General features: G+C 53.3%; 2 protein-coding genes and 1 long non-coding RNA gene across 7 annotated transcripts; 1 reads left to right on the top strand and 2 right to left on the bottom strand.

Moving 5' to 3' along the window:
• The first annotated feature begins 11417 nt into the window (after positions 1–11417).
• Positions 11418–14534, top strand: LOC129488450 (uncharacterized). 2 transcript variants are annotated; one of them, XR_008659664.2, is made up of 4 exons: positions 11418–11775; positions 12070–12122; positions 13602–13817; positions 13953–14534. It is a non-coding gene; the product is annotated as an uncharacterized lncRNA (long non-coding RNA). The 2 variants fall into 2 exon arrangements; XR_008659663.2 differs by having other exon boundaries at positions 11419–11775; positions 12070–13817.
• A 59-nt stretch (positions 14535–14593) lies between these two features.
• WNT10A (Wnt family member 10A) lies at positions 14594–28518 on the bottom strand. Its single transcript, XM_055290677.2, has 5 exons — positions 28508–28518; positions 27671–28407; positions 26360–26622; positions 18111–18490; positions 14594–15748 (listed from the first exon to the last, which is right to left on the bottom strand). The coding sequence occupies exons 2-5, from the start codon at positions 27781–27783 to the stop codon at positions 15251–15253; spliced, it is 1254 nt and encodes a 417-aa protein (XP_055146652.1). The 5' UTR covers positions 27784–28407; positions 28508–28518; the 3' UTR covers positions 14594–15250.
• Positions 28519–34767: 6249 nt separating this feature from the next.
• On the bottom strand, positions 34768–49204 carry WNT6 (Wnt family member 6). Of its 4 annotated transcripts, none has more exons than XM_055290675.1 (5): positions 48892–49001; positions 41206–41400; positions 37738–37958; positions 37166–37500; positions 34768–35602 (listed from the first exon to the last, which is right to left on the bottom strand). In XM_055290675.1, exons 3-5 carry the CDS (start codon positions 37934–37936, stop codon positions 35141–35143), a joined length of 996 nt encoding a protein of 331 aa, XP_055146650.1. In that variant the 5' UTR covers positions 37937–37958; positions 41206–41400; positions 48892–49001; the 3' UTR covers positions 34768–35140. The 4 variants fall into 4 exon arrangements, with proteins under 4 accessions (XP_055146650.1, XP_055146651.1, XP_063501780.1 ...); XM_055290676.1 differs by lacking the exon at positions 48892–49001 and adding an exon at positions 47726–47834; XM_063645710.1 differs by lacking the exon at positions 48892–49001 and adding an exon at positions 45020–45086.
• Between the last annotated feature and the right edge of the window lie 12910 nt (positions 49205–62114).

The following is a 62114-nucleotide window of genomic DNA, read 5'->3' as shown; positions in this document are numbered from 1 at the left end:
AGGTCCTTCGGTTCCTAGATTTCTAGAGGACGCTGGAGTTCATTGTGAAGTCCCAGGGCTTTGGGTCCACACAGATACAGGTGCATTGGAAAATCCAGGGACCTTCTTTGTTCTGTGACTTTAAACGACTTGCTTAACCTTTCTGGGGCTCATTTTTCTTCAACCGATAGATGGGGTTAATAATAATACTTCATAGAATTATCGTGAGTGTTCAGTGCCTACTCCATAGTAAGCTCTCAATAAATGGAAACTGCTGCTATTAATAATCTTTTATCCTCTCACGTGTTGTACAGTGTTCAAAGTGCAAGAGGTGCTTAATAAACCAGAGTGAATGGTGAATGAATGGAGGAAGAAATGTAAAGTCTGGCCAGACACCATGTGGTCCTTGCCTCCAGCCCCCTAATCTTATTTATTTTTGAGACAAAGTTTTCGCCCTTATTGCCCAGGCTGGAGTGCAGTGGCGTGATCTCGGCTTACTGCAACCTCTGCCTGCCGAGTTCAGGCGATTCTCCTGCCCAGCCTCCCGGGTAGGTGGGATTACAGGCACACACCACCATACCCAGCTACATTTTTTGTACTTTTTTACTAGAGATGGGGTTTCACCATGTTGGCCAGGCTGGTCTCGAACTCCTGACCTCAGGTGATCCGCCTGCCTTGGCCTCCTAAAAAGTGCTGGGATTACAGGCATTAGCCACCGCACCTAACCAGCCCCCTAATCTCTTACCCACTTCACTATGTGGTGCCGCTTCAAAGGCCTTGAGCTGGGAAATGACTGTTTCTCTTCTTCCCAAAACGGTTGTGTGTGTGTGCATGTGCGCGTGTTTTAACTTGGGTTTTTTTTTTTTTTTTTTTTTTAGACAGAGTCTCGCTCTGTCACGCAGGCTGGGATGCAGTGGCACAATCTCGGCTCACTGCAAGCTCGGCCTTCTGAGTTCACGCCATTCTCCTGTCTCAGCCTCCCGAGTAGCTGGAACTACAGATGCCCACCACCACACCCAGCTAATTTTTTGTATTTTTAGTAGAGTTGGGGTTGCACCATGTTAGCCAGGATGGTCTCGATCTCCTGACCTCGTGATCTGCCCTCCTTGGCCTCCCAAAGTGCTGGGATTACAGCCACCACACCCGGACTTAACTTGTTATTGAAGTAATGTACAGAAAAATACAGAAATCCTACGTGCACTTAACTTTTAACACAATGAACAAAGTAGTGTAATCAGGTCCCTGAGGAAGAAACAAATCATTACCAGCTCCCCAAACCCTTCTCCTGTTTCCCTCTATCCACTGCGTCTCCTGCAGGGATAACCACTATCATGCCTTTTTATTTTATTTTATTTTATTTTATTTATTTTAATTTTATTTTATTTTATTTTTTGGAGATGGGGTCTTGCTTTGTCACCCAAGCTTAAGTGCAGTGGCATGATCATAGCTCACTGTAGCTTCGACCTCCTGGGTTGGGATTACAGGCCACTATCCTGCCTTCCAACTGCATAGGTTAACTTTGCCTGTTTTTGCAGATGCCACTGGGATCATACAGTGTGCTCTCATCTGGAACTTCCCACATCTCCACGTGCCCTCACCTTCAGTGAGAGTCTGAGAAGAAGCCAGGTGGGGTTGCTCCCCACATGGTTGGGGCTGCTGCCGATGCCACTCATCTCACCGTCACTTGCTGCCTCTCTGCCTGCCCCTGGTCCATAGTTCTCTGACATCTCTCTCTCCCTGAGGTGGGGAAGCATGTTCTGTTTCTCATTCTCAGCTCTTTCATAAGGAGTTCCCACAGCAGAGATGTCTGTGCCTTAGTGAGCCCATTCTTGCCCTATACCCCAAATGTTTCCCTTTCCACCAGGAAGGCCCTAAGGCCTGAGGGAGTGAGGGTAGAGGTGCACCGAGCCCCAGTGGTCATGCCCAGCCTCACAACATTCCAAATAGCACTCCTCCCTCTGCCCTGTTTGGCGGACCCCTTCCCCGTCCAGTGAAAGTTTTTTCTCACTCAGGATGATGAGCTCTCCAGCCTCTGCTGTTCCTCCCCTGCTGTCTGCCATCCACTACAGTCCCCCAGCCCACCAGACACTGGGGAACCCCAACTGTGGCCATGGTTTACTTCTTCTTCCAAGGATTTCTGATGCCATGCTGGTTAAGGGACATGGCTTAAGGGTCTAGGTATGTTACATATGAGGAGAGTAAGGCTCAGAGAAATTTAAGGAATTTTCCAAAACCATATATTTATAAGTGATGAGAATTAGACCTCAGAAGTGCCATTTGATGCAAGGCTAGAAGGCTAAGTGTCTGCTAAAGGCCACCACTCAGTGAGACTAAAACGGGTGAGATGCCTAGGTACTTTACATATATTACATCTAGTCCTCAAAACAACTTCAGCAGGTAAGTGTTTTTATTTCAATATAGCAGATACAGAAACTGAGGTCCAGAGAACTTAATGACTTTGCTTTAGGTCACAGGGATAGTGAGAGACTAAACTAGGATTCAACCCCTCCCGCCGCACAGGCTGACCCCAACGCCTGGCTCTTTCCTCTGCACTGTGCCACGCTCACTGGAAGGATTTTGACAAGAGCAGATATGAGTGGACGTGGAGCTAAGACAGGACAGTTGGGGTACATTCCAGATAGAGGGAAACATGGACCACAGAGGGGCTGTTTCCATTTTCTATTACTGAGTAACAAACCGCTCCAAAATTCAGTGGCTTAAAAATAACCGTTTACATCCCACAGTCCTGTGGGTTGACTACATTCAGCTGGGCAGTTCTCACGTGGGGTCTCTCAAGCAGTTCAGTTAGATGGTGGCTAAGGCTGGAGTCATCTGAAGGCTCAACTCGGCTGGATATCCAAGATGACTTTTTATTTATTTATTTATTTATTTATTTATTTATTTATTTATTTTTGAAGACACAGCCTCACTTCGTCACACAGGCTGGACTGTAGTGGCGCAATCTCAGTCACTGCAACCTCCACCTCCCAGGTTCAAGTGATTCTCATGCCTCAGCCTCCCGAGAAGCTGGGACTATAGGCATGTGCCACTATGTCTGGCTAATTTTTTGTATTTTTAGTAGAGATGGAGTTTCGCCATGTTAGCCAGGATGGTCTTGAACTCCTGGCCTCAAGTTATTCACCTGCCTCGGCCTCCCAAAGTGCTGAGATTACAGGTGTGAACCACTGAGCCCAACCGCAAGATGACTTTTTAAAGTCACATGTCTGGCACCCCATCTGAATTGGCTGGAACTGAAGGGGCCTGCCCAGGCATTACTCTCTATATACAACCTTCCCATGTGACTTGTTTCGGGTTCCTCATAGCATGGTGGTCTCAGGGTAGACAGACCTCGTACACGGTGGCTGGCTTGCCCCAGAGTGAACATTCCGAGAGACTGAGGCAAAAACTGCAAAGTTTCCTATTCCCTCTCTTCAGCAGTCATGCAGCTTCGCTTTCACAGCACGCTCAGTGAAAAGGAAGCATGGACTGGACTCTTCAAGGGGAGGGGACAATACACAGGTGTGAAGCATGATTCAAGGCGGACCATCTTTGGAGCCCAGCTATTACAGGGGCTGAGGCAGGAAGGGACAGCTCAGGGAACTGCACACAGTCATGCTTCAGTGGAACATGGTGTGCAAGTGAGAAAAAACTGGAGATGATCGTTTGTGGCAGATGGTGGAGGGCTTCAATGCTCAGGAACCTGCATATGGATACACACTGGAGTCTTTAGCTGCCCAGCATCTGAGCCCCCTTCATATGTTGGTGGAGCCTCCCTAATGTGAGTCTTAGTGAGAAGTCAGATACTTGCTCCCCCGGCCCCTAGCAGGAAGATCACAGCCAAATCAATGCTCCCAGTCAGGACTCTAAATCTTCAATAAGTGACCCAAGGAGGAAGAGGACTGTTTATAATTCATCCCAGAGGTGGCAGCAGCAAGTGCTCAGGGTGGTGGTAGCCATGTGGGAAGCAGCCCCCAAGCCCCTTTATCAGGCTGCACTTGGGACAGGATTTAGCTAAAGTTCTAGCTGTCTAGCTTCTCTTGGCTCCTGCTTGCTTCCTGAGCCTGATTCTTGAGGCTTCCTGTCAATTCTTTGAGTTCCCTGATGTCATCCCAGTAAATTCCTCTTCTACTAAGTGAACCAGAGTCTGTTTCTGTTGTTTGCAATTAAGAACCCAAATTGGTACAAAGATCCATTGAGAGCCTTAGTCAGAGGAAATGACATGATCAGAGCACTTCGTGGGAGAGAAAAACAGAACAATAGGTTAGGGATGGATTGAAGAGGAAGAAAGAGGAATGAGAGAGGCTAGTTGGAAGGCCGTTGTGATGTTTGAGGTGTGTGGTGAACTAGGATATTGACCGTGTGAATGAAGTGGAAGAATAAGCAGATCTTGGCCACTGATTGAATACACAAAAGAGAAAAGAAGGTGAGAGTCCAAGTTTACAGCAGTTTTGAGGTTCAGTGACTAAGAAAATGATGATGTGACAAAGAGAAACAAGCAAGTTAAAGAGAACTGGTTTGGAGGGGAAAGTCATTCATTCACTTAGTCAACAAATATTAAATGCCTGGTCTATGCAAGCACTGTGCTGGGCATTGAGAAAAGAGCAGTAAACAAAACAAAGTCTCAGCCCTTAGCAAATACCTACATGAGATAATGAATCTGCATTAATAAAGCTTGAGCTGGGCATGGTGGCTCACGCCTGTAATCCCAGCACTTTGGGAGGCTGAGGTAGGTGGATCACTTGGGGTCAGAAGTTCAAGACCAGCCTGGCCAACATGGTGAAACACCCTCTCTACTAAAAATACAAAAAAATGAGCTGGGCGTGGTGGCAGGCACCTGTAATCTCAGCCACTCAGGAGGCTGAGGCCGGAGAATTGCTTGAACCTGGGAGGCGGAGGAGTCGGAGGTTGCAGTGAGCCGAGATGGCGCCATTGTACTCCAGCCTGGGCGACAGAGCAAGAGTCTGTCTCAAAAATAAAATAAAATAAAATAAAATAAAAAAATGTGCTTGAGTGGGTCGTATCACAGACATACAGCAAAACATGTCTAGCTGGCAGCTGGAACTTCAAGAAAGACCACAGCAGACCAGGTGTGGTGGCTCATACCTGTAATCCCAGCACTTTGGGAGGCCAAGATGGGTGGATCACCTGAGGTCAGGAATTCAAGACCAGCCTGGCCAACATGGCAAAACCCTGTCTCTACTAAAATACAAAAATTAGCCCAGCATGGTAGTGCACGCCATAATACCAGCTACTCAGGAGGCTAAGGCAGGAGAATCGCTTGAACCCAGGAGGCAGAGGTTGCAGTAAGCTGAAATCACACCACTGCATTCCAGCTTGGGTGACAGAGCGAGACTCTGTCTCAAAAGAAAAAAAAAGAAAGATCATAGGAAGGAAGTTTGGGCCTGAAGACAGAAGTTAGTAGTCATTTCTATAGACATTTATTTATTTATTCATTCATTCACTTATATTTATAGAGTTCCTACTATGTACTTAATACCATTCTTGGCATTAGAAATACAGCAAAAACAAGAGAGTCTCAGCTCTCGTAGGGTTTCCATTATAGAGTGTGGAGGCAGAGCATAAAGAAATACACAAATATGGTCAAATATGTGATCTATAGTATAAAGAAAAATAAAGCAAGGTAAAGGTAAGAGGAAGTTTGCTATGTTATACAGGATGTTCTGCCAAGGCTCCCCTTTTCTATGTTTATTTTGTGTGGTTTTTTTTTTTCTTTTTTAAGACAGGGTCTTGCCCTGTCAATCAGGCTGGAGTACAGTGGCTTGATCATAGCTCACTGTAGACTTGAACTCCTAGGATCAAGTGATCCTCCCGCCTCAGCCTTTCAAAGCACTGGGATTCCAGGCATGAGGCACCATACAAGGCCCCTCTCATAAGGAGATATTTCAGTGAGGTCCTGAATGAAGGAAGACAACATTCATGTGGTTATCTGGAGGAAACCTATTTCAGGCAGAGGGAGGAGGTGCAAAGGCCCTGAGGCAAGACAGGGTTTGGATTGCTCAAAGAATTTGCAGGAGGCCAGTGTGGCTGAAGTAAAGTGGATGAGAGAGAGTTGGAGGAGAAAATGAGGTGAAAGAGGTAGCAGGGAGCCAATCCTATCAGGCCTTGTAAGTCATGGTGACCTGTAAGTCTCAGCTCACTGCAACCTCCCCCTCCTGGGTTCAAGAGATTCTCCTGCCTCAGCCTCCCGAGTAGCTGGGACTACAGGTGCACATCACCACGCCCGGCTAATTTGTACTTAGTACTTTGGCTCTTGTCCTGTGTAAGATAAGAAGACTTTACAGACTTCTGAGCAGAGGAGGCACATCACATGACTGACACTTTAGAAGGATCACTTGGGCTGCTGGGTATAGAATAGACTGGGGTTGTGTAATGGCAGAATCAAGGGGAACAACTAGGAGATAGTTGTAGTCAATTAAGCCAAGAGATGATGATGGCTTAGACCAGGAAGGAATGATGGAGGAAGTGACATGTGATCAGACTTTAAATAGAAACTGATAGGGAACTAACACGATCTGCCAATGGGTTTGATGACTCTAGGATTTTTTTAACGGGAATAGCTGGCAGAGCATTTGCCATTTACTGAATAGAGAGGATTAAGAAGTACATCTAGAGCTCCAAGAATGGCCAGGCACAGTGGCTCATGCCTGTAATCCCAGCACATTGGAAGGCTGAGGTGGGTGGATCACTAGAGCTCAGGAGTTCAAGACCAGCCTGGGCAACATAGCGAAATACCCATCTCTATAAAAAATACAAAAATTAGCCAGGGGTGATGGTGCACACCTGTAGTCTCAGCTACTTGGGAGACTAAGGCAGGAGAATTTCTTGAACCCGGGAAGTCAAGGCTGCAGTGAGCCGTGTTTGCGACAAACGCACTCCAGGCTGAGCAAAAAGTGAGACCCTGTCTTTAAATAAATAAATAAATAAATAAAGCTCCAAGAATAGTGAAACTGTTTCCAGCCTTCCTGCCTGCCTGCTGGTCTTTCTTTTTGAATAATTTCACTCAAAAGCCATAATGTAGAGCCAAGCAAGACAAGGCACCCATGCAGGGGCAGAGGGGACATTGGGCTGGCATAGGTTATGAGAGCCCAAGATGGGAGAAGACAGTGTCTGCAAGAAGAGTGGAGGGAGCAGCAGCAGTGACGATGAACCAGTTGCTTACAAAGGATTAATCCAATAAGAAGAAAGAGAGAAGTTACAAAAATCGAAAAGGAGAAAACAAAAATAAGCCCTGTGGTGTTTGATTGGAATCAAAGGTGAACTCATTGTTTTTTACATGGAAAGATCAATAGATGATAGATAGATAGATGATAGATAGATAGATAGATAGATAGATAGATGATAGATAGATAGATACATAGATACATAGATACATAGATAGATAGAAACATAGTAGACATAAATGTGTATATAATAATACATGTATTTCCTAGGACTGTCCACTGAGAGGTCTGGAAACAATGACACTCCAGGAACAATGAGCACATCTAGCACCCAGATCTTGGCTTCTACACATCATTCTCTATTAAAAGAAAGAAGCATCCCTTGGAGCAGTGGCTGATTCCAGAGCTGTGGCAGAGAAATTACAAGATGAGCCTGGAACATCTCGCTGCGACAGAAAGTAAGCAAGTGCTCAAAGAATTATGGCAATAGAAACCAGCTTGGCAGCTGGACAAAATCTGGGAAATTGAGCATCAAAATAAACGATGAGGTAATGAGGAAAACACTCAACATCTGTAATATTGCTGTCAAAGTTGCATAACCTACATCTAATCATGAGGAAACAATAAATAAGCCAAAATTAAGGGCCATTCTACAATATTACTGTACTATGCTTCTAAATTGTCCTGTTCATGAAAGCAAAGGAAAGGCTTAGGAATCATCTCAGACAGAAGGAGACTGGAAAGACGTGGCAACTAAATGCAATGAATAATCCTAGACTGGATCCTTTGGTTATAAAGGACAGCATTGGGCCAATTGATGAAAGTCCAGTAAGGTCTGGGGGTTATATAGAACTAATGTATCAATGTTCATTTCCTGATTGTTAGCATTGTGTTAGATTATGAAGGAGGATGTCCTCATTTGCAGGAAATATATATTAAAATATTAGGGAGTGGCCAGGCTTGGTGGCTCACGCTTGTAATCCCAGCACTTTGGGAGGCTGAGGTGGGCGGATCACGAGGTCAGGAGATCGAGAGCACCCTGGCTAACACGGTGAAAACCCGTCTCTACTAAAAACATAAAAAAAAATTAGCCAGGCGTGGTGGCAGGTGCCTGTAGTCCCAGCCACCTGAGTCCCTGTACTCAGGAGGTTGAGGCAGGAGAATGGCGTGAACCAAGGAGGTGGAGCTTGCAGTGAGCCGAGATCGCACCACTGCACTCCAGTGTGGGAGACAGAGAAGACTCCGTCTCAAATAAGATAAAATAAAATAAAATAAAATATTAGGGAGTAATGAGGCATCATGCAGGCAACTTACTCATAAGTGGTTCAGGAAAGGGGGAAGTTCTTTGTATATCATTGTAACTTCTATACCGTTGAAATTATTTCAAAAGAAAAAGACAAGGAAAGAGTGAATGAAATCCCTGAGGCAGTGGAGAATGAGAGGAGGTTGAGGCAGTGCAATATCAACCACTGACACCAAAGGGTTCCACATATGTAAGGAGAGGGCAGCTAATAATGTGTAATGTTGCAAAAAGACAGAAGAGAATTTTTTAAAAGGTATTAAACTATTTACAAATTTTCTACATTATTAATCATGGCAGCATCTTCATACATGTGCAGTGCAATGGAAAATAAACCCATTATTCCATTCACAGACAATACTGAATGTGCATATGGATTTGGCTTCCACACGGAAGCAATTAACAACTTCTTGACTTCCCTGGGCCCTGGGATTAAGGGATTGGAAACCTGTTCTCACTACAAACCATTACAGTTTTAAAAAGAAAATCACAATGACATAATTATATTAGCGCTTGTCAGGAGGCCAGGTCCCCCAATTCCTAGTTTTAAACAGGATCATTTAAAAAATTTAGTGTATTCTGGCCAGGGGCAGTGGCTCAGTCTCTGTAACCCCAACACTTTGGGGGTTGGAGGCGGGAGGATAACTTGAGCCCAGGAGTGCAGAGACCACCTTAAACAACAAAGCGAGACTCTGTCTCTAAAAAAAAAAAAAAAAGATGGTCGTGGTGGCATGCGCCTGTAGTCCTGTAGTCCCAACTACTCAGGAGGCTGAGGTGGGAGAATCGCTTGAGCTCTGGAGATCGAGGCTGCAGCAAGCCTTGATTGCACCACTGCACTCCAGCCTGGGCGGCAGGGAGAGACTCTGTCCCAAACAAAATTACATAAATTGATTTAAATAAAATTTAATGTAATCTAATGATATAATTTGATGCTCACATTTTGGGAGAAAATAATCTGTATATAGAATTATTAATATGCCCAAGTAACACACGTTCATTATAGACAAATGGAAAATGCAGATAAACAGAGAACAAATTTTAAGCCACCTATACACCCACCATCTAAAAATAATTTGTTAGCATTTTGATGTCTATTTTAGACTTTTAAAGTGCAAATCGCATGTATAATTTTTTGCCGTTAAAGAGGGACCCTGCCCTGTGCTATTTTGTATCTTGCATCTTCTCCTCCACCCCCCATCCATTTAGAGCAAACACGGTCTCAGGAACTAAATATACTTCAAATTCCTCATTTTTAAGGACGCAGCGAGGAATTCCATTGAGCAAATGGGCGGTGACTTATGTAATCATGTTCCTATTTAAGGACTTTTACGTTGGGCGCGGAGACATAGTGCCGCAGAACCTGCGGGACGAAGCTGAGACAACTGGAAAAATGGGAGGTTGGTGGACAGCTAGCTAGGTCGCTGAGCTGGGTTTTAAGCACACAGGGACGGAGGAACGAGGGCCAGCAAGGCCGCGGCCGGCAGAAAGCAATGGGCCCGTGAAGTCGGATTTGGGCGCCGTGCGAGGCAGAGGGCGGGTGGTTCCCAAGTCAAAGGGCAGCGGATGAGTTGAACCCGAGACCCACCCAATTAACTGGGGCTACGCGCCCCAAGGCCCGAAAGCTGATGCGCGCCGCCTCTCACCAACAGAGGGCGCTGTGTTCTCAGCAGTTCGCGGTGGGCGGCTCCCAGCTGCTGGCCAGATGTAGGCAGCTGGACCGCGGGAGGCGCGAAGCCCTACCCGAGCCCCTGCAGACCCGCAGGCGGAGGAGGGAGGGGCGAAGAAGGGACGGCAGGGGGCAAGGGTGGTGGCTGAGCACTCCACTGTCGCTGCTCTGCAGACTCCCGGATTGCCTTCCCCTGTAGGGCAGAAGAGGGGCGCCTCCCACCCAGGCGGGACGTTTTCTGATACCCACCAAAGTGCAGTCTGGGCTGCCCGCGGCCCTAGGCTGCCTCAGCATGACCGAGAGGGGTCCATAGGGCGGGGCGCAGGGCCAGGAGAGACCCATGGGGCAGTCTGCAGCGGGAAAGACAGCTGGACTTTAAGGCCTTGAACTTGTGGAGAATCCAGCCCTTGACTCCAGATGTTCTAATATCCACACACACACACAGGCCGTCTCTGAGCTCTTTCTGCTCTGGGTGCGGTGTGCATTGGAGGAGTGAGAAACTGAGGCACAGCAGGATGGAGTACTGAGCAGACCCCTTCTCCCCATATTGTCTGGGGCGGAGAAGCTGCGCTAGAGTCAGAAGCTCCAGTGAAGGACCCCGGGGCCAGGGACAACCCCAGGGACCCCGCCCCCTTGACCTGCCCGCTGTCCCCACCCCTGGCCGCTCCCCAGGCTCCGGCTGGGGTAATCAGCTGCTGCGTGCTGCTGTAATTGGCGGCGCAGACCCGGCCTGGCGGAGGACCTGCGGGCGGCGCAGGGGCAGGCGAGGGGCTTAATTGCAGGGCTTTGGCCAGCAGTCTGGGCTGCAACTCCACTGGGGGGAAGGGAGCGGGCCCCTTAGCTCTTCAGGCCCGGCTTTGGAGGAAGCCAAAGGCCTTTGGGTAGGTAGCCGGGGATCCCTTCTCCGGAAACTGGGGTTTCGTGAGTTGAGGGGAGGTTGAACCCCAGCGAGGGTGAAAGGAGGAGGAGCGGGATGCCTCGGGAGAGCTGCGGGGGTGGTGGGGGCAGATTCCAAACTCCCCACCCAAACCCCAGAAGCCCTGGTTAGTCTAGTCCGAGACTCCTCCCTCATTCTGACCCCCCTCCCCTTTCTGCTGCCCCGGTTACCCCCCTTCTTGTATCCCCAGGGCGCTCCCACCCTGGGGAAGAATGTGCCCTCCTTGCGCACCCTTGCCATGGTAACGGCACACCCCCACCCCCGCGCACCGCAGCGGCCCGGCCTGGCCCCGCGGGCGGCGAGAAAAGGGGGGGGGGCGGGCGCCTCCCAGCCCCGAGGACACACCTCGGCTGCCCTGGTTACCACAGTAACCGGGGGTATTCCAAAGTGCGCAGCCGCGAAGTGGCGAAGGCTTCCTCACCATCCTATACCCCTCAACGCACCAGCAGGCGTTAGCCGCTCCAGGGAGAGACCTCCTACGCGCCAACCCTAACTTCAAGGACAAGGTCCAGAGAGGAATCATGGGGTGTCCCAGCTTCCATACACCGCGAGCCTAGGGAGCAAAGGCATCCGGGGCCCCTGAAAGCCTGGCACCTGAAAAGGGATACCCCAGTCGCCAGCTTGTCCTCCTCCCCAACCGGAGCCGGAGGGAGGCGCTGGCAGCAGGAAGCCAGGGAAGGGCCCGGAGGAGCTCAGGCCCCACAGCCGAGCGGTGATTACAGGGACCTGTCCCTCCCGCCCCCAGCTCTCACTCTCATTAAGTCATTTTTTCCCCTGTTGGAAAGTCCCTGTGCCTTGAGCGCAGGGGCTGGGGCGACCGCAGGCAGCTGCCGGCAACCACATGAGAAGTGGGGGGAGGAGGAGGAGGAGAGAAGGGGACTGTGACTACAGCCTGGCCACACTCCAACATGGAAGGCCCCCTGCCGGGGGCTAGCTGGGGGCACATTAATTTGGCGGAAGTAGGCGGAGCTCCGGGATGACCCTGACCTTGTTTCTCACCCACCAGGGCACTCCTACAACTCCAAGTCTACCTTTGAGTGCCTCTACCCTGGACCTTGGGTGACTGCAAAGCGGGATGCCTGCTTTCTGATCTCATCCCAGCCTGGCTGCCTCTCCCTGACCCTTAACCCCACCGCTGCCTTCTAATCTGTCCACCACCCTCATTCTGTTAGTTCCCTTCCTCCTCCTACTTTTTCCTCCTGCAAGGAGGTAACCTAGCATCCATCAGGTGACAGGTGTTGGTGGCAGGGGAGGTCCTCTCCTTCTCTGAATGATCTCTACCCACCTTCTGTTCTCATTTCCAAGTCTCACCTCTGATCCTTCCCAGGCTGTTGGCAAGTTCTTCCTCCCGTCTAAACTGCACCCTCCAACTTTATTCCAGCCCATTTCCCCTATTTCCCATCAGTTTATTGATCCCTGCCACACCCTTCATCCAGTATGCATAAGCTCAGTGCCGTTTGGGCCCCATTTTCCCACCCTCCATCACCTCCACATTTTCCTAATTTAGGTCCCTTATCAAGTCCCATACACCCCCTTTCAACCGTGGGCGTCACCTTTGGTCCCAGAACTCGTCAGCTTCTGGGCTTCACAAGTTAGGCTAACACATATCAGATCACCTTGACTTATGTCATTAAAATATGTCCCCTCCCTACAACTCTGGGTCCAGCCTCCTGCCCCACCCAACCACCCACCCCTCTCTCTGCATTCAACACATGCTCTGCAGCATGGCTGCTCCTACCTTCTTATCCCAGTCCTGATCCTCTACCTCTCATCTTCAGTCTCCCCTCCCCCAGCTCAGTCCTCCTTAAGCCTCGAAGGCAGAGGAGGGTTAGGCTAGGGCTAATGTTGCAGTGGACACTGCTGGGCATGGCAGCACCCCCTCAACCCCAGGCCTCCATTTCCCCCACCTCTTCTCTCCTCCTCCCTGGGATGGGAGGGAGGAAGGGGGTGGAAAACCCAGCCCCCACAGCTCTCTCCTAGGTGATCAAGAGGAAAGGAATGAGGCAGGTGTGTCTGGCTGCTCCTGCCTACCCCTCCTCCTGGGGGACTCTCACCCGCCCCGCCTGTGGGGCTGTCTTTTGGGGGATGGGGAAAGAAACCCTGTCCTCCAGAGAAGCAGCAGAGCTGAGCATTCGGAAGGACCCACTGCCACAGGCATGCCTGCGAGCTAATGGCATTTGGAGGGGAAGGAGATGAGGGGCAAGCTCATGGAGGCAAATCTCCCAGCTGGTGGGCCTACTGGGGTGTATCACTAAGAGGCCCCCAATTCCTTCTCACTTCTACCCAGGGGTAGGGAGACATGGATCAGGGTGAAAAATATGGAGGATTTCTGCTGGCTGATCATTGGGGAAAGGAACAAGTCTTTGTCCTTGCCTGGTTCGTCAAGAGGGGTGCTATTCTAGGGTAAATTGAGGCAGCCAGCGGGATCCTCAAGTGTGAGCAGCAAGAGGCCTGGATGCAGTAGGTAAAGTGTTCTTTCCCTGAGATCCTGACCTCACTCCCCTCTCCACTGCCCTCCTCCTTGAGGGTCTGTTCCAGAAAAAACATCAGATCCGAGAGTGAAGGAGAGTGCAACACTGGACCCAAACTGCTCAACAGTGTCCTCATAGGGACATGAGGGTGGGGAAGGATTGCTGACCTGCTAAGGAGCACCCTGATATGGGGATCTGGGAGCACAAGAGGCCCAGGAAGAATGTGCCCCCTGCACCTTACTTACATACCCTGCCTGGACTCAGAGAGACCAGAATCCAGACAGTGAGTCTCCGGGCCCTCCTCCGCCACCCTTTTCCCAGCCGCGCCTCCTGGCCCCACCTGCTCCCTGGGGCGCTGGGCTGGGCTGAGCTGGGTCTTGCCCAGGATTACTCCTCTGAGTGCCTCCTGTCTCTGCAGACAGTTGCTGCTGGGCACGGCCACTCGTCCTGGCTTGTGGCAGAGGGCTCAGGCACAAGGTGGGCGGTTGGAGCTCTGGCACCAGAGCCCTTCTCGACATCCCCACTGCTTCCAACCAGTCCAAGCCCCATCTCTGATTTAGAAGATGGTTGTTATTCCTCACTGGCTTACCAGCTGTCACCTCATCCCCCTTCAGCCAGTTCCCCATCAGCGATCCATGTGAGACTTGGACCAGGACACTCCCCTGCTTAAGGATCTCAAGGTTCCCATTCCTCTTTAATAAAACCCCAACTCCTTACTTTGGCTTAGAAAGACACATGATGTGACCTTTGCCGACCCTCTGAACACCTCTCCTGCTAGTCTGTTTCTTGATTTCTTCACTGCAATCACAATGGCCCCTTTGCTGTTCCTCCAGCAGGCAGAGATCTTTCTCAGCTCACACTTTCTGCCTTCACATGGCCTCTGCCGGGAATGCCCTTACCCATACTCTTTGCATGGCTTATGGTGCAGGTCCCAGCATGGGTATCACAACTCACAGAGGCCTTCCCTGAAAAAACAGTGACTTTGTCTGAGGAGCCCCACTCCCTATAAATCCCCCTACACCCAGCAGCCTGCACACAGCATTGTCTGAAATGACCTTGTTTGTATATTTACTTGTTTATTGCCCATGCCTCCCCCCAGCAAGAATGTAACCTCCAAGAGGACAAGTGTTGTGTCTCGCTTACTCATATCTGTGGCCCCAGTGCCTCGCATTGCCACCCCCACGCATCCCACCGCCCCCAGAGTGCCGCAAAGAGAGTGCAAAATAAATATTTGTTAAATGAAGGATGAGGGGAATGGTGGGGGAGGCTGTCTGGGCCCTTTATGGAATTACTTCAGCTCAGTTATGTCTATTTCTTTTTTTTAATCCTCCTCTCTCTGCCCATCAGCTTCCATTCATTCCCCACCTCCCATCTCCAGGGAAGGGGTGAAAGGATGGAGACAGACTGAGGGGTTGCCTGGCTGAGGCTTGTTTTAGGGTGCGGAGCAACCCCCAGCCCAACTGAACTGTCTGGGCTTGGGGGAGGGAGGAAAAACCCAGTCAGTCCTAGAGCCCACAGAAGTGAGTTGGTGGGGTTCAGACAGGCCTGGACTGTCCGGCGATCACAGACCTCAGAGCTGAGGGGTTCCTATAAGATCATGCGGTCCAATCTCCTCTCCCAAGAGCCAAGGCGATGCTGCCTTGCCAAGACCGTAAACCTCAGAGGGCCAGGCTCCAGGAGGGGACCTCGATCAGGGCCCAGGGGACCCTGGGCCGCTCACTTGCAGACGCTGACCCACTCGGTGATGCGGCACTCTTCGCAGACCACGAAGCAGCACCAGTGGAAGCGGCAGTGGCAGCGCTCGCTGCGCGTCTGGCGCAGTATGTTGTGGCCGCGGCCGCAGCACATGCTGCCGCAGCCATCCGAGCCGGCGCTGCTCTTGTTGCACAGGCGGCCCACGGTGCCCGCCGAGTCCAGGCGCGGCTCGCGCTCGCAGAAGTCGGGCGACTTTTCGAAGTAGACCAGGTCGGCGGGGCTGGCCCGTCGGCGCGGCCCGGGAGCGCCCGGAGCCGGCGAGGGTGCCCCCGCTGGGCCCGGCTCCAGCTGGCCGCCGTTGCGGTTGTGCGGCCGGATGAGCGTGGCGCGGTGGAAGCGGCTGCGCAGCAGCGCCCCCACGGTGCGGAACTCGGGCGTCACCTGCCAGCACGTCTTGAGCTGGCAGCTGCCTGACGTGCCGTGGCACTTGCACTTCCGCCGCATGTTCTCCATCACTGCCTGCGGAGGGAGGCACCGTGAGGGGTGACATTGGCGCCCAGCCCCACTCCCCTCCTCCCGGCGCTTAGCCTGGCCTGCTTCTGAAACCCACTCCCATTATACAGAGGCAAACGCTGAGGCCCGGAGCAAGGGTCCCACAACCAGGCAGTCAGAAGAACTTCTGTACCTGCTCTTCTGCCTCTGCCTCTCCCACCCACCTCCCACCAGGCCAGGCCCCGGGGGAATTCCCACCTTCCGGCTCCCCTCCTCTCCTGCCTGCCTTTCCAGCAGCTGCAGGGGGCCCTTGGGGCTGGAGGCTCTTGCTTCCTGAAGGGGGATCCCAAATAGGCAGGGAAATTCCCTCTCCTGCCACCCCTGGGGTAGGGGCCAGGAGCAGGAGGGTGCTGGCCCCACTGTATCTCGCTCCAGGCTGTCTGTGTGTGTGTGTGTGTGTGTGTGTGTGTGTGTGTGTGTGTGTGGTGGGGTGGGTGGGGGGTGTTCAGTGAGTTTCAGAAAGCCTTGGTCCCCCTCTCAGTCCTTCCCCCTCCCGCTCCCCCTACATCTCTTTGTAGAGAGCCAAAGGAGGGGGACAAGTGCTGGTGAAACTGTCCCCGATTATGCTGCCTGGGGCTCATTCTGCACTATGCTGAGACCCATGGTTCCTCCTAGGAAAAGTCAGCGCCACCAGGGGCCAAAGCTCTACCGGAATACAGAACGGAACCGGAGAGAGCCAGGCTCTCCAGCATGGGAACGCAACCTAGCCGCCCCCAACCCAGCTCACAGCCTGCTCTAGAGTATCCTCACTAAGAACCCTTTGACATTTTCACCAGAAACCCCATAAGAAGTTGGCCACATCCCCTCCTTTCCCTCAGTCCACTCCGAAAACACACCCTGAGACAGGGATGGCAATGATCCAGGGCCCTTAAACTTGGGCAGTAGGGCCATAAGAGAGAGCGCCTTCCCCTCGAGGTCTGAAAGGGCTCCACAGCGTGCATGCGCAGCCTGTGCTGTCAGCACCACGTGGGAACCAGACCAATGCCTCCCCAGGCCAACAGCTCCAGAACATCTGCTTCCCACGGGCAGCAGCCATTAATTAACCAGTTTAACGAGGAAGAGGAGGAGGAGGCACTGTTGGTATGGGCTGGGATGGCGGTGAAGCTTGGGAAAAGAGCTGTACAGGGCAGGCTGGGTGGGAGCTGGACATGACCCAAGGATAAGTGTGCCTCAGTTTACCCCACCTCTAAGTCAAGATGGGAATTGCTGAATCAGCTTGGAGTCTTTGTGCAGGAAGATGACCCATCTTGGGCTAAGAGGCCAAGAGAAAGGAGAGTGAGATGGAGAAGGTGCCAGTCAGAGTGAGAGGAAGCCAGGTAAAAGGCCTCAACAGGCTGGGCAGAGTCAAGAGAAGGGATGATGGAGATGGAATGCTCAGGAAAGGACAGTGCTGAGCTATCATGAGAGCCAACAGGGCATCAGAATGTGGACTCAACGCTGTAGAACAAAAGAGCACAGGTTCAAAGGTCAACTTCCTGGGGATGAATCCTGCCTGGACCACCTTCTCACTAGTTGCATCATTTTGGGCAAGCTTCTTGGTCAATCCGTGCCTCAGTTTCCATATCTCAGCATAAGGTTAATAACAGTGCCTGCCTCATAGGTAGTTGTAAGGATTAAATAGGTTAATGTGTAGGAAAGTGCTCAAGACAGTGCCTAACACATAGTAAGCACTCAATAAATGCAGGCTGTTACCACTTTCCTTTCTTCTGCTGCTTTTTTATGTATGTGTGTATGTATTTAATTTATTTTTAATGAATGACCTTTGAGGTAGTAGGAGCATTTGAGGACAGAGGATAAAGGAGGAAGGCACCATAACACAGTTCCCCAGTGGCCCCTAGGAACTTCACTTACACCCCTTACTTTGCAGGAATCCTTCATTCTAGACTGCACAAAAAGGCTGGGAGAGATCACTGGATCATGGAACATTAGCATTGGGGGGAACCTTAGGGATGATCTAGTTCAACCTTCTCACTCTATAGGGGAGGAGTCAGATGGGAGCTCCAGGCCTAGACTCCTGAAGTCCTGACTGCACCTCTGTCCTTTCTCCTGGGTGAGCACCCGAGGAAGTAGGAGAAGCAGGTTGCTCAGCAGGTGGTATGCTGATCCAGGGCAACAGGGCTTGTTTCAGCCCTGTATCCCCAGGCCTAGTCCAGTGCCTGGTGCACAGTGCATACTCAGTGCACGTTTGTGGAATTAGACAGGGTCAATGAGAAGATTGCCAAGGTGTGACATGCGGGAGCAATGTGGTCCTCAGAAGAGAGGTAGGCCCGGGCAAGGGGTAGGCCCTAGGCAAAGAGATTTGAAGCAGACTCGGGGGTGGGGCTCTCACCTGCCTCCCAACTCGGTTGTTGTGAAGCCTCATTCTTGCGTGGATGTCTCTGTGAGGCTCCCGGGAGTCCAGAAAGTCCTTAGAGAAGCGCTCCCCGAAGCCCATGTCGGGGCTGCAGCCGCCCCACTCCCAGGAGTCCTGCAGGTCTGAGCTGGCTGTGGGCAGGGCTGGGTGTTCCGGGACCCCATGGCTCAGGCCCTTACCACGCTGCAGTGCGTCCAGTTGTAAGCGGTGCAGCTTCCTACGGAAGGCCTCCTCGTCCCCTCGCCGGGACGCATCACAGCCACAGGCCTTCAGTTTGCCCAGGGCACACGCATTGGACACGGCGTGCACCACGCCAGCTGCCGCGATGGCGTAGGCAAAAGCGCTCTCTCGGAAACCTGTGGTTAAAGACCCAGAACACATGGACTCTGGAGGGGCCTTGACACCCCAGTCTCCAGCCCACCTTTCTCATCATTCCAAGGAGAAACTGAAGCCCAGTATGCAGGAGAGCCTGGCACAAGGACACAGAGTCAAAGAAGGGCAGAAATCACGCCAGAAGCCAGTTCTGCACACAGAACCTGGTGGGGTGGGAGGGAGGCTTCCCAATAGCCCTCTGCTTTTTGTACGCCCTTCTCCTGTTCTTTAACATCACCTTTAGCAAACTCAGAATTTGTGTGTCTACATCTCTACTGTAGAGCAGAAAGATCTGGTAAACACATTCTTTTTACAATCAGGGACTTAATCTATTACCTCTCACGGTGGTATCTGCAATTTTAAAATAAGCCCACGGAATGAGGGCAACATTTAACTTAAAGAACTCATTGCCAGTGATGTTGCTGGTGGGAATGTAAACTAGTACAACCACTGTGGAAATCAGTGCGGAGATTCCTCAAAGAACTAAAAGTAGAACTACCATTTGATCCAGCAATCCCACTACTGGGTATCTACCCAGAGGAAAAGAAATCATTATACGAAAAAGATACTTGCACACGCATGTTTATAGCAGCACAATTTGTAATTGCAAAAATATGGTACCAGCCCAAATGCCCATCAACCAACAAGTGGATAAAGAAATTGCAGTATACATATGCCATGGAATACTCCTCAGCCATAAAAAGGAACAAAATAATGGCATTCACAGCAAGCTGGATGGAATTTGAGGCTATTATTCTAAGTGAAGTAACTCAGGAATGGAAAACCAAATATCGTATGTTCTCACTTGTAAGTGGGAGCAAAGCTATAAGGATGCAAAGGCATAAGAATGACACAATGGACTTCGGGGACTTGGGGAAAGGGTGGGTGTGAGGTGACAGATCAAAGACTACACATTGGATGCAGCGTACACTGCTTGGGTGATGGGTGCACCAAAATCTTAGAAATCACCACTAAAGAACTTATTCATGTAACCAAACACCACCTGTTCCCCAAAAACCTATTGAAATAAATAAATAAATAAAACGATATTTCATAAAATAAAATGTACACAATTTTGGAAAAAAAGAATAAATTGGCCGGGCGCGGTGGCTCAAGCCTGTAATCCCAGCACTTTGGGAGGCCGAGGCGGGTGGATCACGAGGTCAGGAGATCGAGACCATCCTGGCTAACACGGTGAAACCCCGTCTCTACTAAAAATACAAAAAATTAGCCGGGCGTGTTGGCGGGCGCCTGTAGTCCCAGCTACTGGGGAAGCTGAGGCAGGAGAATGGTGTGAACCCGGGAGGCGGAGCTTGCAGTGAGACGAGATCACGCCACTGCACTCCAGCCTGGGGGACAGAGAAAGACTCCGTCCCAAAAAAAAAAAAAAAAAAAAAAAGAATAAATTGCCAATGATGAAATTCCAGGCCTTAGGAGATGTCAATGGGCAGCAGAGTGAGAGGAGACAGCTCCTAATGCTCCCTGCCCCAAGATAGCCTGCTGGGTGTGTGCCCATCTTAGGCACAGCATAGGATCCTCCCTAATGACCAGACTCCAGAGGCAAAGAAATGGGTCACCAGAGCTTCCCCTTCCTTGTCTACAGGACATCCCTGAAAGCCACTCAGAAATGGGCGCTACCCAGCCACCTTGCCTGTGACCTACCCAGGTCAGCTGCAGAGGCTGTTGGAGGTACGCTAGAGGGAAGCCCAGGGTCCTGCGCGGGGTATGGCATGTAGTAGTGTTGAACATGGAGAACGAAGGGCAAGCTGAGGCAGATACCTTCCACCAGATGTTCAGGAGGCACAGATTTTCCCTGACCAAGCCACTCCTGGGGGCTGCAGCTGGGCCAGCCTGGCCCCTGGCTTGTCCATACTGCCTTCCTTCTTGGTGCTCCAACCTGAGCCATTCTCTGGGAACACCTGGACCTGTGGCAGGGGGAGGCCTACTTGCAAAGGAGGGTCCCATTCTTAGACATGCAAGCTATCTTTTGCTTATTCTGCATCTGAGAATGGACCAGCTAGGAGCAAGTTCTGGTACAAGTCTCCGACCAGCCTCCGCACACCAGAGAGAGGGCAGGCAGCAAAAGAAGCCAGAGGTCGAGGCCAATCCCGCCTTAATCCTCACCCACTGCATCACAGAGCCCTGTCCTCCCCTTCCTGCCAAAACAAACAAAAAAGCCAAAAACAAAAACAAAAAACAAACAAACAAAAAATAACAGAAAGAAACAGAACAAGCTGTTTAATACTTAAGAACTAATTCCTGAAACCAGTTTACTTCAAATCTTGGCTCTTCCACTCACTAGCTGCTAATAGCTATGTGACCTTGGCCAAGTGACTTAACCTCCCTGTGCCTCAGTTTCCTCATCTATAAAATAGAGCTATTATATGCCTCATTGTTGTTCCAAGAATTAAATGAATTGGTAAATTTAAAGTGCTTAGAACAGTGCCTTACTAATCGAGGAAGTATTACTCAAACATTAGCTATTATTGAGAATTTCTTTCTGCTATCTGACCTCACTCACTCCTGCTGCACTTTTTGGGCCATTGTTTTTTGTTTCACCCTGATCAGGGACAAAGCCCAGCAGCTCATGACCCATTTTAGAATAGGTCGCTTGGGCCACCGGATGCCTATGAAGCAGACTGTCCCTCTCTCTTTCCAGCTCATGGCATCTCAGTACATTTTTCCATAAGGAGCTCAGCTATGAGCAGAGAAGAGGGGCTGGGGATGGGGCTGGAACCTTCTACGGGGATGCTGGGAATTAGCAGGAGCTGCAGAGGAGTAGAAACTGCCCTGGGGAAGTGGAACCTAAGGGGAAGGAGGATGGAACCAAGCTCCTGGGAAGCACACCCTACATTTATCCCTTGCCTTTTATCTGTGGAACTCCAAGCACTTCTCTTATTGCCAGGGAGTCATCAGCCTGCTCCTAGGACACATGGCAATACTCAGACCTCCAGGGGCAGCCCAGGCCTCAGAAATCACCCACACACACACACTGCCACCACTACCAAACACATACACATTATGCAAAAGGAGAAAACACAGGTCACAGAGGTTATGGAGCTGCATCCAGACCCAGCTCTCCCAGCTCCCAGGCCTGGCATCTTTCTATTGTAGGACATGTGACTCCAAGGGAGTCCTGCTGCTGAGAAAGAAACCCAGGTAGCTCAGTTTCTAGTTCCTATTGCCTTGTCTGTGCATGGCACCAGGAAAGAGGGTGAGGATGGTCCAGGGATGTGTACAGGGCTAACTACCATCTTCTAGGCCCTGTCACATTTAAGGGTGAGCCTGGGGAAATCTGAAGAAAAGTACCCCACCGCTGCAGAGAACACCCCTACCCCATACAGCTAAAGACACCTTCCCTACACCACCCTGTGGTCCCTGACAGCTGTCATAGCCACGTGCAGAGGTGACAAGGCAGGGCCTGTGTGGCCACCCTCTGCTGCAAGTATCCAGGCCTCATAGAAGCCCAGCCCACTGGGTCTGCCCCCAGCTCCTGTTCAGGGCCCCAGTTTCGGTTCTGGCCCCAACTGTCTGGGGCAGCACAGGCACTGTGCCATCTGGCCAGCTGGAGGGGGAGCGGGTGGGGCCGTGGCCAGCTGGGCTGCCCAGAGCAGGGAGGCGGCGGGGGGGGGGGGGGTGGGGGCGGCTCGTTAAGACACACAATTAGCCGCCCTGCCTTTGATCTGGGACAGGGACTGCCAGCATCTAAGTGGAGTCAGCTGCTGCTACAGGCCACAGCAGCCAACGGCTGGGAAGGGGCTGGGGGAGGAGGTTTTGAGGGTAGGAGAGGGTGGAGGAGAGAGGATTCAGGAGCCAATGGGAACTAGAAGGGGTTAGAGAAGCTTCAGCCCTACCCATTCAAGTCAAAGAGGGAGGGAAGGGGAGAGGTCTGGTCTCCATTCTCTCCATGCAAATAATCTGTGCATTGCTCATGTGCCTGGGCAGAGAGAGAGAGAGAGAGACTAGTGTGCATGTGGGAACACTTAGGCGTGACACTGAATGGAGCCACACATATGCAAAAACAGGAGTAGGTGTTTGGTGTGTGTGTGTGTGTGTGTGTGCGCGCACGTATGCATATCAGTTTCATTTCTTGGCATGCTCCCCCATTGCACCAGCTCACCTCTCTGGGTACACAGTGGGACCTAGTGTTGGCCTTCCAACTTGGGAGATAGTATAGAAGGGGATTGGGTGCAAACTTTAAATTAGTCAGCTGGCCTGCATTTGACTCCTAGATCTATGGCTCACTTTCAAGCTGTGTGACTAATGGCAAGTTACCCAGCTTCTCTTAGCTTCATTTGTAAAATGATAATAATAATAGGACCTACCACATGGGGACTGTTTGAGGGTCCTAAAGCATGGATAAAATGCTGTAGAGCAGTGCCCAACACACAGCAGGTGCTTAGTATATGTTGGCTAATTAATTGGGTATCATTAGAATAATTGAACCTTAGGTGATCCTGGGATATGAGTGCCCATGCCTTGGTTTCCCCATCTGAGCACCACCCCAACCCCTGGAGGCCTAGGCATAAAACCAAGAGGATAAATGTAAAAAGGAGGTGGGAGAAAAATGGGCCAGGGCCGTGGAGAGCAGAGCCTGGAAACCCACAGTGCTGGCTTCCCCTAGGCTGGGAGCATGGCTGCAGGGCCTCATGCCCTCTCCTTCCATCCATTCCAGATGGGTCTGGGCCTTAGGGAAGACAAGTACCTAAACTGTGTGGGAGTTCCCAGGGCTTGCTCTGTGAATCAACCACATTTCCCTCCATCAAGCCTCTCCCTGACCTCTCCTCCCCTCTCACTCCAGTGCTGAGCCCAGCTCCCAGCAGCCCCCTCCTCAAATTTCCCTCCTGTCCTCATGTCCACAGTGAGAGAAGAAGGGGTTCTCTGTTCCTCACAGTGATCCACTCCCCTCTACCAGATGTTCTGCCCAGTACCCAGCCCAGGAACCAACCATCTAGGTTCTTAGCACAAAAAGCTGGGGCTACCAGTGCCATTGGCACTAAGGTCATTACTTCTCCTGGACTAGGTGAAGCAGCTAGCATGGGCTTGGTGCCCTCCCACAGCTTTTCTGACCCTCTGTATTCCCACTGGAGGCCCCTGTTCCTGTCCCCCATGGCCTGACCCCCTCATCCCCTCTCCTTGGCTGGACAAAGCCCTATTGCATGCCTCACCTTCTCAGGCTTGTCCACTTCAGATGCTCAAGCCCTCTTCCCCCTCCTTTATCAAAACCCCATCCCTCCAGCCCAGCTCATTTCAGAGAAGGTGTCAGGACAATTAGATGATAGTAACAGCATTAAAGAAAGCCCAAGGGACCCAGGACCCCAACCCAAGCAGTGTCTGAAGTTTAAACATGGCAGAATCCACATTTAAGAGGATCCTAACCCATTGATAATATGGGTCAGAAAAGGGGTCAGCACCCAGATTGTCCACTTGGAGGAAACGGAGGTCACCTGACCCCACACAACAGACATCCATAACTTGGAAAGAAAGGAGATTCCTGGTGGAAGGAAGTAGACCAGGGGCTGGTTGACACCGTGAGTGGTTTCATGGGATTCCAATTTAGCTAGTCCTCCAGAAGATGGGCCAAGATGGACTGGGAAATGACTGCCCCCCAGGAGGATGAACCTGCAGGTGGAGTCAGGGGTGCAGTGGAGCCCAGTGGAGGAGAGGATTGGCAGATTTATTTCCAGAAGCCCAGAGTCCCTTCTGAGAAGTAGAAGGTAGAAGGTAGAAGTAGAGGTAGAAATGAGGTGTGAGGTATGGCAATGAGGGGCGTCGATAGGGAGCTGGGGAGCGGAAGCCACAGAGGTAGGCCAGTGTCCTGAGGCCAAGGGAAAGTGCCCAGCCACTGTCCCACTCCCTCCCCATGCTGAGCACCTCCCTGCCCTGGCTAGCCCCGGCAAGTCGTCCCCCTCCAGCCCTAACCTCCCCCCTGCACCCGTCCCCCCAGCTCACCTCGCGCTTATTAAACTGCAGGTGAACCCCGGAGCCCTGGCACCCAGCCAGCCCTGCGTTGTTCTGCCGCTCTGAACTCTCCCCCAGGCTTCAAAGACCCCAAGGTCCTCCAGCAGGCCGCGCGGGCCTGACCCAGCGAGCCACTCAGGGCACCTGGATTCACTCGGTCTAGAGGGAACAGGAGGACAGAGGGGACACCAAGGCCGAGGAGAGGGATGCAGAGCTTGCCTTGCCTCACCCGAAGCGGCAGAAGTGAGAACCTCCTCGCCTATCCCAGTCCCCAGCGAGCAGAAACCAAAGCGAAGGCTACGGAGTCCTCATGGGGTACCCCGAGGGCCCCGGAGGGAAACGCGGTTGCAGGGAGCGCGGGCGACCTAGAAACCCGAGGGTAGGAGCGGGCGCGCGGCGGCGGTGAGCGCCCGCCCGGCCCAGCCGGGGCATGAATGGTGCAGAGGCCTGTCACTTCGTGTTCGCGCGCAGGCGGCGGGACAGGGAGGAGCGTGCGGCCCGAGCTGGGCAGGACCCGGGGGTTCCGGGCAGCCGCTTCTGGACTGCTGGAGGGGCCCGGGCTGCGGCGGGGCGGGAGGGGCCGGGAGAGCGGGGCAGGGCGGGGGGCGCCCTCTGAGAGCGGCGCGGCTGGGGCCGGGAGCCGTCTGCCGCGGCCCGCGGGGATTAGTTCGCGGCTGCATGCCGCCACACGCGTCGGGCTGGGCTCGGCCGGGTAGAAACAGCGCCCGAGGCGCGCGGGGGAGGGAGGAGGGAGCGCGCGGGGGCGGGGCGGGGCGGGCGGCCTGGGGCTGGGCTGGTGGAGGCTGGGGTGGCCCCTGATTTGGGGGCCCAGGGGATGCAAGCAGGGGTCCTGGTGAAAAGGGAAGGGCCGCGGCTTTCTGAGTTTTCCGAATTTGAAGTACAGTCTGACTCCCCAAGAAGCCACAAGACCGAAGGCTACAAGGTGTATGTGTACCCCTCCCACTCCACCTCCACTGAAAGTTGGACAAGACCTAAGGAGCTAGGGCTACGGGGTGCCCACAATGTCCCACACAAGCCACTGAGAGGAGAGATAGATACCCAGCTAGGCCCATCCCAGAGGCAGGGCCCCTATCCTTCCCAAAAGATATGAGTCAAGGCCTGAGATACCAGGCCAGGAGGTGGGTGTGAGCAGAAGTGAGTGAAAAACCTCCTGCCATCCCCAGCCCAAGCCACTCTGGGATTGTCAGGGTGGGTCACCCAGAAGTCGGGCAGGGAGGACAGGGAATGAACTGCGGCTTCTTTGAGCTGTTAGGGGAAGAGTTGACAGGACTACCAGGCCGGCCTGCTGGCAGGAGCCACTGCACACAGGCACACACACACCCAGCACCTCTGATTCAGAGAGGGTTTCCCAGAGGCAGCAGGGATACACACAGGCTGGTGGTGTCCCCCACCGGGAAGAGCTTCTGCAGAAGGGCATACTTTTTACCTGTCCAGGCTGCCTCCACCTGCACGATTGGGCAAAGTCCTCAACCCCTCCTCATGCTGATTCTGGGTTCTTCCTCATGGGCTCCCCATCCTAAGTGTGGTTTACTAAGTAGAGGGTAAGTAGAGGCAAGCGACAGGTACAGATATTTCCTGGGCTTGAGATATGCAGTGTCAGTGATAGGGCAGGATGACCCAGGAGTCCAGTTCTCAGGCATGGAACCTGACACCCTCAGCCTACACAGCCCAGTCTGGAGACACATTTGCCCCATTTCTCTGCCCCCAAGGCCTGAGACCAGAAAGAGGAAGGAGAGCAGCACAGCCAACAGATAGGCGTGTGGGGATGGGAGGATGCCAGCTTGAGGCAGTGGGTTAGAAATGGCTGGGAATAGATTCTGAGGTGGAGATGCTGGATGGGGCAGGCAGGGGCAGGGGTGAGGAGTAGCTACCTCTGCTGAAGATGGGACTCTCATAGGGGATCTTGTTGCGAGTCTCCAGGCTTGAGCAGTTCCAGCGCTGGTTCCTGAATTGGTGTTGGCATTCGTGGATGGCGATCTGGATGCCCTGTATGGCTGAGGCAGCCACATCAGGGTGACGCACACACACCTCCATCTGCCGCCGGCTCAGGCCTGGCAATGTTAGGCACACTGTGTTGGCATTGAGCACGGGCTCTGGGGGGAGGCGGAGGTCCAGAATGTCATTGGGTGCTGACCTGCAGACATATGGGGTGGAGTGGGTACGTGTTTTGCGGGGACTAGGAGAGCCCCATCTAACAACACACACTCTGTCCCAAAGGCCGTAATCACCCCCACTTCTAACCTCTGCTTCTGAAGGTTGGGCCCATCAGTACACTCCTACACATTCCTCTCTCCTTGACCTCCTCACAATCATCCTGCCCAATGCAACTCACTCAGCTAGCTGCACACCCACACAGGTAAACGTGCAAATGCACACACATCCACCATGCTTGTGGCCACAGTATTTCCTATGCACATCCCCAGGCATAGATGCCCATACACACAGGGTTCCCCAGGAGCCCACTCCCACAGATATGTTTCAGTCACATTCACATAGACACACTTCTGCACACATTGTGGTGGACACACAAACCCAAACCCAGCACACTTACACACATGCACACTTCATCAGACATAGTTACAGACACACACACAAAGACACTCCCATTTACACATGTGTTCATCTTAACATACATTGACCCATGAGCTCTCACATGCACACGTGGGCACACATACAAACTGCTGTTTACCAACACAGTTTGCTGGGATCCTGGGCTCGATTGAACACACACACACACACACACACACACACCTCTTGCAGCTGCAGTCTCTCACTGACCCCACCTGGGCTACCCCCTTCCAGCCTCCAACCCCTGCCCCTACCTGGGGCTGAGCTGCAGGAAGGAGTGAGGCAGCTTGTGCTTACTCCTGGGGGTAGGGGTGCATTCCCCCAACAGGGCAGGAACTCCAGACTGGCACTTGCTCCCCGCACACACACACCTCCCCTCCTAGTTGCCATCATGCTCCTGGGCACTGCCTTGTCTCCCTGGACTGCCCATATCCTGTCACCAGTCCAACCCCCTCCTATGAGGGAGCTCACTGCCTTTGGTTGGGCACCAGCACTTTCCTATGACCCTGTCCCTCCTTTCTTCCAGGGTCCTCTACCCCAGCAAGAGCATCAGAGGCCCCTGCGGGCCGGGGTCCCAACTGTCTAGGAGGGCGGAGCATGAGGTGAGGGCTCACCTGGGCATGGCAGCAGCCAGCAGCAGTAGGAAGAACAGGAGCACCCAGAGCCCTGGCCGCGGCTGGGGCTGGGGTCGGAGCCGCAGCCAGGGGCGAGGGTGGGCGCTGCCCATGGCGCGCAGGCCTTGACGGGCTGGGAGTGGGGGGCTCACAGCCCGGTGGGACTGGAGAGCCAAGGGCGCCGGCGCATGATCGGCGGGGGGTCGGGGCGGCTGCGACACACAGCTCCGACTCGGGTCAGGGCTCCCGGAGCAGACGGCGCCCGCCTCCCCGCTCCATGGGGCAGCACCCCCGGGCACCGCCCTCGGGGGGGGCGGGGGGTGAAGAGCGGGCGAACCGGGCACCTCCTGGCACAGGGGTCCGGGGAATTTCCCGAGGCCCCCCCGCGACAACTCCCGGTGCCTCTCAAGGATAAGGGGGGCCCGGAGGTGCAGCGGGCTGGGGACGGGAGGCTGGGGTGCCGGGGAGCCCTCCAGCGCAGCGCCGGGAGCCTGTACTTCCGAGGGCGTGCGAGGCTGGCTGGCGGGGGCGGCGCTGTCTGTGTCGGGCCCCACTGCCTGGAGAGTAAGTGACTGTCCCGGCTCGGGGAGCTCTGCCGCCTTCCCTTTCCTCCCCCCAATCCCCCATTTAGTGTCTCAGGGCTCTACCCCACGTGACGTCACGCGGCGGGGCGTGGAGGCGTGTACGAGTCCCGAGGCCACTGCGTCCGCTGGGGACTGGGGGTGGGAGCGTCGCTGCTGAGGGCAAGAGAGGGAAAGGTGTTGGGGTCTGTGCGCGCGTGCACAGGAAGATGCCTGTGTGTGGAGCGCGCTGGGTTGTGTGGGGGATATGTGTTACCGCGAGGTGTGTGTGCCCGGCTGAAACGCAGCTGCTGGGGAGCGCCACCATCCCACCCCAACACACACACCTGCAGGGGCTGGAGGGGAGGGGCTCGCCTCTGTGTTTCGCCTCCTCCGCCAGAGGAGGGACTTCCCCCAGGCCTGCCTGGTGTGAGGCAGGTGTGGGCTCCTGCAGAGGGGTTTGGCAGCCTCTGGCTTCTTCTCCCCTTTGCTGTGTGACCTTAAACAGGTGCCTCCTGCTCCTGCTCACGGAGACCTCCTCTGCCCCTTTGTGGAATGCGCCTCATGGGGACCACCTTGTCTCCTCAGTGAGCCCAGGGAGGCAGCAGTGTCAGGCCCCTAGAAAATGCTTGCGTAGGAGCGCCCTGGGTGGCACGCCCTGGGAGGAGGCGTTAGAGAGACTTTTAACCCTAGAAGTGGCCGTTGAGATAGTTTATTTAGCTCCCCTTTATTTCACAAGAAAATATCGAGGCTCAAAGAGGTCACACAGCAAATGAGCGGAAGAGCGAGAACCGAACGCAGCTCTCCTGACTCCCAGCGCAGCAGCTGCCGCCCCAACACTGAGTGTTGCCTGCCTGTGCCCGCAGATACTCTCAGTCTTGTCCTGGCCCTCCCTGGCCCCACCTGCACATGGTCCTGTAGGAGCTCCCAAATACCAGCCTCCCGGCTCAGGTCTTCTTCTCGCTGAGATCTTCCCGTCCCTCCACCCCAACTGAACACCGGGCCACTCCTCGATATAGGGCAAGCGTGCTGGGCCCAAGCAAGGGCCCGAGAGCCAGAGGGCAGGGGCAAGGCAGCTCTGCCTTCTGTTTCTGGTGCTAGCCTGGGCCCTGATAGTGGATCCTGCTCCTGCCCTGTGCCCTCGGCATCCTCCTCTGTAAAATGGGCAGAAGCCTTTACACAAACATGCCCCTCTCTCTGAAGAGAGCCCCTGCTGGCTTAGGGACAAAACTATGGGAGCCTCTGGGCTCAGAGACAAAAAAGGGCCCATTCCTGGAATTGCCCATCCCTGGGGAATTGAAGGAGGGGGTGGGGCCCTCCTTGTCCCCAGACTGTCAGGTGGTGGGGGCGGCCTGAGCAACAGCAGGCTGACGGCATACTCCCCCCTCCTTTCCCCCTCATCTCTGCCGGCAGCCACCGCAGCTGTCAGGAATTAAGGGCTTGAGGCTGCTGGGGGTGGGGGTGGGGCAGTGGGGGGGAGCAGTCTGGCTGGACTGCAGGAAAACAGCCAGGGGCAGCAAGCAGACTGCGTCAGCTAGAGCCTTATTTGACCCCAACTGCCCCCTGCCCTCCCCACTCTCCCTACCATGCTGCAGAAACGGGGACAGCTTAGGACTAGCATTTGGGAAGGGTAACCAGTAAGGGTAAGGGTGGGACCAGACTCAAGACAGGAGACAGGCACCAGCCCAGGATGAGAGAGGACACCAGCAAGCTGGAGAGTCATGTTGTCATTGGCTGTTGGGGAAACTGAGGCCCAGAAAGAATTAGGAACGTGACACAGGGAAGGGATTCATAATCAGCTTACAGATGCCCTTATTCCCCATCACGCACTCACACTAGCATTTCCCAAGCTTGATGCAGCACAAGTATTCCCTGGAGCAGGCCATTGTGGAAATGCGGATTCCAGGCCCCATGAAGTTGAATCAGCCTTCCCAGGGAAAGGCCTGGGTGTCTGTCTTTCTAGCTAGCATCCCCAGTGATTCTGGTGGGGACTCCTTTTGGGAAATGCTGCTGACCTGGTTGAGGAGCTGATTTAGTTTCCTTTGGCATCTCTCTGATGAGGGGCGTCTTTTTGCTTCCCCACCTCCACTGTCCATGAAATACAGAGGTGCAAAGGAGACAGAGAAAACCTTTTCTTAAAAAGAAAAAAAACTCAGGAGGCAAATAGTGATACTGAGGCTTGCACTTGGGCGTGGCTTTGCCCTGGTGTCAGGAGGGTCTAGGAGTGCCCAAGTCAGAGCAGTTCTCAGTGAAGGAAGGGGAGGGTCTGTGTTGGTCCAGAGCCTTGGCATGTATGTAGGTGAGGCCCAGAGACTGTCTGCACCTGGGGTCCCAGCCCCAAATGACCCACACCATGGCCAAGCCCCTATCAGCACCCCCTAGTCCCCACCCTGGCCCTGCCCTGGGCCCTGGCCCTCAGCCCAGCCCCAGCCCCCACAGCCGCCGCCTAAGACCACAATTACAGGGGCCACTGGGGGGCGGGGGAGCACTGGGGATGAAAGGCAGCTTGGAGAATGGTTCCAGCTGTGGCAGCTCTGGAGAAGGTCACAGGGAGGAAGGGCCGGGGAAGCATAGGGGTGAGAACAGGTGGGACCCTCACAGCCCCAGCCTAGCCCAGTCCAGCCCCAGCCCAGTCCTGGTGCCCAGCTGGAGAAGTTTGTCTCGGTGAAGAAGAAAGCCAAGGAGCCACAGACCAATAAGGGGGCTCTTCATCACATTGTCCAGGCCTCAGGGGCCACCAACCCTCAGCAAGTTAAGGAGGAATGGCTTGCTGCTCCAGTCTCCCCAAACTCCCAATGTGTTTGGTCATTGAAAGGGAAGGGTACTGTTCCCCGAGCCCGTGGCCTCAGGCTGATCCTAGGCCTTCCACTCGGCCTCCTCACCCATCTGCCTGTGTTCCGCCTGTTCCTGATGTGGTCACACACACATCTGGGGTGCCTCTGTGCACTTCCCCCATCTCCCCAGTTCCACATGTCCCCTGCCATTCAGCCAGCAGGGGACTTTGATGGCTCAGACTGCCTGAGGCTGAGCAGCTGGATGAGCAGGAGTGGGGGGTGGTGGGAGCTCTACTTCCGGCCCCGTCCCAGGCAGCAGGGCAAGAGCACAGATCTATCTCTGGGCTCAAAGAAGATAAGGCTAGAAGTCCCAACGGTGCCTTCTGGTCATCACTCCCACCCTTCATAGAAGGCAGTGCCCAGATGCCTTCAGGGCTTGGTCACAGAAGATGGACCAGTAACATGTGGCCAGCAGTTTAAAGATGGAAGTGCATTCTCACAGTGTGCTAAAAAGCAATCAGGGACCCCTATTAGGTGACAGGAAGTGCTCAGATAGGTTAACTGACTTGACCAAGGTCAAGCTAGCAAACAAGGCATTTTTCATTGTACCATACTACTTCCTCTGAATTCCTTTTAACCTGCCTAGAATGGTGCCAGTTCATGCCACTTCCCCAGCTTCCCTCCCTGGCATTGTGGAGGAAGATGTCCAGCATCATCCACCCTATCTTACCCCCTGCAGCACCCAGCAGTGGTAGAGACCGGGAGGCTGGCATCCCAGCCCTAGGTCTGGGCCAGCCCAGACGTCCCAGACAGTCTGGAACCCTAGAAGCTTGACCCAAGCTGTCTGTAGGTTTCCTTGCTTCCTTTCAGTCCTATCTTCTCCTGCCCACCCCTCTCTGAGTTTCCCAGATGTCCTGCAGGTCCTGTCTGTCACTCCCTGTTAATAGAGAAGCTGGGCTCCGCATGCCCCCTGGTGGTCTCTGAGAGAAGTGCAGGAGTTTGGGTTTTGGGTTTGTTTGGTTTTTTTGTTTGTTTGAAGATAAGAGCAGAGCTTTGGGGAAGGCAGATCTGTGAATATAAACCTTGCCCTCAGGGAGCTTCATTTCTCCTCTATGTGGACCATAATGTATTTCCACTGTCTCCTTTGGTAAGTTAACAGACTTTCCTCTGGTCCAGGAGTTCTAAGTCCAAATTCTCCATGACTTCCCTGAGGCCCAGACATTTGATCCAAGGGAGCCAAGAGGAGGCAGAAAGGAAAACCCTGGTGCCTCAACCTTCCCACTGAGCCTGACACCCCTCCCCACCATAAGTCTTGAGGATTGAAGCAGGCTAGGTCACCGAGTGAATGCAGGGGCATTGCGGGGGAAGGACAGGGGTCCTGGAAGCCACGGTGAGGGTCTGTCACATCCAGAACGAGCTCCCTTTCCTTCTGTTTCATTTGAAGAACTGTGCTTTGCTCCCAGTGCCTGCCCCGCCCCCCTGCGGTTGTAGAGAGGCTGTCAATCCCAGGCATGGTAGTACATCTCCCTAGACACCATTATTGGTTCAGGAATAGGCAAATGACCAAGCTGAACTAAGCAAAGTCTTCCTTGGGACTTCTGTTGGAGACAACTGGGAAAGTCATTCTTCTGTTTTTTGATCTAAGACTGCATATAGAGCTGTCATGGAGAAAGTCTGCAGGAGGAGACAATGAGGACAGTATGCCAAGAGAGGCAGAGAGAAACAATAGATGCAGAGGTGAGGGAGAGGGAAGCAGATGAGAAAGAAGCCTGTGACACCATGTGAGCCCCTGGGTTCAGCTGTACCTGAATTTAGACTAACTTCTGGACTTCCTTGGTATAAGCGCCATTCATTATTTCTGTCTGGCCTCAGCTAAAAGTCAGGTACCTTCATTTGCAATCAGGGCCTTCCCAATATCTGCAAAGCATCATACGTCTATCCCCATTCTCACAGTAGCTATCATTTATTAAACATATGTTTGACAAATTATGTGTCACGAGCTATGCTAAAGGCTTTCGTATCTCAAAAAAAAATTCTCCCAACAATCCTGTGAGGGTGTGGGACAGATTATGATGGCTGCAAATTATTTGCCACTCCTCCCATTGAGTGGTGGAATTAATATTCCCTCCCCTTGAATTTTGCCTGGCTCTGTGACCTGTTTTGACCAATACAGAGTTACAGTGATGGTATGTAACTTCCAAAGCTGGACTTGAGAAGAGACTTACAGCTTCTGCCTTCAAGTTTGGTACACTCTCCTTTGAAAGTCAGTTTTGGCCAGGCACGGTGGCTCACGCCTGTAATCCCAGCACTTTGGGAGGCCAAGGCGGGTGCATCACGAGGTCAGGAGATCAAGACCATCTTGGCTAACACGGTGAAACCCCATCTCTACTAAAAATACAAAAAACTTATCCGGGCATGATGGCGGGTGCCTGTAGTCCCAGCTACTCGGGAGGCTGAGGCAGGAGAATGGCATGAACCCAGGGGGCGGAGCTTGCAGTGAGCCGAGATCGCGCCACTGCACTCCAGCCTGGGTGACAGAGCAAGACTCCATCTCAAAAAAAAAAGAAAGTCAGTCTTATGTAAGAAGTCTGACTATCCTAAGGCTAACATTCAGCGAGGAAGGCCAAGTTAACCACATGGAGAGAATGAGAGCACAAGAGAACCTCCGTGCCCTAGACATGTGAGTGGGAGCTTCTTGGACTGTCCAGCACAGCACAGTGGAGACTCCAGCAGAATGCAGCCATGTGAACCCAAGCCAGTGGTTCTGCTATATAGAGCAGACCTACTGAGCTGAGTTCTGACAAATCATGACCTCAAAAATCCTGAGAAGTGATTACTTTGGGGTTGTTTGTTATGTAGCGATGGATAACTGAAACAGAGTGAAATCCCTTTGTATAAAGAAAATGAGGCTAACTTGGCGTGTGTTGTAAAGTTCTAAGCAGCAGCACCAACTGCAAACCCAGAGTGTCTGACCCCAAAGCTCATTTTTTGTCCTCCATACCTTGATAGGGGAGTCATTCCCCATTGCAGTATTTGGACTGGAGGAAAGTTGGAGGCTCTGGGTCCTGGAAGTTGGGCTATGCCCTCCCTCTTTCTCTCTGGAGGAAGATGGGAGCTCAAGCTTCAGCTCTGGAGAATCCAGAACTGCCCTCTGTCTCCTCACTTTCACCAGAAGCTTCCCAAGAGGAGCCAGAAGGAAGGAAATATTGTTGGGTGCCAAGAGAAATGTTGGGACAAACTTGCTTCCTCTCCCTCTAAGCGTGATTAGAAATGCTGTTCTGGGCAGTCTTTTCAATGCAAATGGGGGTGAAGTTAGTTTTGATAGTAACAAAACCTGGTGAAGCTAATAACGTGTTCATCACATTCTACAGTTTATAAAGTGCTTTAATCCCATGGGCTTAGGCATCCCCAAAAGTCTACCCAGAAATTCCCCAGGGGTCACAGAAACAGACACAATCCCCTAAAAATGAAGACAAGGGCGAGTTTGAGAGCTGAGCCTACCATCAGAAGCTTCTGATGCCCCTGTCCCTTTAAAGAGGAATTGCTAGTTCTTCTCCAGCTTGCAGATCCAGGCCCTAGATGTGTGACAGGAGTGAACAAGAAGAATGCCAAGGGAGGATAGCGAGTTTCCAGGAGAGGCCAACCTGGTAGGGAGATAGGGACCCAGGTGATAGCCCCTGAGGTGCTAGTTCTAGCACACCCACCTTCTTCTGGAGCCTGGCAGCCTGAAGATCGGTCTCCCCCCAAACTGTGGGTCCAGCCCTAGTGGTTTAAATATCTTTATTGATACTAACCTCACCCACCATCCCGTGGCCAGCAGTTCTGGGGAGCCCAGTATCCAGAGGCCTTTAGACTGGCTTTTTGGTTTCCTCCTAGAGGCCAAGGGGAGGGAGGGCCTGTACAGTGTCCTTTAAACGCTCCCCGAGCGCCTTTTCGGGGCCGTCCGGCGCCCTGTGCCTTCGTGGGTGGGCGTTCCTCTCAAGCCCCTCGCCTCACCATTTCCAGAGGCCTGGGAGTTAGGCTTTGGCAGAGAGAGGATGGGCTTGAGCGGCGAGCGGCGCCCAGTGCCGGTGCCCTGAGGTCCCGCAGGTGCGAGCCAGCGCTGCGCGAAGTCAGTCTAGCGGCCGGGCGGCGGGTCAGAGGCAGAGGCTGAGCTCCTTGCGCACGCGGCAGCGGTGGCACTGTACTACGCAGCACCAGTGGAAGCGGCACAGGCAGTTCTCTTCGAGCTGCACGCTCTCTTGGCGGTGCCCGCGGCCGCAGCACAGCAGGTCGCAGCCGCTGAGGTCCGGGGCGCTGCTATTGCAGGCGCGACCGCGCGTGCCAGGGGAGCCGGTGCGTCGGTTGGGGGCGCAGAAGTCGGGCGAATCGGCGGCGTAGAGGAGGTCCGCTCGGCCCGGCGGTTTGAGCGTGCGGACGGCGGGCAGCAGGGCCTTGCCGTCGTTGGTGCCCATGACGCGTGAGGCGCCGTGGAAGCGCTCCAGCAGCCGCGCGCCCACCTCGCGAAACGGAGGCAGCTTCTGCCAGCAGGTGCGCAGCGCGCATGAGCCTGACAGCCCGTGGCATTTGCACTCGGTGCGCGTGTGGCTCCGCACGGCCTGCGGGAAGCAGAGGGGCGGACGCATGTGGACAGATGGGGGGTGCAGGGAAGGGCCCAGCGGATGGACAGAAAGTAAGATTGGGAATGGGAGGTGAAAGGAAGAGAGGAAAATGCAGACAAAAGGAGACCGCAAGTTCAGGAGGAGGAAATCAAGGAAAGGACAACTCGGAGGGGAGGAGCAGGAGGAATGGTGAGGATGGAGTATGATGATGACAAAGCGGGGAGACGGGGACAATATGCAGCGCAGAGATTCCAGGGTCCAAAGCCAGGGGGTGGGGGAGAAAGCAGAATGGACAGCAGGGGTGAGATTCTCTCTGGAGGAGGGGGGAGGTGGCAGCTGTCGAGGCCTAGCCCTCCTGCCAACCTGGCTCCCTCATTCCTACCCCTCACGGCCCCCAGGCGGGGCTGAGCAGAGACGCAGAGCCAGCCGCCTGGGCGTCTGACTCCGCCACCCCTCCCCAACCCTCTCGGCAGGTATGTGGGCCTGTCCGGACATTCCTCTTCGGGCCCCCTCCTCCCCCTGCCCGATGCCTCAGGCCCGAACCCTAGAGGACACGGTACGTATGGCGATGTCCCTGGAGAACCCTGGAACTGAGGCATAGGGTGCAGGAGGGCCCGCTGGGAATGCAGTACTGAGAGTGGAACCCAGGCGGCCTCTCCCCTATTCACTGTCTGAAGCAGGGTCTAAGATTCCCAAACCCACCAAGGATTGATGGTTCAGAAGACCCAAGAAAATCATTTCTGGAAGCTCAGAGTCCAGGGGCTAACCTGACCCTGAGTCCCACTCCCACCTCCTAAGTCTGCCCTGCCCCCTCCTGGAACAATCACACCCAGACAACATTCTTGCCCCTGAATGAGAGCTCCTGGGGCTCTCCTCATTACAGAGGGGAGAGGAGAGGATGCCACGGCTCTGAGCAGGTGAGACCTGGGCTGGCGTTGCTGGGCAGCCAGTTGGCAAGTGCCCAGAATTGGTCACAGCTGTCCTGGCCTCCACCTGACTCCCTCCAACCTCCACCGGGATTGGTTCCTTGTCCTTCATTCTTTTCCATTGCCCCTCAGACCTGTTCTAACTCTTTCTAGGCTCTTTCTCTCACTCCCCCTGGCTTCCCTGTACCCAGACCCCAGACCTTGCCCTAGCTTCTATCCTGTCTTTCATCCCCACCTTTGTTTTATTCCCCTGCCCCTGCCTAGGCATCCAGACCTCCTACCCATTGCAAGCTTTGCTTCACCTGTCCTGTCTTGAAGCTGTGCCCTCTCTGCCTGGGGTCACTAAAGACCCTCAGTCCTATTCCCTGAGTGTCCCTTCCCCCATTCTGCCCACTGTACCGCCCAGCATCTGGTCTTCTCAGACCCCCAAGTGACTCCTCCTTGGATGCTGGACATCTCTTCTCCCACATGTCCATCCATGCTTGCAGCCCATCTTTCCGCCCGTGCCCACTCCCCCACACATTAACGCCACCTCCACCTACACACCCTCACTCCTGCCCACACTTCCTCAAGCACACTCCTGCGCGCACACTCACATTTCCGCACACACTCACTCCTTCCTGCCCGTACGCACCAGCCGGCCCGCCTCGTTGTTGTGCAGTTGCACCAACGCGCGGATGTCTCCGCGTCCCCGCTTGTGCCGCGCGTCCATAAAGAGCCTCGACTTCTCGTCTCCGAAGTCCACGTCGTCGCCGCAGCCTCCCCACTCCCAGGCGGCGCTGCCTTCCGGGGAGCCCGCGGGGCTAGGGGGTCCGGGGGTGCCGGGCAGGCCGGAGGGCCGGGGAGGCGCCCGCCCGCGGGGCGCCTGGCAGCCGCACTGCAGCAGCTCGCCCATAGAACAGGCCTGCGTGACGGCGTGGCTGGCGCCTGCCGCGGTGATTGCGAACACGAAGGCCGTCTCCCGAATGTCTGTGAATGCAGACAGGTGCAATCAGCGCGGGCTGGGGCGGTCAGCTGGGGCCTGGGACCTGAAACCTGCGGCGGGAGGGCTGTCCCAGGGGCCTGGGAGGCAGGGTCCTTGCAGGGTGCCCAGAAACATGCGACGGGGAAGTGGGGCTCAGGCAACTTCAGCGAACCAGTTCCCCTCTCCTTGGGTCCCCCAGCGGGGAGAAAGCAGCCCCACTTCCGCCCCCTCCCCACACTGACCCTGTTGCAGGATGCGTCCGAAGGCCTTGCTGTGGCTGGAGCAGTTCCAGCGGCGGAAGCGGAACTGGAACTGGCACTCTCGCACCCCAAGTCGGGCGCCTCGGGCTAGCTCTGCCACCACTTCCGGCTCAGCCTGGCACAACTCGGCCTGCCGCCCGGCTAGCCGCCGTGCCTTCCTGCAGATGCTGGTAGGGTCCATAACCAAGGGGCTGCCCACAGCCCTGGAAAGCAGAGAATAGCAGGTCAGGGGTGTAACCCAAAAAAGGGCTTGGGGTGGAAGGGAGGGAGACCAGCCTCACTCAGCCCATAGCGGGAGCTGTGACATGCCCTCCAACCCTACCCCCAAACTGAGCTCGAGATTGTCCTGTCTGGCTCTCCTACTCTCCTACTATTCCATGTCTGTGTCCTCTCTTAACTAGAGTCTAGTCTGATAATTGCTACAGAGCAAAGATTCAATCTTATCTTCCTACGCACATCTTTGTAAATAAATCCTTATAGAAATTTTACTCAAGGTGAAGGCAGCTGGCACCAGGTAAGCCAAAGTTAAAACCCAAACTTCTAGCCCAAATGGGTGACAAGGAAAAGAAATAACAGAAGAAAGATCAAGAAAGCCATCAAGGAAAAGAAAGCATGTGTCGTCAAGAGACAACAAAGAAAAATAAGCAGTATCAAGGAATGATATGGTCTTAGTGGACCACAAGCTGGATATGTGTCAGCTGAAAAGCCCCGATGAAAGGCAAGAACAATCCCAGGAAGAGAGAATGCCACGAGATGTCGGAACGGCTAGGGAATGGAGCCTAGCTGAGAAAAGTCACACCCGCTCCGTAGCCCAAGTTTCTCCTTCTGTAAAATGGGTGTGTTGGGCTTTCATCTCTAAGGTGGGCCCTCCTACCCTGATCTCTTCTGTGTCCCTGAACTGGAGAGCAGGAGGAAGCAGCTGGGGGCCAGGTCTCTGAAGTATTGTTGGAAAGTAGGTGACACTGACCCTTCTCCTGCTCCAGGATCTGTGGCTTTTTTTTTTTTTTTTAATTAAGATGGAGTCTTGCTCTGTCACCCAGGCTGGAGTGCAGTGGCAGGATCCCAGTTCACTGCAACCTCCACTGCCCAGGTTCAAGCGATTCTCATGCCTCAGCCTCCCAAATAGCTGGGACTACAGGCATGCACCACCACGCCTGGCTAATTTTTTTGTACTTTTAATAGAGACAAGTTTCACCATGTTGGCCAGGCTGGTCTCAAACTTCTGACTTCAGGTGATCTGCCTGCCTCTGCCTCCCAAAGTGCTGGGATTACAGGCATAAGCCACAACACATGGCCAAGGATCTGTTGCCTTCTCTGAGAAGAATGGCAGTGAACCAAGCCCTGCACATTGGGGTGACATCAGTGCTGGGGGGCAGGCAATGTTTGGCTTGGTAGTGGAAGACTTCATGGGAAGTCCCACGCACTTCCAGAAATCCCTCAACTCCTGGCCTTTGCTCTGCCTGAGGAGAGAGCTGACATTTGGTTTCCGTACACCAGACCCCTGAAGGTTAATTCCTTAGGGATTCACACCTGGGGGAACCGCTTTCATCAGATTGCTCCTATTTGAACACTTAGCTGGGATTCCCATCTCAAAGGAATGAGTAGAGCATTTGGGAGAAGAGGGTAATTAGAGACCACCCAAAAGCTCTTCCGAAGAGGACAGAAAAAAAAAACTGGGTGGGGGTAGGGGTCCCAGGAGAGAGAAAACATAGAGAATGGTGGTAGGTGGTGCCAGAGGTCAAGGTGGCCTACTTTTCAGTTTTGCTTTAGTGCATATCCGCCCCACTGTCCCCATTTGCTCCACAAGTACAGGCTGCCCAGGCATGTTCTGGCTCCACAACAATGAAGTGTGATGGTCTTAAATAGAAGCAAGAGGAATTTAGGTCTTAAGGTAGAATTCTCAACACTAAGGATGGAGATGCTTGAAGAGGTGGTGCAGGAAGATGTGTAGTAAGTTCAGTCCTTTACGGTCTACAACACAAACACGTGTGTGTGTGCGCGTGCATTCTCATGCATGCGTGCATGCATGCGCACGCACACACACAAAATCAGGTTGCTGCCGTCATCTGCACCTAAGTAGCTCAGGAATCAGATGTCTCTCAATGGAGAGGCCACAGTCCACATCTTCCTTCCTGCATGCTTAAGACCAGCCCAGCACTGGCCCCCACCCTTTCCCAGCCTAGATAAGTAAAGCAATGGAGGGTGGGTCAGGGCACCCCAGTGACCCAGTGACTTTTGAGAGTTGATCGGTCTCTATTGATCCATCAATCTATCTGCCCCTCCTCTGCCCATATATCCCACCTCATTATAAGAAGGATTGGAGGCAGCTTCCAACATGGCTGTGCATGGTCAGGAGATAAGACTATGAGCTTTTTGAGCATTAGGACTGCCTTATTTTCCTTTGCATCTCCTGGAAGACTTAGGTACTTAGTTTATATCCTCCCCAACCCCAATTTTTATTACAAAAAATTGCATACTATGAATTCTGTGTTATATGTAATACCTGTAGTATATTATACAACGAACACCATTTAATATGTGGTTTTGAATGAGTAAATAAGCCATCTAAGAGAAAGTTCTCACTTGAGCCCACGCCCCTGTCCACATCTTATTTCATGACTGCTAATTCATTTCCTCAAACATGCTCTTTTCCCCCACTGGGAATCAGGCAGGGAATGAGTCCTCTCTGCAGTCGTCCAGCTCCTTATGTCTGGGGCTCCACCTGTGAGTCGGCGGCTCTGCAAGCTCATCTTCCCCACCCCCACTGCCCTTACTTCTAAGTTCCCCAGTCCCTCCGCCTCAACCCTGCCCTCTGCTAACTTCCTAGTTTCCCAGGGTTGACTGGCCTTATCTATCCAAGGTTACTCTGCCCCATCCTTCTCCTCTCCCTCCTCCTCCCTTAAGAAGGCAGGAGGGAGTGGAGATGAGCAAGACAGAAAGACAAAAACCTCTTGACCTTTTCTGTTTCGCAGGGACTAGAGACAGGGGAGAATCATGAGGAGTATGGAGGCCAGGGACTTTCAGGAGGTGGGGCTGGGGCTGGGGGGCTGCCCCAGAGCCAGTTCCTGGTCTGGTCTGGCTCCCCAGGCTGGCTGGCTGCCTGGGAACTAGACTTGTTTACAAGCTGGTCAGGGGGAGGGATGGGCAGTAGTAGCAGCTAGAATCCCAAGGGACCAGTTTGTTCCCTGCCCTCCTGTCCTTGCTCCCATCCTAAATACATAAGAAACGAAACTCCAGAAGGGGCGTGGCAGGGGGCATTGGGCAAAACACCAAGCTTCGCTTCCGATCTCTGGTTTCTGTCAACTCTGTGTGGGCTGAGCCACTCTGAGCAAGTCAGTCCCCTTTGTGGGCTTCAGAAAAACTGAGGAGTTAGCATGAGAGACTCACATACCCCCTGTAAATTTGGCTTTTGACACCACATCAAGTAATAACTCCCCCATCCCCACTCACCTTTCACCGTCCTTGCTTTATGATTCCTTAGGGAGTGAACTCTGCTTTTCAGGCCTTTGGGTCAGCATTGGCCTGGGATCAGCCCAGAGAAGATGTGCTCCTTTGGGAGAATTTGCATGTTTTGGGGCCTGAAGCACAGTGGTGGTAGGGAATACACAATACATAGGATCTGGGATCCTAATCAAACAGCCATTCCTGGGCATAGAAAAAAATGAGGCTAGCCCTAAAAGAAATCAGTCTGCGGACAAGAAGGGGCAAGGCAATGGATGGTCATTCTAACTGGCTTGGCCTGCGCCAAGGTCTCTCTACCAAGGACCATGGTTGGTAGGATCAATTGCCTAGGGAGGTGGTATCAGGGGCCAGCCAGTCCCTATTGGCAACATCTGTAGACCTAAGCCCTGGAGGTGCTAGGTTTCTGGCCTAACCTACCTTTCCATCTCTTGAGTCAGAGGGCCAAGAACAATGTCAGAGATCACCCAGTTCAGCCCCACCCACTTCACCCTCGTTATGCAGCTGAGCAAGACAGGAGGCGACTGACTCTGGCCACTGGTGGAGGGATCCCTATTGCAAGACACAGTAGATGAATATTTCAAACATAAACAGTGCTGGAGGGAAATGGGCACGTGAGATATCAGAAGACTTCCAGTGGCCTCCCATACCATCCTCCACACAGCCCCGTACTCCTAGCAGGGTTGATTAACTCTGAATCTATTCCAGATAACATCGCTAAAATTCTGGACTCAGACCTACCCTAAGTCATCAAAATCTTAGCATCTCCCCAAGCTCACCTCAGATCCCATTTGCCCTAAGGAGCCTTCCTGGGCCCCAGTCCCCACAGACCTTCCTCCGTGCATCACCCCGGGTGCCTGTCATTTGGGGGTGTCTGTTACCCTGCCAGTGGTATAATTAATTTTTCGTGTTTGCTTGTCTTATCTTTCCAACTAGGTAGAAAACTCATCAAAGACAATAAGCTCATGCATGGGCATTCGTGGAGTACGCTCAGGGTTTTTGAGATCCACCAGACTTGAGTTTGGATCTGGGCTCTGCCATTTGCTTGTTCTATGATGTTGAGTGAGTCCCTAGCATGTGAAGCTGGCACTTAGTCTTCATTAGATGGATGATGAGACTTAACCTCCTGAGCCTCAGTTTCTTCAACTGTCAAATGAAACTAGTAATACCCACCTCCCTCCCAGATTACAGATGCAGAGAACCTGAGAATGGGCTTTCTCCAACAACTGGTGTTTGTCTTCCCACCACACCCTTATTCATCTCTTGAGCCTGCCCAGTTCAGGACAAACAGTAGGGTGCAGGCAGCATTGTGGGTTCCTGAGAACACCCTTTTCTCCAACTCTCTGCTATTTCTTCTCAGCCTGGATCCCTGTGTCTCCTCCTCCTCCATCCAGCCCTGCTCCTGGACCAAATGCACCCTCTAGGACCCTCCTCTTCCCCAGCAGGCACTCCTGGGTGGATCGCTGAGGCCAAAGAGATCACAGCTCACTGGCTGCCCAACGCCCTCTGAAGGGTCTCCAAGCCAGCCTCCCTCTATTTCCCCACCCCTACTCCCAAGGTCCCCACACTGACCCCACCTCCCACAAACCAGCAGAGGGAGCCCTGAGCCCTGGGGCTGTGGGTGGGGGTTGCACAGGGGTGGGGGAGGTGGGTGGTGGAGAAGGGGCAGAAAAATGTTGCCTGACTGCTGCTGAGGCGGCTGGGCCCGGGCCTGTGCCCGCCCGCCTGTCCTGTCCTGCTCTGTCTAACTCGGTAATTACTGCTCCCCTCCCCCAGCCCCTACCCCCACCCAAACCACCACATCAAAGCCAGTGATGCCCAGCTCCATTAACCCCTGCCTCCCCACTGCCCCCCAGCCACCCCATTCCCCACCTCACCACCCCTAACCCAACTTGGTTCCCTCTGCCCTTCCTCACCATCTCTTCTCATCACTCTTGGGAGAGGTGGAGGCATTCCCTTCCCTGACAGACTTCGCTGTACAAAAGGGCTTCCTATTGGTCAGGGCTGCTGTAGGCAAAGGTGCCCCAGGAGACTGTCCTGGGCCCTCTGCTCGCCCATATTGGGGTGGGGAGCACCTATCTGAGGGCGGGACGGGGGAGCAGGAGAGGCCTGTAGAAGATCCTGTGCCCCTTTCCTGATCCCCCACCCTCTCACAAGAATGAGATACTGAGCCAGAGGTGGACTCTCAGTCCGGCTCTGAGCTGTCTGCATTCCGGGTGGCCAGGGGCAAGTCATCTTCTCACCGCCTGTCTGTGACCTTGCTGCCCTCACATGTAAGTGAAAATACTGGACCTGATTATCTCTAAGTGCTTTCTAGATCTACTTTCTAGATTAAACAGAGGGCTCAGGAGCTGGAGGAACCAGCCAAAGAGGCCAAGGTGGAGAAGCCTCCCGGAGGCCTTTCCCTCAGTTCCTCCTCTGGCAGTTCTGGAGAAGCACCCAAGGGGGTGCCTGGCCTAGGTAGGAAGGAGGGTGCAGGCTGGGGGTGCTTTTACTGACCCACAAAGGACAGGCATCCTCCGGCCACCCTCCCGCCAGCCTGACCACACTGCCCTCGCCTCATCCCCTCCACTGTGGCATTTCTCCATCATAGTGCACATTCTGGGAACCCCCCTTGCTGGGCCTGATGAGCAAACCTCCTGCTGACCTCTCCCCACCAACTCCTGGCTTCTGATGAGAACAGGGCAGGAGGGGGCTGCACCCCCCAGGAAATGTCTCAGTGCCAGAACTCTGGTGGGCTCAGGGCATGCTCTGGCCTGGATTGGGCCAGCCTCCTTCTGCCCCTGCCCTTTTCTGCTCACAGCCCCATTGTCTCCCTCCAGGGGAAGCTGCCAAGGCGGGAGGCCTGGAGGGGGGAACGGATGGCTAACCCACCCCCTTCCACACCCCACCCTGGAGCTCAGCAGGGGCCAGCAACAGGACTGCCCACGATGGGTCAGGGGCCCCAGATAAAGACAGGATGGGAAAGGGTGGTCCGGCCCAGCCTGGGTTGGGGGTGGCAGCTAGAAAACCTGAGTGCCACAAAGAAGCCAGGGTCCTTTCCCTGCCTCCCTGTGGGGCCAGATGAGGCTATCCTAGGCCTCTGGCTCTTGTTTCCTTTTCCAGGAGGGGGGTTGGTGAAAGACAAGATGGGATGGGGGAAGGGAGTGACACTGGGTGGTGTTTTCCCCAGTGGAACAAGGGGAGAGTTAGTTTCTTTCATAGAAAATATAAAACAGGGCTGGGTGGGGTGGCTCACGCCTGTTATCTCAGCACTTTGGGAGGCTGAGGCACGCAGATGACTTGAGGTCAGGAGTTCAAGATCAGCCTGGCCAACACGGTGAAACCCTGTCTCTACTAAAAATACTAAAAAAAAAAAAATTTAGCTGGCGTGGTGCCAGGCACCTGTAATCCCAGCTAATCGGGAGGCTGAGGCAGGAGAATCACTTGAACCTGGGCAGCAGAGGTTGCAGTGAGCTGAGATCGCACCACTGCACTCCAGCCTGGGTGACAGAGCGAAACTCTGTCTCAAATAGAAAAAAAAAAAGAAAAGAAAGCAAACGAAAAGAAAAGAAAAAACAGAAAGAGGAAAGAGGAAGAGAGAAGGAGATTGATTTGACCATTCTATGAGAGTGAGCTCTTTACTACATCCACTGATTGGAGGTATAAATAACGATGGGTCAGATGTTGTAAAGAACTTCCTGGGGGTTGGCAAGACTGGAGCAGGGAGCAGAGCGGAAGTGGGGAACTGGTGACTAGGAAGCTCTCCCTCTCTGCCTCACTCCCAAGATAGGGTCTGTCAGGGCCACAGCATAGGCTGGATGACCTGGATGCAATGAGGCTGGACAAGATGACTTCCAGAGAGCCTGGCCAACGTCCTGGAATCTGGGATTCTGTAATTCACAAAGATATGATTACAGATGAGAGAAAGAGAGGCTGGGGGCAGAGTTTATTTTTATTGATTGATTGATTGAGACAGTGTCCTGCTCTGTTGCCCAGGCTGGAGTGCAATGGCATGGATCTTGGCTCACTGCAACCTCAGCCTCCCAGGTTCGAGCAATTCTTCTGCCTCAGCCTCCCAAGTAGCTGGGATTACAGGCACCTGCCACCACTCCTGGCTAATTTTTGTATTTTTAGTAGAGACGGGGTTTCACCATGTTGGCCAGGCTGGTCTCGAACTCCTGACCTCAAGTGATCCGCCCACCTCAGCCTTCCAAAGTGGTGGGATTTCAGGAGTGAGCCTCTGTGCCTGGCCTGGAGGCAGAGTTTAGAAAGCATGCATCACATTGGAGTAAGGAAGAGGAGTGAAAAGGAAGGTGGGAGAGAAACTTCTCAGGAACCTGGAGCCAGGTCTCCGAGCCAATTCCAAGGGCATGAGCCATACTCCCCTTTCCTGACCAAGATAGTCGAGTCACTCAAAGGTCCTGGGGTCCTCTCTGCTTCTAGCCTGGCTGCTGCTAGAATGTCAGAGTGGGATGCAGGAGGCTGCCGCAGCTGCTTTCCTGGCCAGCACTGAAGCTCTGACCTGGCCAGGATTCTCTGACAAGTAGGGAGAAGAAGGCCAGGGAAAGCAGGCCCTGGGCATCAGGGAACAGCCTGGAAGCCCCTACTGGGAAAGCTGCCAGCTGAAGTGAGACTGGGGGGTTAGGGGAGTGGAAGAGCTCAGGCCAGTGGGAATTATTGGTCCAGCCCATCAACCCAAACTTGACCTTGGAGGGCACTGGTAGGGTGGGGAGAGCTCAGGAGTGTAAGCAGAGTCAAAGATCCAGGGGAAGGGGGTCTGGGCTCAGACCAAAGAGATGAAGTGTCAGAAATAGACAAGTGACCAGGTGCAATGGCTTATGCCTGTAAGCCCAGCACTTTGGGAGGCCAAGGTGAGCGGATTGCTTGAGGTCAGGAGTTTGAGACCAGCCTGACCAACATGGTGAAACCTCGCCTCTACTAAAAATACAAAATTTCGCTGGGCATGGTGGTGGGCAACTCTAATCCCAGCTACTCAGGAGGCTGAAGCAGGAGAATCATTTGAGCCGGGAGTCGGAGGTTGTAGTGAGCCAATATTGCACCACTGCACTCCAGCCTGGGCGACAAAATGAGACTCCATCTCAAAAAAATAAAAAATAGAAAGTAAAAGAGGCTGGGCATGGTAATGCCATGGTAATGGCTGGGCCTGTAATCCTAGCACTTTGGGAGGCCGAGGCAGGCAGATCACTTGAGGTCAGGAGTTTGAGACCAGCCTGGCCAATGTGGTGAAACTTTGTCTCTACTAAAAATACAAAAACTAGCCAGGCATGGTGGTGGGTGCCAGTAGTCCCAGCTACTTGGGAAGCTGAAGCAGGAGAATCACTTGAACCCAGGAGACAGAGGTTGCCATGAGCCAAGATTGCATCACTGCACTCCAGCCTGGGCGACAGAATGAGACTCTGCTCTAAATAAATAAATAAATAAAAAAAAATAGAAATAAAAAAAGAAAAACAAAATGAATAGACAGAGGAGAGGGAAGGGGCCAAGGCAGGGAGGAGAGGCTCATTCCCTCTGAGGCACGTCTGAGCAAGGCAGTCAGACACCTTATCACTGGGACCCCTCACTCCTCACCCGGCACGCCCTGCAGCTGTGGCCATGAAGGCCTCTGTGTTCTCCCACACCTGCCCGTGTCACCTCCTCCCCCACTCCCTTCTTCCCAGCTTCAGGGTCAGTCTCTCAGGGACCAGGCCACTCTCCTTTGGCTTGGCTGCCACCCAGCAGTCCCTCCTGAACAAAGGAACCCCCACAGATACAGAGCCCAGAAAGGTGAATCAGCCAGTCCAATGACACTCTGCAAGCCCATCTCCAGCACCAACACTCTTGTAGGCCTCAGGGCTCCTAAAGACAAGGTATCTGCCTTCCAGGAGCAGGGAAGAGAGACCTAAAGGACTGTTGTCAGCCAAATGCAGTAACTAGCATAGTTGCCTAATGTATTTGATACAGTGGGAGCGCAGAGAAGGCAATGAAAGGAGGACAAGGGGACAGCTTCAGGGAGGAAGTGGTATTTTAACTGTAAGGATGAGAATGATTTAGACAGAGGGGGAGGGAGGGGAACGAAGACAATGGCCATCAGGGAGGGACCCCATCCCCACACCTTGAAAAAGGGCAAAGTTAGGCGTTTATGGGGAAAAGAGATTTCTTTACAACATTTTCCTTGGAACTCTGGATTTTAAATGTAAATGAATCCCCTTTTTCACTCCTGGGGACCCTGGCCAGGAGAAGCTGGGTTGTGAGGGGGGCACTGTACATAATGAGTACCTCCTAAGGTCCTATTATTCTACACGTCCTCCCACCTAACCTTCCCAGCAAGCCTGCCAGGTAGGGAGGACTGTTATCCCATTTCCAGTTGAGACTGAGAGGTAGGGAAAGGAAGTGACTGGTCCAAGATCACAAACATAATGTTTAGATCTTAGATCTATCTGCTTCAAATCTGCCACTGCATTATACTAAGCCGGATCAAAGGGCATATGTTCCCTAGATAGGACCTGGGTCGTCCTCGGTTCGCCCCTACCGTGACACTCGCGTGGGACGGCTCTCCGCATCACGGAGGAGGGATTGCTGCCCGCCGCTCCCTGTGTGGGCATCCTACTCCCTATCTCTCCAGAGCACCGGGATCTGCCTCTCTTCCAAATCTGGGGGGCGAGGGAGGAGCGGAGGGTCGGCATCCAGCCAATCACGTGGCAGTATGCAAATAGACACGACCCTGCCTTCTTAGGATTGGCTAACCCGTCAGCGTTATTGTCCAAGTCTCTCCTCTCTAAACACTGAGCTATTCCGGCGAGGGTTTGCTGCTCTGGAGACCTAGGGGGAAAAAAGTCTTCTGGATCTGGATCTCTGAGCCGTCCCGGCCGGGCACCCTCCTTCCCCGCTCGGGCCCCACCCCCACCTCCACCCCCACCTCCACCCCCACCCCCAAGGCTCGATGCTCCCGCAACCTTCGCTGCCTAGGTGTCCCTTCTAGCTAGGGCCAAGCCTGGGAAGACGCCCCCTCCCTTGGCTGGCCAGGCCCCTCTCCCTTCCCGCAGGACCCTCCCGGTCCCGTATCTCCCGGGCTGCACATATTTTTTCATTCATGACCCCCACGTCTGGAAGGGCCGGGCGCCTGGGTCCCGTTCCTTCCGCTCCTCCTTTTCCTTGCTCCGGGAGGACGAGGTAGAGAAAACCAGGGTCCTGGTTCACTTTCCCCTTTATATTCCCTCTCTCGCCACTAACGCCCACTCCTCAGGAGCCCAGAGAGAAGCTGGTGGGTTGGTAGGCAAAGTAGGGCGGGAAAGGAGCAGCTGTGTGGCCCTCTCTGCCTTGTGGCTTCCCACCTTGTTCCTGTCTTCTCCAAATCCAGCACCATACCCTGAGTCCAGGGCCCTCCTCACACATTCTTTTCCTCGGATATGTGTCTTCCCGAAAGATCTTCCTACCCACCCGCCTGTTCCTTGGTGAGCTGGGTAAGCGCATAACTTGGCGGAGGGAGGGAGAGAACCCGGGAGGCGGAAACACAATAGAATGTTCCCAGGGGTTAGGAACGTCGAAGTGGAATTCAGAAATGCCCCTGGCCGAGGCCAGAAAGCTGGGCTTGGAGAGCAGATAGAGCCGGGAGGCTGCGGAACACCCCAATCGGTCCTGGGTCCCGGGGTCCCCACCCTCCAGCGTCCAGAGCCGCGCCAGGACAGCCGGACTCACCACCACAGTCCGCCGACGTGCGCCGGGCACAGGAGCAGCAGCAGCAGCAGCCCGAGGCGGGAGGGTGCGGGCGGCAGCATCGTGACCGCCCTACGGCCGCCCGTGTGGGCAGGAGGCGAGGCTGCGGAGCGAACGGCGGCGCTCGAGGGCCCAGGCTTCAGTGCGAGCGCGGCGAGCGCAACGGCGGCGGCCGGGAGGCGAGGGATCCGGCGGCGGTGGGGGGGCCCATCCCGGGCGAGGAGGGCGCGGCGGAGGCGGAGAGCGGACGGGGCAGCCAGCGCCTGTGTCTCCTGCGGAGCTCGCTCGGGAGAAGAAATCAGAGCCGGGGGCGGGGGTGGGAGGGGAGCGGGGCCGAGGCGGGGGCGGGGGGCAGGGGGCCGGAGGGAGGTGGCAGTTGCGACAGTCAGGCAGCGGGACTCTAGGGAGCGAGCCGTGCGCCCCGGGGCGGCGGGCGCGGAGCGCAGCGGAGGGCGGGAGCGGGGTGCCGGGGCGGGGCCCCAGCGCGCTTCGGGCTGTGGGACCCGCCCGCTTCGCCCCCTCGCCTCGCCTCTACCGGACTTGGAGCCCCCCGCCGCTCGCGGCCGCCTGGAGTCGGGGGCACGGAAGGGCGGGGAAGAAGAGTAGAGAGGGGTGAGGAGGGAGAAAGAGGAGCTGAGGAATGGGGGACGGGCTGGAAGGGAGACGTTTGACAGGTTTGTTGACTGTAAAGAGAGAAAACTTCCCAGGAATGAGGGAGTTTGGGGCGGGGGGCGGTGCGGAGGGAGATGCTGGCGCGGAGGCAAGAGAGGAAGTTGGCCTGGGGCGCGGGGTGCTCCGGCGAGGGTTGTCAAACTGGACCGCCCGACAGGCGGATGCTGGAGGGGTCATCTCTTTCCGTGTCCCTGTTCGGTGCTGCATGCCCCTTCCTCAGCCTCTCCTTGAAGAAGGGAGGAAGCTCTGGGCCTCCGCTCTCGCTCCCCAGCCATTCCACCTCTCAAGCCCGCGTTCCGGGGCGGGGAGATGGGGGAAATGAGACGGCAAGAGTAGCCGCTCCAGGGCGTGCGCGCAAGCGCTGGCAAGTGTAAGCGAGCGGGAGAATGGAGGTCGCAGACTTTCAAGAGATCGAGGGGTCAGAATTCGCTTCAGCCCGGCCTCGCGTGTCCACGAGTCCCTGCCTCGAGTTCCTCCCCCAACCTGGCCCGGGTAGAAGGGGTGGGAGAGCCAGCTGCAGGTGAGATGGCGTTTATCAGATTTTCTAATGCCACAAAAATGTCTTTGATGCCCCTGGCCCCCTCCCCACGAGGGGGAGATCAAAGGCTCCGTGGGGAAGAGGGACAGCTCCATTCATCATGCCATTCCGCTGGCAGCGGGCAGCAGCCCCTGCCCCTCCCAACCCCCACGTGCCCCGGGGGGGGGCCGAGGGACAAGTGGTGTGGGACATTCTCCCTGCCATACCATCAAGAGCAACCATCAACCTTTAAGACTGTCCTGGGGTGGGGAGGACAGATCGAGTCCCTATGGCAGAAACGTCAGGCACCCAGAAGAAAGCTCCTGGTTGTTGGGAGAGAGGGGGACCTGAATGTGGGGACTGAGGTCACTTCCAAGAGAGTGGTGACTGAGGTCACTTCCACAACCTTGGTGAGCAGAGAGAGAAGACAAGATCCTGAGTCGCCCAGAGACGGGGGACAAGTAGATCAAGATGAGGCCAAGGGGCCAAGGGAGGTGACCCCAGGGGAGGAGGCAGATGGGGGAAAGAATGAGCAGACAGAGGTGAGAGAACTGGAGCAGTGTTGGCCTTGCTGGCGAGCAAGCTCCATGTCAGGGCCCTGGTGTCCAGGCTGCATCAGCTCAATCCCTTGCACTGGATACGGAGAGTTCTGGTGAAATGGCTAGGACACGCTAAAGATGGGGAAGAGGGCGGGGGGCAGTGGCGAGAGTCATAGAGACAGGGTCTGGTCCAAGCACTGCCCTCTCCCATTTTAGCCTTTAACAGTATCTAAATGCCACTCACAGCCCCTGCACCTAGTAACTCTGCACACAGTTGCTGTTTCTACGGGGCAATGCCAATCTGGACAGTTCCTACAGGTCAGTGCCAACTCTGGACACTACACATTCAAAGACATACCCAGGTTGTGTGCACACTCCAGCCATGCGGTACCAAATAGGCAGCTAGAGGGCTCTGGGGGTCCCTGGAGGCTGCAGGTGGCCAGTGGCCAGCCTCTTGGGAGCCACTGTCTGGGTTCCGAACCCCCTGCCCAGCCCTGCTCCCACCCTGCTACTGTTATTGCAGATTATGAAATGCTTTCCCTATCCTGCATTCTTCTCCGAGGCAAGAATTTTAATGTATTTGTCTTTGTCATCAGGGGACCTGGGCTCTGAGACCGCCCTGCCTCTGCCTGAGGAGGGAGCGCCCCAAATCTAGTCCGCGCTGCCTCCAGACCTAGCCTTTCTCCATTACCACCCCTCCCCCATGCCCTAGCCCTGCCCCTCGCCTCCCCTTCCTAAGACACAGTCTCTCTGTGGGGTGGATAAAAATGATGTTATTGAAACAACAGAATTGGGAGCAGTGGCAGGGAGCAGGGATCAGCTCAGGAAACTGGGGCGTTTGCCAAGAAGCCTTCTCCCCCGCAGGCGGCCTTTCTGCCCCCACCCCCCACCTTTCCTGCAAACATACACAGCTGGCCCCACCCCTCCTGCAGCACTCACTCTGGCCAGATCTTGCAGAATCTTTTGCCATCTCCGGACTCCCCAAGCCCTTGTCCCTCCCCCACACAGTCCCATTCCGGAATGAGTTGGCCCAGTAGCGCCTGCAGAGCATTGTATGGTTGGGGGGTGGCGGGGAAGTGGGCTGGAATCTGTGACAGGCAAGACTCCTGGAGTCCCAATTCCTAGGGCTTCTGCCCCAAGAGCACCCTTCTGCTCACTCTCCTTTGCCTTCTCCGCATCCCCATCAAGGGGCTGGCTGGCATCTAGGCAGAGCCAGAGCGGTGACTTTTGTTGTTTTGCCCCCAAACCTCCAAAGAGATGAATTCAGATGTTCCTGAGCCTTCAACCCACCACTATCACCTTAGAAGACTTACAAAGGAGCAGGGGCTGGAGAGGGGGTGGCAAGAGGTAACAGACCATGGTGCACAAAGATAGATCAAGATATGTGACGTACATGGCTCCTCACATACACCAATCACTGGGCACAGGCCTTCAGATAACCCCAGAGAAACCACAGGACATCCTCCCTCCCCCAGATAGTGCTGTGATTTTTTACCCACAGGTATGGACGGACACACAGATGGGCTGGCTCAGGCTGAAACACTTCACACATACACACACACACACACACACACACACACACACACGCCACCTCTGCAGAGATATGCATGCAGAAGAACATTCACAAGAGACTGGAGTGGGAAGACAGCAGCCCGGAAATGGGTGGCCTGAATGGGGAGCTGACAGTCTGACCCCCCTCCCTATCCTCTAGGCCCTGCCCACCCCACCTTCCTTCATCGCTCTGCCTTAAATCCTGGGAACCCACTCATACTATGTCTAGGCCCTGTGCAAAAGAGAGAGAGGGAAGGAGAGACTTGAGGTTGCGGAGGAAGGAGGGACAGAGTGGGGGCAGTGGAGTGGTGGGGAGAGGCAGCTGGAAATAGATAACATCAGAATCGCTGCGGGCGAAAGCAAAGCCCTCTGTCTCTGGCGGATTCTCTCTCACTGTCTTTCTGTGCCTTTTTACATCTCTTCCATGTCCATAATTCGGTCTCTATTTGTGTCTGTCTCTAAATCACTTTCTCTGTCATTTCTCGGAATGGCTAAGGCTGCAGGAGCCTAGGAATTTGGGCCTGTGACCCTTCCCCTCCCAAGAACCTCCCTCTTTCCCTCCCTACTTCCCTCCTTCTGTCCCCAGAACTCCTATCTGTCCTTCCCTCTCTCTGTCCCCAGGAACTCCTATTCCTTCAGGGAGGTGACATGCCTTGAGAATTCCTAACAGCCCTGGGTTTCTGGGTCCCTGGAGAACAGAGAGAGGAAAGTCCAGCCCCTTAGAGAGATAGAGAAAGATAGAAAAAGAAAAGAGAGCGAGGAGAGAGGCTCATTTTCCTCTTCCTTCTGCATCACAGACAGCTCTACTCCCACGCCCGCAGCCCACCTGAAGTCAGGAAAGTGTGCTTTTCCAGAGCAAGGTCCCAGCTTTAGTCAAGGCAGGGATAAGAGAATCCCCTACACCAGGCCCCAGCTTCCCGCAGAGCCCACCTGCCTCCCATCTTCCACCTCTTTCAAGCCTATCCATGCTCCCACCAGTCCAGGGAGCAAAAACCCGGGGGGAGCTTGAAATGGGGCAGGAGAGCACGGGCTAGGGAGGGAAGGGCTGCTGCTCGCCCACCACAACTGGGCTGGGGGAAAGCCAGGGAACATTTGTTTCCACTTAGCTTAGCCCCATGGGCCCAAGTGGGAGTGGTTGGCCCCAGGAGCCTCTCCAGCCATCCTGGCCTAGGCTGGCTCCTATGGTACTGACGTGGGTTGGGCAAAGGGTCCTGGCCTGGCCTTAAGCATTCTAGGGAAGAGCCTCTGCCCTCCTCTCGTCTCACTGCTCCATTCTGCTCCTGGGACACCACCTGTCCCTGCTGCTTCAGCTCTCACTTTTGTGGGAAACAGGGCTCCTAAATCCAGGTCTCCGGAGCCAGCCTCCCTTTTGATGTCTTGTCTGCTGTCTCTCTCCCTGGGCAGCAGTCAGCAAATATGTAATTGGATACTGATGTGCCAAGGCTCCCAGCTGGGTAGCGGGGCGGGGCGCGGGGGCGGGAAATGGTGAGAAAAAGCAGACATAACTCCTACCCACATGGAGCTGACAGTCTTTAATCACATCATCTCTCAAGCAAAAGGAAAGCCAACAACCTTGACCATGGGGGCGGGTGGGGGGGGGAAGAAGGAAGGGGCCTGTAAGAGGCTGTGGGGTGAGGACTGACCAGGTCACGGGGGCGGGGAGGGCTTCTCTAAGGAGGGAACACTCTAGCTGAGATGTAAAATAAATAAGTTGGGGTTAACTGGGAGACACAGGGAGGGAAGAGCATTTCAGGCAGAAGGAGCAGCCTTTCCAAAAGTCCTGCAGGGAGGAGGAGGCGGGTGCGGTGGAGAGTGGAGGGGAGTGATGGAGGGAGAGTGGCAGAGTGGGCAAAAAGAGGTTGGAATGAGAGTGAACAGCAGAGCCTGGTGGCAGATTAGGCTGGAGGGATTTGGGGAAAATCAGACCAAGAAAGTCCTCACAGGAATGGAAAAGAATTTTTTTTCTTATTTTAAAAGCAATGGAAACATTACAGGACAAATTCATTGCAAGAGGGAAGGTAAAAGAGATGAAGGAGGATCTCTAGATTAATGAAGAACTAACAGATAGATAACTTTTTTAAAAAGCAGGCAAAGCTGAACTATAGTATTTAGGGGATGCATGTTGGAGTGACCAAAAAAAAAACATACTTACCATAAAAGTCGGGAGAGTTGGCCTGGAGGTGGGGAAGGAGGCAGTTCTATTTTGAGGGACACATGGAGAGAGATGGCTGTCAAGGTTGTCTCTTTTCATGGCAGTTTGTTTCAAGGGTACATTTGTTTCATGCTTTTTTCTGTATGTATTATTTCAACAATATGGAGTTAAAAAAAAAAAAGCAATGGGAAGCCAATGTAGAGATTTCACTAAGGTAGTTGGCAACATGGTCAATTTTATACTTTGAAAAGATGGCTCTGGCCACAGTGTCAAGAGGGGATTGGAGAGGAACCACACAGAAGGGCAGTTAGGAGGCTCTGTAGCGGTCCAAGTGAAAAATGATGTGGCTTTGACCTAGGTGAATGGCAGAGGAGTATGAGAAGAGCAGATGGTTCTGACCTATGTCAAGGAAATCGGGTCCACTGGATTTGGGGATGGGTTGGGAAAGGGGGTGAGAAGGGTGGAGGTGTAGAGGATGCCTCGGAGAGTTTTAACCTGATTAACTGGATGGATGCTGGTGTTGGTTGTCCCCACAGCAAGGAACACCAGAAGATGACCAGCATTAGGCAAGGTTGGGTGGGGAAGTCTGGGACTTGAGTTAAAGATGCTTCCGAAACAGTCAAGATGAACTGTCAAGTTGGCAGTTGGATAAACGGGTCTGGAGCTCAGAGGGAGGCCTGGGCTGAGTCATCTTGGTGTAGGGTGTAATTAACCTGAGATGGCCCAGGGGAGAGTACAGGCTGAGCGGAGCCTTGCTGAGGTGCAGTCTAATGGCTGGATGAAGGGAAGAGGCTGCAAAGGAGACAGAGGAGGGGCTTTATAGAAGCCAAGGAAAGAGAGGGCTTCAGGAAGAGGAAAGTGGGCGACCCTACCAGCCACTCCTAAGAGGTCAGTCAGATGAAGACAATGCATCTGTAGAACACAGAAGGAAAAGCACTGAATGAGCTAAACCTCAGGCTAATTGTGCCGAAGCAGAGACATGATCCCACCATTTTCTTGCTGTAAAACTTCCACAGGCACACTGGTGCTTGTAAAACAAAGTTTATACTTCTCGGCTTGGCATCGTAGTTCCATCATAGTATGTCTTTTGCTTGTTTTCCAAGTCTCAACTACCATTTTGTCTCCGGGAAGGATCCAGGCTCATAGGGGCTCTTGGTCAGACCCCAAACCCTGGCCTCCACTCCCTCCCCTCCACGCTCTGTTCACACTCCAACTCCCCCAGCCAGCCCAGCCTAATCCCCACTCCCAGCAAGACCTCAGCGCTGTAGCTGGAGGCAACCTCTCCAATTCCCAGTAACTCATAGCAGTTTGAACCTGTTTTGTAGGAAATGCAGCATTTTCACTCCACTTGCTTATGAATAAGTATTTTGGAGGGCATGAACTATGTCTGGCTTCTTCATTGAACACTTGATCGACTTAGGTGCTATTGAACTTGGGTAGAGTGAAAGATTCGCCACAGGGCAGGGCAGGGAAATGAAGACTCCGCATCCCCCAAACCAGGTCTTCTGAACTCAGGTGGGAAACTGGGGCTACAGGGAAGCCCATTGGATTTCTTGATATCCCCTCTCCTGATGCACACACACACACCCCACCACTAAATCCACAGCGCCTTCTGAGGGAGCCTAAGTACAGGGTCACAGCGCCATCTCCTGGCACCTCCTGGGATATCACACCTCAAGAGAAAACACTTTCTGAATGTCTATTTCCCAGAGAAATGCAAAATTTAGAGGCCAGGCGCGGTGGCTCACACCTGTAATCCCAGCACTTTGGGAGGCCAAGGCGGGTGGATCATCTGAGGCCAGAAGTTCGAGACCAGACTGACCAGCGTGGCGAAAATCCGTCTCTACTAAAAATGCAAAAATTAGCCAGGTGTGGTGGCACATGCCTTATAGTCAGTCCTTTTTAGTCTCAGCTACTCAGGAGGCTGAGGCACAAGAATCGCTTGAACCCGGGAGGCGGAGATCGCGCCACTGCCTTCAAGTGTGAGTGACAGAGCAAGACTTTGTCTCAAAATAAATAAATAACATAAAATAAAAAAACAAAAACTAGAATCAAGAAGAACATCAACTTGTTAAACTAAAAACCTTTTAGAAGGTGTAAAACTCTAAGCTGACAAAGGTGTGGAAAAATGCACATGAAGCTATAAATTTGAGCATGCTTTCTGGAGAGAAATGCCAACAAAACTGATGGACCGCTTTGCAGGATCTCACTTCTGGATGCATACCAGGAAGTTATTCAAGAGAAAAAAAATAACCTACTCCATACATGAAACCACAATTATAAATATATTTTCTATATTAAAGACGAACTAGAGGCTGAGGCAGGTGGATCACCTGAGGTCAGGAGTTTGAGACCAGCCTGGCCAACATGGCGAAACCCCGTCTCCACTAAAAATACAAAATAATAATAATAATAATAAATTAGCCAGGCATGGTGGTGCATGCTTGTAGGCCCAGCTACTTGGGAGACTGGGCCAGGAGAATGGCTTGAACCCAGGAGGCAGAGGCTGCAGTGAGCCAAGATTGCGCCACTGCACTCCAGCCTGGGCGACAGAGCGAGACTCTGTCTCAAAAATAAAAGACACAAATAAAAAAATAAAGAAGAGCTAGAAGGTCGGGCACAGTGGCTCATGCCTATGATCCCAGCACTTTGGGAGGCTGCGGTGGGTGGATCACTTGAGGTCAGGAGTTCGAGACCAGCCTGGCCAACATGGTGACCTCTCTCTGCTAAAAAATACAAAAATTCGGCTGGGTGCGGTGGCTCATGCCTGTAATCCCAGCACTTTGGGAAGCCGAGGCAGGCGGATCACGAGGTCAAGAGATTGAGACCATCCTGGCCAACATGGTGAAACCCCATCTCTACTAAAAATACAAAAATTAGCTGGGACTGGTGGCACATGCTTGTAATCCCAGCTACTCAGGAGGCTGAGGTAGGAGAATCGCTTGAACCCAGGAGGCGGAGGTTGTAGTGAGCCAAGATTGTGCCACTGCACTGCAGACCAGGTGACAGAGTGAGACTCCATCTCAAAAAAAAAAAAAATTACCTGGGCATGGTAGCACGCACCTGTAATCCCAGCTACTCAGAAGGCTGAAGCAGAAGAATTGCTTGAGCCTGGGAGGCAAAGGTTGCAGTGAGCCGAGATCATGCCACTGTACTCCAGCCTGGGCAACAGAGCAAGACTCCATTTTAAATAAATAAATAAATAAATAAATAAATAAATAAATAAGTGCTAGAAGCAGATGTAATGCCTACTTCGCAGTAAGGTATGGCTAAACCAAATTTGTTTTTATTATTATTATTATTATTTTACCAAGTTCCCAAGAGCTAGAAAATTATATATATATAAAAAACATATATATATAAAAGTTATATATATGTATATATATATGACTTGATCACACAATAAAATATTGTGCAGTCATCAAAATGACAAATATATTCATTTTACTGAAACAAGGAACAGTCTCTATAAAATAATGCCAAGTGACAAAAAGAGCACCCAAAATGTCATTTTCACAACAAAGACTATGAAGTAGACACCATGTACAACAATAAGGATCAGGAGAGAATTTAAAACCTCCTAAATAGTTGACTTTTTTTTTTTTTTTTTTTTTTTTTTTGAGAAGGAGTCTCGCCCTTTCACCCAGGCTGGAGTGCAGTGGCGTGATCTCGGCTCACTGCAGGCTCCGCTCGCTGGGGTTCATGGCATTCTCCTGGCTCAGCCTCCCGCGTAGCTGGGACTACAGGCGCCCGCCACGGGGTTTCACCGTATTAGCCAGGATGGTCTCGATCTCCTGACCTCGTGATCCGCCCGCCTCAGCCTCCCAAAGTGCTGGGATTACAGGCGTGAGCCACCGCGCCCGGCCAATAGTTGACATTATTAAATGGTAAAGTAGAACTTTGAGTTTTTTATTTGGTTAATGCTTGGTTTCTAGTTAGAAACAGCAGCTATTCTGTGAAAATAAAGTAAATAAGAGGGGAACTGATTAAGAAAATATCCAAAGCTCATGGGGCTGGGGTCTGTTGGGGACAGTCAGAGTCAGAGGATTTCCCCTTTTGTCGCCCAGGCTGGAGTGCAATGGCGCGATCTCGGCTCACTGCAACCTCCACCTCCCGGGTTCGAGTGATTATCCGGCCTCAGCCTGCCGAGAGGCTGGGATTACAGACGTGCACCACCACGCCCGGCTAATTTTGTATTTTTAATACAGACGGGGTTTCACCATGTTGGCCAGGCTGGTCTCGAACTCCTGACCTCAGGTGATCCACCTGCCTCAGCCTCCCAAAGTGCTGGGATTACAGGCGTGAGCCACTACACCCAGCCCTTCCCCAAGGTCTTTCTCCAAAGCACCTCTACCTCCTAGCATGAGGCCTGGTCCATATGTGCTTCATAAATGTCTATGGAGCCACTAAACGGAAGTGATGCAGTGCCTGAAATACCTACCATCTTCTTAATTACCATTCTTCTCTCAAAAGCGCTTCTGCAATTGCCCCTCAGCTTATGTAGTTATTTGCCCTGGTTCTATGCTGGCCAGATCACGGAGGGAGGCTGTCGCTGAACCCCACAGACTGACCTTCCTTCACCAAAAGTGAATCTAGGGCTGGCCAGAAGGTAGGTCGCGACGAGCAAGATCACTCTCACATTTTGGATTCATAACCAGAACTGTTTAATCAAAACTGATTGCATGCCTCTTATGTCTTGGCATATAAAAGGGGTAGATCAGGCTGGGCATGTTGGGTCACGCCTGTAATCCCAGCACTTTGGGAGGCCGAGGAGGGCAGATCACCTGAGGTCAGGAGTTCGAGACCAGACTGCACAACATGGCAAAACCCCATCTCTACGAAAAATACAAAAATTAACCAGGCATTGGCCAGGCTCGGTGGCTCACGCCTGTAATCCTAGCACTTTGGGAGGCCGAGGCGGGTAGATCACAAGGTCAAGAGATTGAGACCATCCTGGCCAACATGGTGAAACCCCATCTCTACTAAAAATACAAAAATTAGCTGGGCGTGGTGGCATGAACTTGTAGTCCAAGCTACTCGGGAGGCTGAGGCAGGAGAATCGCTTGAACCTGGGAGGCGGAGGTTGCAGTGAGCCAAGATCACGCCACTGCACTCCAGCCTGGCAACAGAGGAAGATTCTGTCTCAAAAAAAAAAAGAAAAAATAATAGCCAGGCATGGTGGCGGGAGTCTGTAATCCTAGCTACTTGGGAGGCTGAGGCAGGAGAATCACTTGAACCCAGTAGGTGGAGGTTGCAGTGAGCCGAGATTGCACCACTGCACTCTAGCCTAGGTGTCAGAGATAGACTCTGTCTCAAAATAATGAATAAATAAAATAAAATTTAAAAAATAAAAATAATAATAGGGGTAGATCACAGGCTGGGTTCTCCAAAAGTTGATGCTGAGACGGAGACTGGGGTGCAAGAGGTTTATTTGGAATCAATACCTGTTGGCAGAAAGGGAGGAAGCAGAACTAGGCAGACAAACCTCCGCCAACCCAGGAGCCTTGAGCTCTGGAGGGAGTTTTGCCCATTAGAGTGTCCCTTACTGGGTTGAAATGGCCAGGCCTTTGCACCTCACTTCACTCTGTCACCAGCTGTGTGGGCAGCCCCTGCAGAAAAGGGGCTCTGCAGCTGAGGCCAACCTTGAAAGAGCTGACAGCTGGAGACCATCTGTTGACCACACTCTGCAGATGGTCAGCACGTCCTTCCTTGCAGGGGAACCTGGGTGGCACTCTGTGTTTACTCTGGGATGTTTGGCAGATAAGGAAACTGAGGCCAAGATCATTATCATTGAATGGTATTATCATTCCAGCTTGTGCTTCTGCACGTAGCTCCCCAACCCCCACCTGAGCACGCCGTCCTTGCCTATCCCACAGTGGTCCAGCACAACCCCCACCCCAACCCAAGGCCCCAGATAGAGCCACCCCATCAAGAAGAGAATGTTACTAGATGGCCTATAAGTGATCAAAGGGAGCCACAGGTATCCAGCAGAGGCAATGACATCAAAGGCAGGACCCTTTAATGCTCCTTCTTCTCCACTACTCCTCTTACCACCCTCCACTCCCCACCCCACTATCTCCAGGACTTATGGCCCACACATTCCTGGAACCTCCTGTATATCCACACCCTGCCCATGCCTCTATCACAGCATGGTCCACCCACTGTACTTATGTGTCTACCTCCCACCATCTCCGTCTGCCCCCACTACATAGTGAGTCCCCCTGATGGCACAGAATCTGCCCCATCATGATTTCTTTTTTTCTTTCTTTCTTTTTCTTTTTTTTTTTTGAGACAGAGTCTCACTCTGTTGCCCAGGCTGGAGTGCAGTGGCATGATCTTGGCTCACTGCAACCTCTGTCTCCCAGGTTCAAGCGATTCTCAGGCCTCAGCCTCCCAAGTAGCTAGGATTACAGGTGCCTGCCACCATGCCCAGCTAATTTTTGTGTTTTCCCTAGAGACAGGGTTTCATCATCTTGGCCAGGCTGGTCTTGAACTCCTGACCTCAGGCGATCTGCCCACCTTGGCCTCCCAAAGTGCTTAGATTACAGGCATAAGCCACCTCACCCGGCCCATGATTTCTTAACTATAGCTTTGCATCATCCTACTTTTAATTTTAGAAGGCAAGCAAGATCGTACCAAGTAGCTTTGGAAATAGAATGTGATCGAATTCAGCTCAACCTCTTAAGAACTATGGGGCCTTGGGCAAGTAACTAGCTTGTCTGTGCCTCGATTTCCCACAAGGATAAGAATGCCTTCCCCGCAGAGCTGTAATGAGGATGTAACAGTGATGTGACGACACCGAGCCACTGAGCAAGGCCAGTACTGAAAAATCCACGTTCTCCTTCATGAATAATGGTGGGTTTTTTGGGTTGGGTAATTTTTTTTTTTTTTTAGTCACAGTCTCACTCTGTCGCCCAGGCTGGAGTGTAGTGGTGCAATCTTGGCTCACTGCAACCTCTGCCTCTCGGGTTCAAGCAATTCTCTTGCCTCAGCCTCCTGAGTATCTGGAATTACAGGCATGCACCACGACATCCGGCCAAATTTTGTATTTTTGGTAGAGACAGGATTTCACCATGTTGGCCAGGCTGGTCTCGAGCTTCTGGCCTCAAGTGATGTGCCTGCCTCCACCTCCCAAAGTGCTGGGATTACAGGTGTGAGTCACTGCGCCCGGCCGGTAAATAATGGTTATTTTTTTAAGCGAAGAATTCAGAGTGAGGATCAAGTCTTCTCACACTAGGTGAAGATAATGAGCACTCAAAGACAATTCTCAGGAAACCAAATGCACCTGTGCATCTTTAACCAGAGTAAGGATGACACATTTACTTGGAATTTCAGGTTTAAAATGAGACCATTTAAAGAAAAACACTAAGGAAATCATAGTCTGGCTGGGCACAGTGGCTCCCACCTGTAATCCCAGCACTTTGGGAGGCTGAGGCAGGAAAATGGCTCAAGCCCAGGAGTTTGAGACCAGCCTGGGAAAGATAGCGAGACTCCATCTCTAAAAAAAAATTTAAAAATTAGTCAGGCATGGTGGTGCATGCTTGTGGTCCCAGCTGAGGAGGCTGAGGTGGGAGGATCGCTTGTGCCCAGAAGATCAAGGCTGCAATGAGCTGTGATCAGACCACTGCACTATAGCCTGGATGACAAAGTGAAGTGCTATCTCAAAAAATAAAATAGGGCCGGGCACGGTGGCTCACGCCTGTAATCCCAGAACTTTGGGAGGCAGAGGCGGGTGGATCACCTCAGGTCAGGAGTTCAAGACCAGCCTGGCCAA

This window comes from Symphalangus syndactylus, chromosome 8 (assembly GCF_028878055.3).
Source record: "Symphalangus syndactylus isolate Jambi chromosome 8, NHGRI_mSymSyn1-v2.1_pri, whole genome shotgun sequence".
Lineage (NCBI taxonomy): Eukaryota > Metazoa > Chordata > Mammalia > Primates > Hylobatidae > Symphalangus > Symphalangus syndactylus.
The sequence above is the reverse complement of the archived record's forward strand: the minus strand, read 5'-3'. Positions and strand labels throughout refer to the sequence as shown.

What these genes read in the sequence shown, in the direction of transcription:
- WNT6 (XM_055290674.1), bottom strand. Translation starts at nt 48,971, where the DNA reads ATGCTGCCGCCCGCACCCTCCCGCCTCGGGCTGCTGCTGCTGCTGCTC. An exon ending in CACGTCGGCGGACTGTGGTG is followed by an intron (nt 37,959 to 48,891) that starts GTGAGTCCGGCT and finishes TCTGCTTTCCAG; the next exon opens with GGCTGTGGGCAGCCCCTTGG. An exon ending in ACAACGAGGCGGGCCGGCTG is followed by an intron (nt 35,603 to 37,165) that starts GTGCGTACGGGC and finishes TGCTTCCCGCAG; the next exon opens with GCCGTGCGGAGCCACACGCG.
- WNT10A (XM_055290677.2), bottom strand. Translation starts at nt 27,783, where the DNA reads ATGGGCAGCGCCCACCCTCGCCCCTGGCTGCGGCTCCGACCCCAGCCC. An exon ending in CTGGCTGCTGCCATGCCCAG is followed by an intron (nt 26,623 to 27,670) that starts GTGAGCCCTCAC and finishes ATATGTCTGCAG; the next exon opens with GTCAGCACCCAATGACATTC. An exon ending in ACAACCGAGTTGGGAGGCAG is followed by an intron (nt 15,749 to 18,110) that starts GTGAGAGCCCCA and finishes CTCCCTCCGCAG; the next exon opens with GCAGTGATGGAGAACATGCG.